At 41.8% G+C, this 72089-nt stretch overlaps 1 long non-coding RNA gene across 4 annotated transcripts; it reads right to left on the minus strand.

Moving 5' to 3' along the window:
• Nucleotides 1-16114: 16114 nt before the first annotated feature.
• LOC308593947 lies at nucleotides 16115-36423 on the minus strand. 4 transcript variants are annotated; one of them, XR_014011123.1, is made up of 4 exons: nucleotides 35305-36423; nucleotides 26326-27098; nucleotides 21703-21834; nucleotides 16115-17061 (listed from the first exon to the last, which is right to left on the minus strand). It is a non-coding gene; the product is annotated as an uncharacterized lncRNA (long non-coding RNA). The 4 variants fall into 4 exon arrangements; XR_014011124.1 differs by having other exon boundaries at nucleotides 16115-17065; XR_014011126.1 differs by lacking the exon at nucleotides 16115-17061 and having other exon boundaries at nucleotides 21706-21834; nucleotides 26326-26550; nucleotides 26908-27098.
• Nucleotides 36424-72089: the final 35666 nt, after the last annotated feature.

The raw sequence follows: 72089 nt of genomic DNA on the forward strand, positions 1-72089 counted from the left end.
GCATAGTTCCTCTTTGCCAACCTCCTAAAGGCCATTCGTTAAAAATGTGGGGAGAAAAATAACAACAGGAAATTGTGTGTGTGGTTGGTAAAAAGGACCTAGCTTCTGCCAATTCCTCATTTTATTTCATTTTTGGTCCAATGAACTAATCTAAAAAGCTTCAGGTAAAGACATAAAGAATAACTAACAACTCCAAGCAATAACTTTTTTAAAAAATAAAAGCAAGATACATCCAGGTTGACATAAGGCCTGTGGAGGCCAGAAAACTTTAATTAATAAGCAAGACCAATCTTCAAGCAGGACATAAATAACCATGATGCTCTACCGAAAAGAATCTGAGTTATGAGAAGGGCATTAATATAGTATTATGTTGTACTTTTGCCATTCATTTCATCAGGGCTTGAACAGGAAACCATCCTGATGGATGAAGTACTATCAATGTGGTTGTCTTTTTTGCATGGACAGGCAGAGACCCCCAACTCTGGGAGACACCCGCATGGAATAACGACTCAAAACAATGCGTTATGGGATTAAAATTTGGCCACGACTTTATTAAGACTTCAGATGTGGGTAGACCTTGGCTCAGGCATTGGGCGTTTATCCCTCCCAGTCCCCAGCCAAGGATCTGGGGAACATCAGGGTTATCCAGAATGTGTGGGGATTGGGCTGGCTCTGGAGAATGTCTTTTCAAGCAGACAGCACCGCTCCCCCCATTACGCCGCCATCACAGGGGAGAGCAATGACAACCTAATAGCGTACGGCCAATGCCTCCCCTCAAAACAACCCCTTTAACGGAGAATCCTGGGATCACCGCCGCGGGGGGGGGGGGTCACTACTTCACGCCCCTTTAGGGAAGATAGACTAAAGGATTCCGCCCAAGGCCTGAAACCACCAAAGTTGTGACATTTTGCTAGGGGGGAGGCAAAACCTGCCAATGCACAAAAATTCCTTTCCGGCTCTTCAACAGCGACCATAATGTAGTAGCGCCCACGTACCTGTGAAGAAGAGGTTAACCTGCAAAAGAAGGCAGGTTAAAATAGCATTAAGATTCTAAGAGAAGGGGAGAAAAACCACTGAAGTATCTGTTTCCCTGCTGGCACAACTCATTGCCATTGTTGGCATTGCTCTGACACAGAAGTTAATAAATCTACCCTAAACCCTTTATTGTTGGCAATTTTAAATTGTCTCATTAAAACACAATTCTTATTTGGCAGCACCAGAAACAGCAACACATTGGGGAGATCTCCTTAAATTGTGCAGATGGTTGGGGCCAATCAATGTACACGTGTGCTTTGAAAATGTACTGCAAAGCAACTTTGTTGTGATCATCAGCATTTTTTAGTACAATGTTTTAAGGGAGGAAGACCTCCATTCCTGCTCCTTGTATCAATCTGAAAAAAGCCTTTTTCTGCTTTTCTGATCCCCATCCAACTTGGACTTTCTTTTTCTGATTGGCTTTCCAGATCTTTGTCTTGTTGCTTTCCTTGACTTCCTGTCACAGACTTGATAAGCAAATTTGACCCCTTATTGCAGTACAGTGGTACCTCGGGTTAAGTACTTAATTCGTTCCGGAGGTCCGTACTTAACCTGAAACTGTTCTTAACCTGAAGCACCACTTTAGCTAATGGGGCCTCCTGCTGCTGCCATGCCACCGGAGCACGATTTCTGTTCACATCCTTAAGCAAAGTTCTTAACCCGAGGTAATATTTCTGGGTTAGCGGAATCTGTAACCTGAAGTGTATGTAACCTGAAGCGTATGTAACCCGAGGTATCACTGTACACTGACTTGTGTATTTAAAACTCTTCCCTAAGTGTGCTCAATGGCTTAAGCTTTGCTTAAACTTATTCTGTCCTAATTGCTGCTGTCCACAGGCCTGTGTTAATCTCATTATTCTATGTCCCCATAATTTCGAGTCCCCTTGATTAATCAGAAAATGATAAATTACCTCTATAAATATATGTCTGCGAGTATGTGCATCAGAAAAAGAATAAATGGTTGCTGGAAGTAAAACGCTCTCTCCCCTCCTTCAAAATCACAAAATGCACATCTGTACTATACCTATCATAAATACTAACTGTAACTAGCAGAACTGCTCCTTTGAATTGTGTGCGTGCATCTGCTGTACGAAAATACAGCGTGACAGGATAATGTGCATTGTGTTTGTTCAGCCCCTTTCAGCAGCAATCACTTTAATTCAACTTTAATGTCCGTCCGTCCACGGAAACCTGTAATCTTGTCAAAGTACGTATAACAACATAAAAGAGACACTTTGTGTCATTCTGCTTCGGTTTACGCCATAAGGAATGAGTAGCAGGTAGCTTTGTTGGAAACATCGGAAGATGAATTGCTGGTTCATGCGCTGTACACACTCAGACATCTGGTGGTTTGTTTATCTTTATTTACAAGCCACCTCTCCTCTGAGGAGCTCAAGGTACGGTTCACCATTCTATCCTCTGAATTTGCCCTCTGTGGGGAATCGGGTTGAAGTCAGTTGCAACGGAGTCAACCATCTTAGGTCATATATGGATACACCCCAACTCCTACCTTCTAACTGGAATATGCAGTTTGGAATAGTAGGAGGGCTCCTGTGAGATTTCTGTAGGCAAAAAATATTAAAACCCCTCATGGGCTAAAATGTGGTATAGATACATATACAGGGCTCAGCAATAAAATGTTAGGAATTGAAGAGGCAAGTGGTCAGGATTCCAGGCTTTCCATTCTTCTGCAACAGACAGCCAGAATTCTGTCCACATGTAACATGCTCAGTCCTTATTGGTGTTTGGGGGTCTTTTCCATGGTCTTGGGAGGGGGGGTTGGACACATGCACCCAATCCCTGTTAACATTCTTCAATTTCTCCACGGACATCTCTTTTCTGGACCCCCTTTTTTTAAAAAAAAATAATAGCTAGTCATTGTGAACTAAGAACTGACCAATCCAAACACTCAGATGGATCTGTCTGCCTCTATCATTCGTATTTTGAGAGGGTTAGAGTGTTGGACAGGGACCTGGGAAACTAAGGTTCAAATCTTCACTCAGCTATGAAGCTTATTGAGTGAACTTGGGCCAGTGACCATATCTCAGCTTAGGCTACCTTGTGTACTTGTGTACTAGGCTAAAAGGCAGAAGAGAGAACTATAGGGAGAACCATGTCTGCCACCTTGAGCTCCTTAGAGGAAATATGGGATATAAATGTAATATTCTACCTACCTATGTTTATCTGTCCTCCTGGTCCAACCTCTCCATTCAATTTCTCTTCTATTTATTTGTCAGTCCCCCCCCCCCCCACTTTCAATCTCTCCGTATCCCTGGCTGTTGGGTTATTATGAGGCCAAGTGTTGTTGTTGTTTTAGGGGGTGGGAAGACACAAATAGGTATTAATATGTATACATGTGGTAGATCTACAACTAGCAGCAGTCATCCCATCAGGCTCTAGAGAGAGGGGAAGTGGACTGCAGTTAAAATACTAGCAATATCTGGCTTCTTTTGTCCTTGGATTCTTTGAATTCTAGCTAGCTCTTATAAGAACTCTGCAACTAAGAACTAGTGACCAAAATACTGCCATTTCACACTAACTTTCATTCACATCAATGGGTGTGGTGTGACACAACTGCAGGTGTCATCAGACATGCCACCTCCTCCAACCCTTTTTGTCTGTGCATTTCTGCGCCCGAATGATTTACCCATGAATTTGAAGGGAAAGAAGTGTATGTTGGGATATTCCCCCCCCCCCCCATTTTGTTTTGGATTTGTATTTTTTGTGTGTTTGTTTAACAAGGCTTCAAACCTATTTTTCCTAGAACCAATTAACATGGGAATCAGCACTAAACTTCCAGTAGATTCCACGAGATTCTGAGAAGGCTTTTTTTTTTTTTTTTTGGGTCATGGGAAAGATCACATAAAATGCAGAAATGATTGGGTAAAAAAATGTTGGAGAGCTGGAATAAAGTATTGTCTGAATGCAGCCTTGCCACTCATGAGCCAATAAAAATGGAGTAACTGGGTCGTTACTGGGTCTGATATTTAAGCCTATTTCTTTTTAAAAAGGTGTGTCTTCTGATTTCAGCCATGGGAGTCTAGAAGTAAAATGTTGGAAGAAGGAGGTTCAGCTTGAAAAATGTGCACTTGCTTCGCTTCTGCAGAGCAGGCAATGAAAAAGCTAAGCTTCTAGCTGGCTATTAAGTACAATGGCTGTCTATCAAGCCCAGTTAAAACTTGTGGACCTCTGCTCACTAAACTGATGACCCTTGATAGGTGGATAACTTGTGCCCAAACCATAATCCAGGTTTCTGTTAATTTCAGGTTTGCATTATACACAGTCCTTTAAGGGGAATTTCCTTTTCAAATCTTTTTCTGTTCAAACACTGAATGAGAGGGCCTGAGAGTGCACACGTACAATTCACAATGAAAGTAACTCATATGAGAACCTCTAGCAACTAATCTCATCCCTCCCAAACCTCCAGGTTTTTAATGGGCACTGACTTGCAACAACACATCTTCTTTCCATTATGAATTGAGCATATAATTGAAAGCAACTACTGCTGTTCGGTAATATTTAGATGCCCTTTAGGAAGAAAGAGTGGGTGGGGGAGGATTTATTGATCAGTTTGCTTTTCTGAGTGGAAAAAAAACCATGTAATAGGAGAGCTTTGAAGCAATTGTTCTATTTCCATCTTGCATGAGGATCTCAGTATTTCCTACAGGCTAGCTTGCCTTGTGTTCCTTTCAGAGAGCACCAGCTCAGAACGAGATGCATAGCAGGAGCTGCAAATTGGGCACAGCTACTGGAAGCTCAGCCGAATTTGCTGAAAGGTTCATGAACTTTGCTGAACCTGGGCTCATTGTGAGAAGGAAGCTGAAAAGCAAGTGAGTTATTCCAGCATGGAGTTTTATTATAAACGCTTCACATGCCACCCAAAAGGGTTTCACCAATTGGGACTGATCCTTCATTTCAGCTCTCTTCGCCTCCCTCCCCTCCTCAAATGCTCCTGACAGGTCCAGGAAGTGTGACAGCATTCAAGGAGATATCATCTAATTTGAGGACAGAAGTCACTTACTGATAGAAAAAAATATTCAGCTTATCAAGCAGTTGCTCAGGGAATCTGGCATCAAGGAATAATGATGCCTGGGCTGCAGAGGAAAATCACAACATTTGCGGAGGTGGGGAGCTAACCTTTTTACTTGGAAAACAGGACAAAGTAACACCAACAACCCAAAATGTGTCCTCCCACCAAAGAAAGGAGAAGTAAATTATTCAAACTGGAGATTGTTAGGAACTCTAAAGTGCAATGGAACTGTGCTGGGAATCTTGGTCCTGGGGGTGGGTACAAAACAAGCAAACAAGAAAAGGAAACCAAAATTTGTTTTTCAGCTAGTGATGTCCAAAGAATGCTTATATTTCAGAATAAATCACAATACAGACAGCTTATGTATTCACCTGGATGCTTCCCCCCACTTTGAGTGGCGAAGGGGCAGCTGCACATGAATTAATGAATATCCTTGTTGGGTGACAGCAAAGGTTGATCTAGTTGAGTATTCTGTTTCCAACAGTGGTCAGATTCTTCTGGGAAGCTTAGTAGCAGAGCTTAGGGGCAAAATCCCTCTTCTGATGCCCTTCCCCAAGTATCTGATATTTAGAAACATACTGCTTCTAAGCACAAAAACCATGGCTATGTTCTGCCTCCATAGTTAAGGTAAAGGTAAAGGGACCCCTGACCATTAGGTCCAGTCATGACCGACCCTTGGGGTTGCGGCGCTCATCTCGCTTTATTGGCCGAGGGAGCCGGCATAGAGCTTCCGAGTCATGTGGCCAGCATGACTAAGCCGCTTCTGGCGAACCAGAGCAGCACACAGAAACGCTGTTTACCTTCCCGCCAGAGCGGTACCTATTTATCTACTTGCACTTTGACGTGCTTTCGAACTGCTAAGTTGGCAGGAGCTGGCACAGAGCAATGGGAGCTCATCCCGTCGCAGGGATTCGAACCACCGACCTTCTGATTGGCAAGTCCTAGGCTCTGTGGTTTAACCCACAATGCCACCTGTGTCCCTCGCCTCCATAGTTGGAGGGAGCATAATTCTGAATACCAATTGCTATAATTCGTAAGTGGGGAGAGTACTGTTGTGCTCAGGTCCTGACTGTGGACTTCTCATGGCACCTGTTTACCCACTACATGTCCAGGCACATATTGCCTGCAGCATGGTGAGGGGCTAACCATAGAATATAGGTTTTGGCCAATGCATTGGCTATGCGTACACTATCAAATAACCCAACTGCTGGTTGATAAGGAAGGTGGAGTTGACCCTTGGTTTGGGGGTTTCCCCTAGCATGCACCAGGTGATACAATCACACCTGGGCCGCCGTTGGGCAGGGTGCTATGGCCCATCATACCCTGTGTGAACTCTTGGACAGAGATATCCCTCCTGGATCCCTTTAACAGGGATCAGCTAAGGATCCATCCCAATGCCTTATATGCCAAAGTTGTGGCATTTGATATGAGGCAGGCAAAAAACCCCAGCAGATTGGCCAGTTTTTCTGCTGGAAAACAATTCTTCTTAACCCCAAATACAGCAATCAAATAAACCATATCAAGGTTCTAAGACCAGCCTGCCACTTAGAAAGAGAAGATGGAAACAAAATATCAGTTAGGGAAACGTAAGGAAAGCGGAACAAACTGTTGTATGAATGCAGCCTTGCGCTATTCTCTGCTATATCCTGGAAAGTGCCTTCCAAATTTTCTGTTGCTGTTTCAAAACTCAAGATCTGTCACTTTATTTCAGAAAGCAATATAAATATTACCTTGCAATTCAAATAAATGCTGGCATTCATTTGCCTCCCAAATATTCAAGACAGATTAAGCATAAATATTTCATCATGAGATTTTGGAAGCATCCCCAGTTTTTCACAGCAAATGGAATTTGTAGGCAATCACAGCAAATATGATTCAGTTGGTCTTGCACTGAGGAGACTAATTAAGACCCTTGTGGGTGAACTTGGTAGCCTTGGTCAAACTTCACTTTCTCACAGAAAATGTGGACATGAGAGGTCTGTCAAAGATGCTGATTATGAGTGTGAAATTCATTTAGAATTAATCTATTGCTGTACACTTACCCAGGTTGATTTTGTTCATTTAGCTATTTGAATTCTTCCAGAATCTGGGACCGGTGAAAAATTGTTAAGGCCCATCCAATACTGAGTACCTACTGAAGGAATGGTAGCAGCAAACAGAAGTTTGTTCTCCAGGAAATGCCATAAAAATATTAAGAAAATATCTTTGAGAAAATGAGGAGGAAAAGGGTGGTGGTGGTAGTGGGGTTTTTTTTAATTTCCTCAGGAAGGAGCAGATGCTATGAAAGGAATTTAACATATTTCTCAGCTGACAAAAATCACATTATAAATGGGTTGAATGCTCAGAGGCAGTTATCATTCTCTGAAATGCATTATCTGGCAAAAATGCATTGACTAAAAGGATTTATTAAAATAGATGTTTACCTCCCTTTTTGTAAATGATAGATATTCCCACAGTTAGAAACTAAACTATTAAGCTCCTTGGTATTTTCTCCCCATTTTAATTTGAAAGCTAGCTAAGAATTATTCTTATTTAAATGAAATTGGCGAGGGATCTTCCAATTCCACAAAGGCCAATTCCTTAAGTCAGTGACCTCTTGTTTTCTAATTAGTCTTTCCTCACATCTGTACTCTTTCTTTTCTTTTCTTTTTTTTTAAAAAGGGAGCTGAATGTCTCCTTTTAGATTTTTTTATTTTTTATTTTAACTTCGAGACTAGAGCTGGGATGATACTGAGTTCTGTATTCCAGGAGCTAATTGAAGATTGGTTTGAATCCTAAGGTAACTTTTCTTAAGGAGTTCCATCAAAGTTTCTGGTCCTTTCCTCCCCTATGGCTGCCTAAGGACCTGCTGCAAAAATGTGGTGATGCACGCTGACTGGGGAGTGAACCTGAAACTGACAGATATTTCTATCCCTGGTATACAGTGGTACCTCGGGTTAAGTACTTAATTCGTTCCAGAGGTCCGTACTTAACCTGAAACTGTTCTTAACCTGAAGCACCACTTTAGCTAATGGGGCCTCCTGCTGCTGCCGCACCGCCAGAGCATGATTTCTGTTCTCATCCTGAAGCAAAATTTCTGGGTTAGCGGAGTCTGTAACCTGAAGCGTATGTAACCCGAGGTACCACTGTACATATAATCTCCCACTGATTGTAGTTTCTGCCTTCGTTGGAAAGCTGAGCTGGACTGCTTTTGACTGAAACAGACTTTAATGTCCCCCCTCCAGTTCAAGAATCTGGAGAATTCAAGAATCTGGTGCCTGGTATTGGAGGGTGAGCAAGAGAATGAGAGCTGACAGCTTTAGGAAAAGGGTGACAGTTAACTAATCTTCCTCACTGAACCCAAGGGGAAATGTGAAGAACTGCCTTACTTAAACATGGAGGCTTTAAAGCCTTTTTGTATGACTTCATGTATGAAATGGCATCAGAACAACAGAGTGTGCATCATTTCTGAATGGTTCTGAGCTATGGTGGAGAGTGTTTTCTCAGCTTCCAGAGTGGGCGTACCTGAGCAGCCCGGGAGGCAGGGCAGAGAAGGCAATGTGCGGAGGACACAGCAAGGGAACCATGCACCCTTCCAGTCAGCCCAGGGGAGGTGCCCTCATCTGCCAGAACCCAGCAGAAGAGAGGGGTTAGACAAATGTATAGGAGACCCAACAATGAAGACTGTTGTGGTTGTCCACACTTCCTTTTCCTGGTCCAGGTGTGTCAGGGACTTGGCAGAGAAGGAATGGTGGAGAATGCCTCCCCAGCCTGACCCTTCCAGAGAAGAAGACAATTCAGAGTTACAACAGGGGTTTAAAGGCGATCACAGCTCAACGGCTGACGAGGGGGGGAAGCTGGGAAATAATGGGAGAGGAGGAAGAAGAAGCACCGGGGGGGGGGGCTGACGGACACAGTGGGACTGCCTCTCCCAGAACCCAGCAAGCATTGAAAGTAGGAGAGCAGAGAGCTCAAAGGCAGAGGGCACTTCTCAGCACCCGTAGCGATGACCCATGAATGGAGAGAGGGAGGGGGTGGACACTCACTCGGGGCAATGCCATTATTCAAGAAGCTGCATTTCCAAGACTCTCTCTCTGTGAATATTGAATAAAAAACTGTTGGTAAGAACTTTTCCTTGTCTTATCCATTCTTGGCGACCTGCTGTGGGGGTTGGATCCACTACCGCTTGAGAAGGTTTGAGCAGCGGTTTCTTTTTTTGACCCAATCCTTTCCTCAGGAAAATCCATGTTCTTCCGCTAAATTGGAGCAAACAGTGTGGATGAGCTCTGAGAGTCCCTTTGAAGTATACAGAGGCAGCTTGGAGACCAAAAGTATCTGGAGGGCCACAGGTTGTCCACTGTTCTCTATGAAATCATCTTTAAAACATCAGAAATATGCAGAAATGTGCTGCAACCAGCTGGTGGGTGGCTCAGCACATAGGAAAGTGATACGGTTCAGAAACAAAGTGATTTGTGCACCCCTCAAAAGCCCATCCTGCTGGTGTGACTTTTCCTCCAAATCCTGTCGGGGGAGAAGGAGTCCTCCTGAGTGGTTTGGTCATTCAGAGCCTTTGCATCTAAGAATAAAATAGAGTTTTGAAGATTGCTGTACAACAAATACTGATTCATTTGCTCACGAACAGCAGCGCTATTCTGTGAGTTGGTCACATAACCCATAGGGAGGAACAGACCTCTTTGCCAATGAGCAAATGTTTTGGTATGCAGCCTCACTGAAAGCAGAGCAATAATTCATTCCAAACATGACATTGTGAGGCAGGATTATAAAAATGGCAAGGTAAACACTAGAATATTAAAAACCCATTATCAAAATCACAGTTGAGTGTGATTTCTCATTTCCTATAATAGTTTACTTGGCTTCATTGTTTTTGTAATAAGAGAGAGAGAGAGAGAGAGAGAGAGAGAGAGAGAGAGAGAGAGATGCTTGCTTTTCATTTAATGGCATTGCTTTCTGTTAGAACTCTGTATTACCAGCTTATCTGCATGTGAAATGTGGGGTGGAGAAAGATTTAAATTATTCAAAATTCCAAATAAGCTGCCAGCAATAATTCACTCTAAGTTCTTGATCAGTAACTGGAAAGCAGGCAAGAAAAGAAAAGCCATCCTCTTGCTGAATATTTTACATTCCATCTGCATAGATATTGGTAAAATAAAATGAAATAAAGGCACACAAAAACTTTCATCTAGTAACGATAAAATATGCCACCATCCTTTTTGATTAACATGACAGATTCTTCAGAATGCTACAGAGGGTCTTATACAACCAAAAGAACAACTCACTCATCTTGGTGATTTGGGTTTTTGTTTAAGTACATCCAGACCAAATATATATATATGTGTAGTTATCAAGGAATAAATATTCAGTGAGACTCCTTCTTGGCATCTGTCTGTCTCAAGAGACAATGGTATAGGCTACAACAGCAGCCCAGATCCCGTTAGCCCAAAGATGGAAAGAAGAACAGTTACCAAAAATAGAAGAATGGCAAATAAAATTTATGGACTATACAGAAATGGCAAAACTGATGGCAAAACTCAGAGACTCTGACAACGAGAAGTTTAAAAAAGAATGGGGAAAATGTATTGTGTATGGGCAGAAATACAACAAGTTGGCACATTGGCAGGTTTAGATTAAGCACTTGTAAGTAGAAAGGAAATAGAGAATGTAAAGGTGTAACCAGTGGATAAAAATGATTTTTAAAAATGCAGAGAATGATTCAGGTAGGTAGCCGTGTTGGTCTGACACAGTCTATACATACATACATACATACATACATACATACATACATACATGCATACATATATACATACATACATATATATTTGTCCAGTAGCACCTTAGAGACCAACTAAATTTGTTCTGGGTATAACCTTTCGTGTGCATGCATGGTGGTAGGGAGCTGAACTTTACCAGGAGTGTGCCAGAAATTTTAAATGTGCTGTTCTGTGTTAGAAGCTGTGAGAACTAAAAACAAAACAAAACAAAAACTAAGTATAAAATGTAAGGGGCCTTGGGAGGGGGTATCACAGCGGGGAACTCATAGCAGCAGGGAGGTTATAAACAAATTTTGGGTTCACAAAAAACCTCCTCAGGGGACATATATAGCCCAAGGACCGTGAGTTAGCCACTCCTGTTTTTAAGCATAACAAACTTCACAAAATTTAAGGGGCTCAAGAAATAGGGCAAAATTGTCTGATTCCAGTGTTTCTGAGGAAGGCCTCATTTGAAGTTAGTGGCTAATTAGTAACAGTGATTTTAAAAGACATTTCTTAGGGGAGAGGATTTTAACATCTCTAGTTTGTCTTCATTGCCCCAAATTAGTATTCCATATATTTTTTTTAAAAAAAATAGGACAAATGGGGGGGGGGGTTGTAAGCTTCTGTCATCTCCTTGTAATACAGTGGTACCTTGGGTTACAGATGCTTCAGGTTACGGTCGCTTCAGGTTACAGACTCTGCTAACCCAGAAATAGTACCTCGGGTTAAGAATTTTGCTTCATGATGAGAACAGAAATTGTGCTCTGGTGACGCAGCGGCAGTGGGAGGCCCCATTAGCTAAAGTGCTACCTCAGGTTAAGAACAGTTTCAGGTTAAGAATGGACTTCCAGAACAAATTAAGTTCTTAACCCGAGGTACCACTGTACTTGGTCCATTTTCTTTAATCAGAACAAGTTCAGTGTTCATTGTCTGATCATTTTCACAAAGTAACACTTGCTTATTCATTTCACTGTGCTCCTCAGGTCTCCAGATTCAAAGTATAATGTCACTCCTAACAACTCTGACACATTGTAATCCTTTCAAATGTCAAATGCCTTTTTTAAAAAAAAATACCCTAGGAACTTGACTAATGTGGAATGGCTTTTTTCGTAAATGCTATACCTTATTGCCCTTTGAAGGTACAAGATTTATTCATTTCCTTTCTGTGTCAGAATGCAAATTCTTCATCTTAATTGCAATAAGATTTTGGCTTCAGATACCTTGGCTAACTCTATGTTTCCTATACAGTGGTACCTCGGGTTAAGTACTTAATTCGTTCTGGAGGTCCGTACTTAACCTGAAACTGTTCTTAACCAGAAGCACCACTTTAGCTAATGGGGCCTCCTGCTGCTGCTACGCCCCTGGAGCACGATTTCTGTTCTCATCCTGAAGCAAAGTTCTTAACCTGAAGCACTATTTCTGGGTTAGCGGAGTCTGTAAACTGAAGCGTATGTAACCTGAAGTGTATGTAACCCGAGGTACCACTGTATCTGCCAAGTGCCCCATCCAGCCACACACTCACACAAAATCAGTAGTCTCAGTATAGATTCTCGTGCAAAATCTTATGTACATGGTGAGTTGAATTGATATTCTTTTTTTAAAACAAGCAAAATGATGCATTCAAAGGACTCGCTGAATTTGATGGGGTGCTGCTGATTTTTGTGTTCCCCTCTGTCAAGTTTCGAAGATTTAGATTGAATCCAAGGAAATGATTATACAAGCAGAACATCTTCCACTTACACAATAGAACTTCCCTTCTCTCTTCTCCCTCAAAAATTTTCCAACCCACTGGAACAGATTTGGGACAGGCAGGGAAATGTGAGGGAGGAGAAGTTCCATTGTGTGTGTGTCAATTGTTCTACTTGTACAATTTCCTTAAGCCTGTCAGGGTTAACCTAGGTAAAGGTAAAGGTAAAAGACCCCTGACAGTCAAGTCCAGTCGCAGACGACTCTGGGGTTGTGGTGCTCATCTTGCTTTACAGGCCAAGGGAGCTGGTGTTTGTCCACCGACAGTTTTTCGGGGTCATGTGGCCAGCATGACCAAGCCACTTCTGGTGCAACAGAACACTAAAACCAGAGCAGTGCATGGAAACACCATTTGCCTTCCCACCACAGCAGTACCAATTTATCTACTTGCACTTTTGGGTGAGCTTTCAAACTGCTAGGTTGACAGGAGCTTGGAACGAGCAATGGGAGCTCACCCCATTGCAGGGATTCGAACTACCAACCTTCTGACTGGCAAGCCCAAGAGGCTCAGTGGTTTAGACCACAGCACCACCCGCGTCCCACTAGGGTTAACCTAGACTTTACCCTAAATAAGTGGTCGTCAGCCCAAGTTCTCCCACAACCACTAAATGGAAACCATGTGACTAGCTCTCTGTTCCTCTTCATAATGCACTGCTTTCACTCATCCCACTCAGTGAGTGTACATTGGGGCATGATTGACAAGGCAAAATCAGAGTGGCGCATGACAGGTAGGCCTAGTCACCCTTCTTCTGCACATTTATTTTATTTACAAGGCATGTGAGAAAGGAGCTTATGGTGTCCAAAATCCTGGTCAGGTTCTACTGAATGTGATGAAGATAGAGGCACTAGATAGGCAGACTCTGTTTTTGGTTTGGTTTTGGTTTTTAGGGACCAGCCATGTCTGGTTTGGCCCAAAGAAATGGGATGAAAGATTAGAGGCAGCACTGCAGTTTGGGGTTGACAACTCATGTCTAGGAGTTAAAAATTAAATGCTTTCAACATTCAAAGCACAACCAGGAATCCACTTGTGCTGCCTGAAGGTAACCTCATTATTTCCCCTTCCACACTAGCCAAGGCTGTTGTCAATTTTTTAATCACAAAGCATTCTTCAATTTATAATGGAGTGGCTTCATAGGGGCTGGGATCAAAAGGCTTCAGGCCCTCTTTCTACCACATCCCAATATATTCCCCCAAATGTATTTTGAATGTCAAGGAACTATCCAGAGCTGCATGCAATTCACTGTAAGAGTACAAATTTTGAAGTTGAAAAACACCAAAGTCACATGAGCAAAGTCCTCTAGATGTGAATACCTGAGTCTTTTGAAATGTAAGTGGAATTTGGAGAGGGCTATGGTTCAATAATAAATCACCTCCTTTGCATGCAAAAGTCCCAGGTTTAATCCCTGGCATATACAGGCAGATCCGGAGTGGATTCCTGTCTCAATCTCTGTCAATCAGTGTTTGCAATACTGAGGTAGATGGCCCAATAGACTTTCAGTAAGACAGCCTTCTGTGTTCCTAACCCAGTTTAACAGGAGTCAAATATTATCAGAATATCTTCTGTGTAGCACTTTGGTTCCACTTTTTCTTCTATGCAAAGCATCCTTTAGGACAGGGGTCAGCAACCTTTTTCAGCGTGGGCCGGTCCACCGTCCCTCAGACCATGTGGTGGGTCAGACTATTTTTTTGGGGGGGGGAGGGGGAATGAACAAATTCCTATGCCCCACAAATAACCCAGAGATGCAGTTTAAATAAAAGCACACGTTCTACTCATGTAAAAACACCAGGCAGGCCCCACAAATAACTCAGAGATGCATTTTAAATAAAAGCACACATTCTATTCATGTAAAAATATGCTGATTCCCGGACTGTCCGTGGGCCGGATTGAGAAGGTGATTGGGCTGCATCCGGCCCACGGGCCTTAGGTTGCCTACCCCTGCTTTAGGAAGACAAGCAAGAGGGACAAGTTGAATGTGGAAATGAAACAAAACCTGCAAAACCTCTCTCTCTCTCTCTCTCTCTCTCTCTCTCTCTCTCTCTCTGTGTGTGTGTGTGTGTGTTTGTGTAACTCTTGGATTTTCCATTCCGAATGTGTAATTTGGGCAGGGGGGCATCAGATAAATAAATAAATAATAGCACACTCTGCCCTTTATAATCACACTGAAAATGAAACAATCGGTGAATATGCCGTTACAAATGTTGTGATCAAATCATCATGGAAAAGAAATCTGTGGCCCTCCCAATGTGGTTGCATTCTGACTCCCACTCATGCAAATGTTTGTGTATGATGGGAGCTGTACTTCATCAGCTATCTGGAGGACCACAGGTTCTGTATCCCTGTTATACAGCACATCAACAGGTTACATCTTTTCTTTATTACCCACCTAATCTCGCCAGCTTGGCTACAATCCAGCCAAAGTAAAGCACTTCTCGGACCCATTATCTCAGGGGAAGAGTTAGTCTGGCCTCTTTATACCAGAAGGATCTTAAAGTGCTTCCTGCCTATAAAGTCTAATGATTAGATACAGGGGTACCAACTTGAATAAAATATTGGGGGATCCAGGTAAGCCCCATCCCACATAACTGATCCCGTGATGTGGTGCACGCACAACATTTGAATGACAATGCCTATCAACTGGGGAGTGGGGCTCAAATATTTTAGAGGAGGTGAAGACCCGTTGGCCCCTAGGAGTTGGCCCCTATGATTAGGTAAGTTCACTAGCTGGTGAGTTAACATGGGAACTTAGACATACAAAGCATGTATTTTATCATCAAGCCATGGAACCACACAGTTTCATCACAACAAACAAATGCAGCTCAGAAAAAAACAACAACACTTGGAAATGCATTGTAATTGATTGTGGCAGAAGCCTTGGGCTATACACACAGGAGACATGCAACCATTTGACAAAATAAATAGTAAGTAGTTCCAAAACTAGCAGCCTCAGAAGTCTGCAGGTTGGCCTTTTTAGTAGCTGGAAGAACTTGTAATTCTTTTGACTCAGACACCATATGCAAGGCTTCCTGTAACACTGGGGCCCTTCCTGTGACACTGGCAAGATTTACTTGACAGCCCACTGGCCCTGAAAAAAGAGAAGTTTCATTTTTGACAATGGTGGACAATGCAAAGATGCAGAATAAGCTGTGCTTCCTTCTAACATCGTAGCTTTCTTGCCCAATAGGTATCAGTCCACCCGACATGTGTCATTCTTTGGTTGCAGTGGGAGCAGCAGCCAGAGAAGTCTCCAGGCTATTGGAAACTATATGGCTAGGAAAGGAGGGCTGGAAAATCAAATTGTTCAGAAGATAGAGAGGAAGGACAAAGAGGGGATATGAAGGAGGTGAAGTGGGAGAGGAAATGAGTTAGAGAAGAGGTAGTCAATGTGGTGCCATCCAGATGATGGTCAGCTGTGGTTGTTGTTTAGTCGTTTAGTCGTGTCCGACTCTTCGTGACCCCATGAACCAGAGCACGCCAGGCACTTCTGTCTTCCACTGCCTCCCGCAGTTTGGTCAAACTCATGCTGGTAGCTTTGCGAACACTAACCAACCATCTCGTCCTCTGTCATCCCCTTCTCCTTGTGCCCTCCATCTTTCCCAACATCAGGGTCTTTTCCAGGGAGTCTTCTCTTCTCATGAGGTGGCCAAAGTATTGGAGTCTCAGCTTCAGGATCTGTCCTTCCAGTGAGCACTCAGGGCTGATTTCCTTAAGAATGGATAGGTTTGATCTTCTTGCAGTACATGGGACTCTCAAGAGTCTCCTCCAGCACCATAATTCAAAAGCATCAATTCTTCGGTGATCAGCCTTCTTTGTGGTACCATAAAGATGGTCAGCTACAGTTCCAATAATCCATGAACATTGTCTCTGCTAGCTGGGGTTGATGGGAATTTCAGTCCAGCACTGGACATCACATTGGCTAGAGAGAAGGGCATCACATTGGCTAGAGAGAAGGGATCTGTATTGTCAAGAGCTAAGGTACCATTATTTCAGGGGTGGAAACTTGTGGCCCTCCAGATGAATGCCAACTGCTATCAGCTCCAGCCAAGATATCCCCCATCCAATGATAAGGGTTGTAGCTCCATAACTCCTGTGGAATTGAGGGTCCCCCATCCCTGAAGTATTGCTTTCAAATATTGCTTTGGCAGCAGGCCTCTAGATCTAACTGAATTTCAGAGCAAAACAAGAGGGACGCCAAACGATGTGCCATGGGAGACACACACTGTTCCAGCAGTGTTTTATTTATAAGCCAAAGGAAAGGTTACCGGTATTTTTTAATTAATTCCTCACTCTTTTAGAACCACCATAGTCCAAGTTTGCTTTCTGTGCCTTCCCATCCCTGACTTTCTCCTCCTACTGCTCTACCATTTCTTGGCTCCTGTTCGACTTCTTCCCCAGTTCTGCACATTTAATTATCAGCAGGACTGATGGGGTTTTACAAATAGTATCTTTCTTGACAGTGCTCCATATCTTCTTGGGTCAGTCAGGTCACTCCTAATTCATTGCTGGCTTTAAAAAAAGAAGAAGAAATGATTTACTTGTCTCCAGCTGAAAGCTTTCTAGAAATCTAATCAAAAGGCCACAGTCTCAAGAGCTTCATATGATGCTGTAGCTTTAAAATCCCAAACTCCCTTTCCAATAGGCTAACTAAAGTGAGCCATATAAATGCTGTGTAACTGTATTTAGGCTGGGTCTTATTGCTCTTGGTCCACATAATATCTGCTAAAGTGCTTTCAGCAGAGGCGAGTTGAAAAATCATAGCAATTTCTAAATTTAGGAACCAAAGAAATTTTTGAAATTTCTCTGCATTAGAAGAGGGGTTTCCTCTTCATTAGAAATTGTGAATTGCCAGTAGTATGTGCCTATAGTTTGTTGTAGTCTATAGTTTGTTGTAGTCTATAGTTTGTTGTAGCCTATAGTTTGTTGTAGTCTATAGTTTGTTGTTTGAGGTTCATGTGTTGCATCAGCACCTATCATAGTTGGACAATTGTTGGGGACCAACTGAAATCGACACCAGCCTTCCCATCTTTAAAAAGTTCATTTTAAAAATAAATAAATGACCCAGAACTAAGTATGTCCCATCATTCCCAAAGGGATTTGCAGTAGGCGCACTCAGAGCACACAGTGGTAAGAATCCTAATCTTAATCCTAATAATCCTAATTTATTTATATGATGCCCCAGCCACTCTGGGCAGCGCCTAACAAACAACAACAACAACAACAACAACAACAACAGTAAAAACACAACACAACATCACACTAAAGACTTCCCTGAATGGGGCTGCCTTCAAATGTCTTTTAAAAACCAAACAAACTGTTTATCTGGTTGGCATCTGCTGGGAGGACGTTCCACAGGGTGGGTGCAACTACTGAAAAGGCCCTCTGCCTGGTTCCCAGCAACTTCACCTCTCACAATAAGGGAACTATCAGAAAGCCCTCAGAGCTGAATCTCAGTGTCCGGGCTGGATGATGGAGGTGGAGATGCTCCACTTTTGAGAAATGGAGGCAGCACACAACTCTCGGAAGTGAATCCATAATCCAATCTGCTTCATGAGCTGCCCAGAACAAATCAGGCAAATATGCTTTGGAGTCTGATTTTGACAAACTCTTCCCCCATTCCTGGGCCTGTGGCGATCACACAGGGTCCCCGGACGTTTCACCATCTATTGATCCCTGTGCCACCACTTTATTTCTCGCTGCCACCACCCAGGTCCTACCTGGTACAATACTGAGTCCAGTCAGGGTTAAATTGGAACATAAACTTCTGTTTATTTATTGCAGTTTAACAAGCATGTGGTTTCATAAACGGTATCGGTCAATTACAATCATAGGGTGCCTATCCAGACTTATAACTTCCCTACCTGCTCTCACTCACTAAACCACCTCTCAGATATTTACTTGTCTTCCTAGCTCCTAACTGTTCCTGACTCAGCTTATTTCGCTACACTAACTCAACCTACCCACAGACTCTATTCCAATTCATACCCACTCCAACCAACCAACCAACTCCCAACGAACTCCTCCCTTGGCCCCTCCCAGAGCTGGTTTTATAGTCCCTCTGACTCCACCCCCCGCGTCCTGATTGGGTAACCTGTTTAACTATTTCACCTCCAGCACTCTCATATGTTAACGTCACAGGCCCACTGAAGGTTCCTCACAGTGGTAGATTTAGGGCAGTACAAGCAATGTGTTCATACCAGATCCAAACTTTGCTCAGCAGTAGGGCTTCTGTTTTTCTGCCTAATCCTGCTAGAGGGAAAACTAGCCTTTAAAACAGTCTTCTATGCTGGGTTGCTCTGTCACATGACTGAGCTGAACAGGCTTAGGATTCAGCCTAAGTTCACCTTCTCTGGTCCAGCCATGGTCCTGGAATGCCTTTTTTTTTCATACTTACATTGACCTTGACCAGCTGAGCCCCAGTTAAGACAGGATGAGCAAGTTATGCCAGGGCTGCCATTTTCCCAGACATTACCGGGATTTCAAAGGTGATTTTTTTTGTTAAAAAAATGCTTTTTGAAATATGGCAACCCTAAGTTATGTCTGTGTATCTTTGGCAAGCTGAGAATCAGCCATCTGAGCTCTAGATCTACTGTATCTTAAGCTCTCATCCTTTCAAATCTTGCCATAGGATTTCCCCATATTGGATTGAATTTTATTAGTAAGCTGTGGAATGTTTATATATTGCACTCTGTTTGTATATTTTGTCTGTTTTTATTTATGCTCATGAATAATCGGCTTGAATTTAGAAGAAGGAGCATGCAAAATACATAAATAATAAGCAAGATGCTCCTTCCAGGAGTATTATGGGATTGCTGTCATTTTTAAAAAAAGAAAAACAATGCTATCTTGCACTTAATAGGAAACAATCTGTTCTGATTAAACTTTAAAATGATCACAGAGCACAATATGTCATCAGGCAATTCAAATTGAAGCCATTTTAAAATCACCATGGCAATTAGATTCTTGCAGCCTCCAATACCACTCTTTTAAGTAGGAGGTCACTCAGAGCTTCCACTGTAAGCCTTGGTTTTTGCGCTTTATTATTCAATTGTTAAAGGTGGGGAGGAGTGTATCTGTGGAACTGACACAGTAGGTTACACTCCGAGTCCTTGATTAATCTTTTAATGAGTTATAAAGGAAGACTGCCTGATTCTGATTGCACAAGGAGATATAGTGTGCAGAGTTCATTCACCTTGCATTATTACAACTTAAGAGAGACAGGCTTCCAAAGGCATAATGGAAGCATTTGCCAATAGTATTTCATAGTAAAATATAAGTACCTATATCAATAGACCAGTGAGGCTGGACAATAGTTCTCAAAATGAGCATAACAGATTCATGGGGTATGTAATGAGAGATAGTAGAAATAAATGGGGAGCACAATAGGAAATAAAACTTTGGGATCAGAATACTTGTGTAGAGGGAGCAGGGAATGCACCCACCTTGGACTGTCTCACTTCCAATAAGATCCTACACTGAGTATGATGAGATTTACTCCTATTTATTTAGTTCATTCATAATTTGTCCTTCTTCAATCATAGAATTCATGGTAGCATACATGTATTTCCCTAGGAGTCTGCCATCCAGGCAGGGACCAGATCAAGACCTGCTAGCTTCAGCAAGGTTACACCATTGTGTGTCTTCTGTTAAGTTGAGGGTGAACATATCAGACGACACAGTGATTCTTCAGACAGCTCTTGTTTGTTCACAGGCCAGAACAGAACTGAACTGAAGCGTTCAGCCAACCAGCTTATATAGAGCTCCACTACAAAGCAACAGTAACAACTTTCTGTAACTATCCAATCACTGAACGTCACTTTCAATTCCTTATTTGCATATGTGGACCTGAGTGAAAACTATCTACAGTTTCCCTCTGCTGGCCCAGGGTGAGAACTTCAGTACATAACACTTTCAGACCATGCTCTGAGACCAACAGTTTTGTTTAGTATTGTAGCTTAATTATCTACAAATTGGGTGCAAAGCTAGCCCCATGATGTTGCAAAGGGCAATACAACCATGACACCTAAAGGCAGTGCCAATTTCTACTGGCAACCCCCCATATGCAGGGGGAGGTATAATAACCTCCCTCTGGGCTGCAGCAGAGTAGCAGCAGGTAGCAGACTGTTCAGATATGTGGCATTCTGAATTTCTTTATTATTTACAGTGAATTAAAACAAACAAACATGGCTAGTGTGAGCTGAGTGTCTCACACATATCTTCTTTGTCTGAGAGCGGAGAGAAAGAAAACAAAGAGCGGAAGTTACAGAACTTCACTGAGAGAGTCAGTGTGGTGTAGTGGTTAAGAGCGGTGGACTCGTAATCTGGTGAACCGGGTTTGATTCCCCACTCTTCCACATGCAGCTCCTGGGTGACCTTGGGCTAGTCACACTTCTCTGAAGCCTCTCAGCCTCACTCACCTCACAGAGTGTTTGTTGTGGGGGAGGAAGGGAAAGGAGATTGTTAGCAGCTTTGAGACTCCTTAGGGTAGTGATAAAGCGGGATATCAAATCCAAACTCCTCCACCTCCTCCTCCTCTTCCTCTTCCCAGACATAACAGTAAACATAGATATCATGTTACATCAGCAATGGGAGAATGAAAATACTGGCACTTTCATCTTGAGCTTCCAATGACTTTTGAGTCTGCTCAAAAGACACTAAGGGCTTAGGTTGCAACCAAGGCCTAACCATGTGTGTAAAACTGTTTCCCCAACATTACAGGAAGGAAGGTCCATAGGAAAGCCATAGTTATGGGACTACCAAACAATCTTGCAGGATTGGGCTACAGCCAAAGCAAATAAATTCTCTATATATTCATAAAAGGCATTTTACTGTCTCCAATGGAGACAAGCAGTCTGCTAAGATACAAAAGGACATTTGCTCTCAAGAAAATCAATAAAGCTCACTTTTTTCAGTTGACATGAACCACACTGAGTGATATCTGAGTTCATTAAAAGACCTGGTCCGCAAGGGACTGTTTCCTCTAATAGACAATCTCATGTTCATTGTGTTTTTACTTTAAAAGAAAATTCAGCTCCCTGAAGCTTATTTTATTCCTCGCTGAGCTTTTTCCCTGGCCTAGACACTAGGCAATCACACATACACCCTCTACCTCCATCCTACCACAGAGATCAAACTCTAACACCAACATGGAGAGGTCATGTCCTTATTTGCAGGGAGTAGCCCACGCAGTTAACAGCAGAACATCTTGAATCAGAGCTGATTTCTTCATGATGGTCAATGTAATGTAGGGTCATAAGTTCAGGGCTTGGGTGAGAGACCTGAACAGCAAAAGAGCAGGAACAAATAACAACATTAATTAAAGCCAACATATAGGATGTTAGGGAAACGGGGAGTCTTATGCCAAAGACTAACCTCTGAGTGTAAGACAGGCACATGAAGCTAAGCGAGAAGTGTACTTATAAAGACACATTAGTGCTTTATTTTTAAGAGGGAAGCGGGTGGCACTGTGATCTAAACCACTGAGCCTCCTGCGCTTACAGATCAGAAGGTTGGCAGTTCGAATCCACGCAATGGGGTGAGATCCCATTGCTCTGTCACAGCTTCTGCCAACCTAGCAGTTCGAAAACAGATAAATAGGTACTGCTGCATGAGGAAGGTAAACAGTGTTTTCATGCTCTCTGGCTTCTGTCATGGTGTTCCATTGCACCAGAAGCAGTTTAGTCATGCTGGCCACATGAACCAGAAAGCTGTCTGTGGACAAATGCCTGCTCCCTTGGCCAGAAAGTGAGATGAGTGCCGCAACCCCAAAGTTGCCTTTGACTGGACTTAACCATCCATGGGTCCTTTATCTTTACCTTTACCTATCTAGTGAAGGAGAGACTCCATTTTATATGAAGCAATGTGACTCTGTTTTGGAATTCACTGTGAACACTGCTAATGTTGAATAAAGTGTTGGAGTGCTTCTTCTCTGCTTGAAAGAGAGCAAAGTTGCAGGATAGGGTAAAGGTGGAAATCTCTCATAGGAGCTCCAAGGCATGGCCTGAGATACAGAAGGCTGAAAGTGCTGAGCTCTGGAAAGGGAGGAAAATACATTTGTTTGGAAGAGACTGTAAGCCCATGCTGAGAGAAGCATGTGACTGTAAATATTATGCAAGGAAAGCTTTTGAATGTTAAAGCCGGGGCATTAATTTCCAAAAAAGGGTGTTGGGTTTTTTTATACATGATTTGAGCTTCTTAGTTGTGATTTCTCTGCTCTTACTTCAACAGATCAATGGTCTGACAGGCATGAGACAAACATACTTCTGTTTGTCTCATGCCTAGAAAGCATGGGTCTAAAGGGTTTTCTCCTGCCTCTTTAGCATAAAACTAGAATAGCAAACCTGATTTTCTGAAAGGTCCAGATAGTTACAGAAGCAGGCAGGCAGAGAACACTCTTCTGCTTCAGGGCATCAAAACCTGAAGCAGATTTGATGAGGAAAGAATATGCAACACTGTTGCACATTTGTATTGTCATTTCCTAAGCTTTCTTTTTCTTTTTCTTTTTTTCCTTTTTTTTTGCATATTGTCAGCAGTAGAATTAATGTAGACATCTCAAGAATAATCAGAATGCATTGCTTTGGAGCATAAAATCTACAAAATGCAGATCATAAGGGCCGAAGCACTCCATAAGATCCAAGTGACAGGGGGAGAAATGTATACCAAGTGTTCTTTGAGTTCTAATTTATCTCCTCAGTTCTGAAAGGAAAGCACTCTCTATACACACAACCCATATTCAGCATCCTCTTGAAGCAATTATTGCTAAGATGCTTACCATTTTAACACTCATTTGTAGTAGTGTTTCTAATTATTCTATTTTGCTGGCTTCAGCTCCTGCACAAAATCTGTCCCATCATCCTATTTACTAAATTCTTCATGCCACTAATGATCTTTTTTTCTTAGTCTCTTTACAGTTTGGCTTAATCACACTGGCTTCTCTTGTGCTGTTTTAATGCTTACATTTTACTGATCGGCAAATCTCATTCTTCATGCATCATATCCTTGATAAGTAATTTCTTTTTCTATGGGAATCCTCCATTTATATAATGGACTCAAAATATATAGACATTTGCCTATGCTTAAGATGCAAAGTTCCCCTACAATATGAAAATTTGCTGCAGCAGCAAACAAGAGCTTTATACATAGTGTACCAAGGAATATACAAACTGTGATGTGGCATTGGCACTGCATGTAGCCATGAAGGTCAGATTGAGGGTGCTCAAAAAGTACTATTCACGTTTAATGCATAAATTTGCATCTTTTCTTAAATAGACCAGCCTTCCCTCATCTGGTGCCTTCCAAATGCCTTGAACCACAACTCCCACTCTCCCTGATCATTCACCATGATGGCTGGGACTCATAAGAGTTGTAGTCCCAAACATTAGGAGGTCATTCATTTGGAGAAGGCTGGCTTAAACCATCCAATATATATTTTGCATGGAAGGCAGAGGAGATCACATGCAGAGCATAAAGAAGATTGCAGGTTCGACTTCTGGTGCCGCCGCCATGGCGAACTGCCGATCCCATGGTAGAAGATGCCAGCCATGCAGTCAACTGAGGATAATTTGGGAGTAAAAACAAAAACCAAAAAAGAAAATTGTCCAGTAGCACCTTAGAGAGCAACTAAGCTTGTTCTGGGTATAAGCTTTCTTGTGCATGCACACTTCTTCAGACACACGGAAACAGAAGTCACCAGATCCTTATGTATAGTGGGAGGGTGGGGTGGGGTTTTTCACAGAAGGGTAGTGGGAGATGGGTGATTGACTCAGTGGGTATGGGAAACCTGTTGATAACTGTAAACAACTGCAATTAGCCCTACAAGAAAAAGGAAGTGATAGTATGCATATACCCAGAACAAACTTAGTTGGTCTCTAAGGTGCTACTGGACAATTTTCTTATGTTTTTATTTATTTCAACTGCGTCAGACCAACATGGCTACATACCTGAATTTGGGAGTGATTATCCTTGCAAGCCCCCTTTGAGTGTTGGGGGGGGGAGAGCTTTCTCTTGCAGATTGTCCAATAACTGCTTCTCTCTTATGGAATGCAGAGACGGGGACACAGAGGGCACAGCACTGCACTTATTGGAAACTCCCCAATGTGGTCACCATGAGTGGCGGTATCTCTGTTTCTTTTAAAATGTATCTGAATTTGATCTTAAGAAAAATACGTGTTTTGGAAGAAAGAGAAAGATAACCTGCGAAATGAATCAGTCACTGAGTGCCAAGGTCTTGATCTGGAGAGGACTCTCGTCATCGTAACTGGAATGCTACGTAAGTGAATGGAGCCTTTGTTTTACTTATACATTATTTTTGCTGTGCTATAAATCGGCAATTGAAAAAGAGTCAATTATTAACAGAAGGAAATCACCAATGGATTACAATTATATATAGAATGCAAGAGGAATTCAACAATAACTTATCGTTTTTCTATATGGAGTGCTTGAAAGAATAGACTGTGCAAAATACTGTGATGATTTGTAACATTGACAACTAAAGAGAGCTCTAGTTCTGAATTATGATGGTTTTGGTGAGACACCAGCTCGTAAGAAGAAACAAGGATATAAACACTGAAAGTAAGTCAGAAGTTGCAGCCGGACTTCTTTCTGCTTTTGGTTTCAGAGAGGCAAAAGGGAGCTGTCACACACCTAGAAATGAGCTTTTGAAGGAGGGGCCAATGTTGAAGAAGATTGAGTGATTACAACATGAAGGAAATGAAGAAGGTAAATATTTCACACAGCTACAGGATATAAATTCCCTCTGCACGTTAATCAATTTGGATTTATTAAATACGATCAGAAGTCATCACATCAGTGGCTGCTAGAACAAAGCATTAAGATCGGAATTGTGGAACTTGGACTAATTAAGAGAACTGGCGCAGAATCAAGGAATAACATCAGCTCCTGATAGCCGGAACATGGGAAGTCATAAAAAAATGTTTAATTCGGAACTGTTTCATTGGCTCTTTTGATTGTATTGTGATTTGGCATGATTTGGCATTGCATTAATGTGGCCTTCATTGGATTGTTATTAATGAAAATAACAATTTCCAGGTTCAATCTCTGATATCCCTACCTAAGAGCATCAGGTACCTGGTGAAAAAGCTCTGCCCAAGACTCTGGAGAGCTGCTGCAACTCAAAGTAGACAATACAGTGGTACCTCAGGTTACATACACTTCAGGTTACATACGCTTCAGGTTACAGACTCAGCTAACCCAGAAATAGTACCTTGGGTTAAGAACTTTGCTTCAGGATGGGAACAGAAATCGTGCTCCGGTGGCGCGGCAGCATTAGCTAAAGTGGTGCTTCAGGTTAAGAACAGTTTCAGGTTAAGAACGGACCTCCGGAATGAATTAAGTATTTAACCCAAGGTACCACTGTACTATGGTAGATGGACCAAGACTCTAACCCAGTATAAGGTAGCTTCCTATGGACTGTTAATGGAGAAAAAACTTCAACGTTCTGTCATGTTATGGCCATGCCCATATGGCAACATTCTGATGGGCCGTTTCAATGTGGCAGTTTTCAGCTTGGAGGAAAGGAAGTACTTCCCCCCGCAGTTCATAAAGATTGCCCTACTGGTCAAAGTAGGAGTCCCAGGCCATTCCCCGAGAAACTGTTTACATTGCTACACGCCACCTCAATCTCCATGTGGCACGAGATTCCAGGGGTACAAGGCATGTTTACCAAGGACTGTATTCCCTTTTGGACAATGAGGTACAGCAAAGTCTGTGGTGTCTTTATGATATGTGGCTTATTTACAGATATATACAACCTGAATCCAATGGAGGGATCTCCAGGATTAAATTCCAAGAGGTTCTGGCTTCTCCCATAGGCACAGCTTTGCCTTCAAAACAGACAGCAGCATTTTCTGATCCTGCTTCTTCCTTAGTTTACATTTTGCTGTTCTCTCTTCAGCTCACTGCTTAGTAACTCTGTTGCTTAACTCCTAGTTGGCATTCTAAACTTCCCCTAAAATATTGCCATTTATTGTTGTTTTCTTGGAAAAAAAAATATTAAAGATTTTCTTGTGTTAGAAAAATTAATGGATTGTCTCTTCTTTCAGGTCATACTTGTCTACAGATCAGTTACTTTCTATGTAAAACAACACTGTTGTATACAGTGTTACCCTCGTTCTTGTTTAAATCCCATAAAACTATTAAATAAAGGGCCTAAAATTACTTTGCCAAATCACAGGGTTTTTTAGTTGAATTTAGAATTACAATTATATGGTCAAAAGCCTGCCCTCTTCTCCACTGCAGTTCAGGTAATGAAAGTGTATTTTATTTTTTAAAGGATTGCTTGTACACAATACTGCTGCAGTAACATTTCTATAACTCCCCAGGAATATCCTTACCTTACAGATCAATGAGATAGTGTGGGAAACTGTCCAAAATTTGTTCTCAGCATAGGAAAGAAAAAACAACAGCACATGGGAAAGCCTTGATTCTAAAACAGTTAAATTGGTTTCTGTGTTTTAGAGTCCTGCAACATTTAGCACTCCATTATCTTAGCTCCTGTATATATGAATACTTATCTGAGCTTCTTCTATGATCAAATACAAGTTCAAGAGTCCAGTGATGCCAGTTCAGGAGCAAAAAGAAAAGTAGAAAAAGAATTAATGAAGTAAATCTCACATTTCTTTCTTTTTTAATGTTACCCCATAGTCACCCCTAAAGATTTCCTGTACTTTCTTTTCTGGGAATGGGGTGAAGAGTGTTTTTGAATGACATTGGAACTTCCATTAATTCATGTTAATGGCTTTCTGCAGCAAATGTTAAAAGCAAGGTCACTGATACAATAGCTTAAGTTGAAGGACACCATTCACATAATTCTCTTTTTAAAATACTCTTCACCAAACACATCCTGCATTAATTATGCTACAGGATACTTTAAGTTGAACTTTCTAATGTGCATTTGTCATCCCTGCTATATATGATGGCTGATCTGCCACGTTGCTAATTTTGAAAATTATCTATTCCACAGTGGCCTGATATAGTTCAGCTAAAGCATTGTGTTCATTTATTTTTCAATACGTTTTTCTAAACAATGGGTTTAAGCAAGGCAGGTCCAGCTGCTAGATCAAACCCAGTTCCTAGCAGAAATCATCTTATCATTTGATCTTTTAACACAGGGCGATTCACAGCTGAATAGGAATAATTGTAATAATCAACTCTGTTGAAAAGCATTGTATTTTGAGTGGATACAAAAGACAATAGATGGTGATGATTGCTTTGTAATAACGTATTCACACATGCTAAACATCATGGGATGAAATTTTGTTTGGTTTGGATTTTAATGCGAACCTACCCAATTCACCTCCTGGCAAATAGAAGGGGAAGAAATGGAGGCAGTGAGAGATTTTACTTTCTTGGGCTCCATGATCACTGCAGATGGTGACAGCAGTCACAAAATTAAAAGACACCTGCTTCTTGGGAGAAAAGCAATGACAAACCTAGACAGCATCTTAAAAAGCAGAGACATCACCTTGCCAACAAAGGTCCATATAGTTAAAGCTATGATTTTCATAGAAGAAGATCAAACCTATCCATTCTAAACGAAATCTGCCCGTAGTGCTCACTGGAAGGATAGATCCTGAAGCTGAGGCTCCAATACTTTGGCCACCTCATGAGAAGAGACGTCTCCCTGATGTTGGGAAAGATGGAGGGCACAAGGAGAAGGGGACGACAGAGAACGAGATGGTTGGACAGTGTTCTCGAAGCTACTAACATGAGTTTGACCAAACTGCGGGAGGCAGTGGAAGACAGGCGCGCCTATTGTACTCTGGTCCATGGGGTCACGAAGAGTCAAACCCAACTAAACGACTAAACAACAAACAACAACAACCCAATTCACACTTCCCAAAACAATATGCAAACTGAAACACAATTTGGGCTGCAGATTTTTGCAATGTGTACAAAAATGCATATATTAGGGGAACTAACATAAAATCCATTTTATTAGGGAAACGACTTTCAAAAAAGTGTACATGAGGCAAAATTGCATACAAAATACGTACATCGGGAGAAATTTTCACAAAAATACTGGTGACACTTTTTATTTAAAAACAAATAAAACAAACTGATGCAGAGATGTGGAGACTTGAGCTGAAGATTGGGGGGAGAGAGAGAGAAATCGAATATGACAGATGTGTCCAGCCCTATCATGAACTGACCATTGTTTCCAACATTTAGTTGTCATTTAGCTATCCCAGGCTTGTGGCCCACAAAATCCAAATAATCCCCACAGAGAGCCAGATTTCCCTGAGTAGCAGGGACTGGCTATTAAACAACTTTTGATCTACAGTGTTGCAATGTCCTTAGATCAGAAGGTAGCCAATGTGGTGCCTTGTGGATGTTGTGGACTCCAACTCCCATCAGCTCCAACCAGCACTGGAATGGTCAGGGTTGCAGCAGTTGCCATTCACAACGTCTGGAGGGCACCTATTGACTAACCCTACCTTAGACTATGCATGGGCTCAAATTACGAGACACCAGATGCTGAATAGGACAGGGATGACGTACCTTTGTAAAGAAGAAGGAATTTAAGCAGATACGATTTGCCCTGAAAGAAGCAGCTTCTGAAGTTTCCTGATGTAAACAAATATCAAAGGCACCAGAGCCTTTGTTTTTGACCCTAGGCACTCTGCCATGGTCAATTTTTCATCAATGCCCATTTTTGCTTTCTTATTTGAGCAGCAAAACCAGGAAATCTACATAGCCACTGATGGATCACTATACGCGAGTAATGAGCTGCATAATTTTGCAGCCCAATTTCAGGGTGTGTTTTCTCTATGAAAGTTGAAGATGATTATAAACAAATATTAATCTGTAATCCTATACATCCTTACCTGCAAATAACTCCCACAAAGGCAGGCGGCTTATTTCTGAGTAGGATCATGCAGTTAGTATCTTACAACCCAATACTATTCATATTTACTCAGAAATAAGTCTCATTAGGTTCAACAGAGCATGTTCTCAAGCATGTGTGCATCATCCTACAATCTTAAAGCAACTGTGGCTATTTGGAAGCTAACAGGTCCATGTTGCTTTAGAGGACATTAACAGATTCCTACTGATGCAGAAAATTCATTTACCTATAACTCACATATTGTCTAGTGTCTATAGCAGTGGCGTAGCGTGGGTTGTCAGCACCCGGGGCAAGGCAAGAAATTTGCGCCCCCTAACCCGTGGATTTTGCGCCCCCTAACCCGTGGAGCGCGGCCCCCCAGATGTTGCGCCCGGTGTGGCCGGCCCAGCCTGCACCCCCCACGCTACACCACTGTAGCACAGAACACCATCCCTAATCCTGCAATTGCAAAAAGTTCTGCAACACAGCACAACAGACCGTGCAAAAGGATCGTTGTTGATGCTTTTATTAAAAAAAATGTAAACAACAGCCATCTTTATTTACACTATGAGCTAACTGTCTGAGATGGGTAAAACCAATCCCAAAGGGCCCTTACAAACAGTAGATTATGCTACATTTTCCTTGTTTAAATCCACAATGTTTTGGTTTTTTTAAATGCACTCTACCTCCCCACCCTTATACCCTTTCCACCCAAGACGTACACCTGATGCCTTTGTCACACATTACATGCACCCAACCCCTTCCCTGCAGTCAGCTAGATTTCCCTCGCAATAAACGTGGGTGGGTAGGTACCGGAGAAGGGAAACCTGAAAAGAGAAAGTGGCTGCTTTCCTGCATTATGCCTCAGGGTCTTACTGCCCACCCTGCTCTGTTTCGTTGCTGTGTTTGCTCAAACGGAACAAAGAGCAGGGAAAGCCCCTCCCCTCCAGGGAGAGAGAGAGAGAGAGAGAGAGAGAGAGAGAGAGAGGCGCCCTCCACCAGTTGTCGAGCTTGGGCAACGGCTGTGCGGCCGACGGCGAGGCGCTAAGGCGCCGGCTCCCCAGGCTGCAGCGCTTGGCCAGGCGCTGTGCTTGCATGCCTGGCCGCGCCCAGCTCGCCTCAGCGCAGCGGAAAACAGAAGCAGTGGCGGAGACGACGAACCCCCACCCCAACCAAGCCTCGATTGCTTGTCCCTTCCCTCTGGGCTCGCGCCCCCCCAAGTGTTGCGCCCGGTGCGGCTGGCACCCCTGGCACCCCCCACGCTACGCCACTGGTCTATAGGCAACAAGCCAACCTTCAGCATAAAGTAATTGTTTGTCAGTTGTATCAAAAAGAGGATAAAGTCTTATAGAAGCTGTGCAGAAGATCAAGTCAGCGATGTTTCTCAGTGGTGTAACTTGTTGTGATAAATGTTTGTTATGGGATGCAATAGAGAAAGTAACTCATGAGTACTTCATAGTTGCAGACAATTGGTTTGTCTAATCTTACAGAAGCAGATTTAGGGGAGCACCACAACTATGATGTAGAATGGAAGATGAGAGGCAGGGTTGCCAAATTTTGGCACTGCACAGGATCTTGCTGAAATTTCAGGTCTGCCGCTGAATCCTGTCTTCGTAGAAAGCACTTTTGCAAGCCACCAAATATGGAACTGGTTCCTAACTATTTAGCATCTTTTAACACTGTTTTAATTATGAAACTCTATAAGCCATTCAGTAGATGCTCTAACAGCTGTGAAATATGATCTTATGTTCATGGAATCTCATTTTGCAAAGCTTCCAGACTGTACACAGCTGATCATTTTTAAGCCACTATGCTTGAGCTATCAAGGTTATGTTACTGTGCAATTTATTTAGCGTTGTTAAAGAATGCATGTGGCCAAATCATTAGGCAATTCATCAAGCATCTGCTGTTGCAGGGGAAATGAGACATGCTTTATAAATGTCAGTGCTTTGAGCAACATTTCTAAATGGAAATAGATGGTGGAAAATGATGGCTTTTAGTTTTGGGGAAGTAAATCGGATTCTGTATCCACCCAATTCTGAGAAAAAGAAATGACCACTGTGAATTTTTCTGTTTGTTTATGCCATCCCCCCCCCCAGTTGCCTCATGTAAAGAGCCCATAGGCAACATACAGTATGGTATAAAACATTAATTTATATGAATGCAGGTTTTATCAGCTGACAGTGTAAGGGTAGGAAACGCCAGCTTAACCAGACTGATACCGAACATATCCAGGTAGTTAATGGGAGTTACAGGATCACCAATCTGTTTTAAGTGGTTTTGTGTATGCATAGAAAAATAAAAGGTCTTTACAGGCATTAGTTATGTACAGTGAATATTTGTGAATTAGAATGAGCCAAAATGCCTCAGAAAATGATTTTCTGACTTTAAAAAAACAAACAAAACCTATTTCACCAAGCCCCTCCTGAATTGTTGGAGAATTTCCAAGAATTGAAAAGAATATTCAGTGATATGACCTTCTCCGTTTTACCACCTGTTTGTTTTCAGGCACAACTGTTCACTATATATTTTTCAAGATAGATTTCTTTTTGTTGAAGGAAGCTCCTTCCACTCGCCATCCTTTAGTCTATTGCTTCCCTCATCCAAAAACACAAACTAACAATAGAGTTCCATTCATCATCAAGTGAATTAAAAAAATTCAGAGGAGAATTTCGGAGATGAACTGTAGAAGCATTTCACCTCCGCCACCAAAGAAGCATAACCCATGACTTCCTTCAATAATTATATTGGGACGGAAACATCAGTACAACTGAAGCTCACCATTTTATTTGTGTGGGGTGTGTGAACTTCAACAATTGGTGGGATCTCAAAAACTAAATTCTTAGAAAATTCAGAAAATTCTTTTCTGAAAGTTTCTGCTGAGTGGGATAGCTTCATCCCTGTCCTTTAAAAAATATATGAATTGCCCCATGAATTATTCTTTCTTTATTTCATGTCAACAATTGTTCTGTTTTCCCATCCTTCTTTTATGTCTGCCTATGTTATGCAATTCCACCCCTTTTTAAAAGTCTTCTGATCCTTTGACCTTCTCTCATCCAGCATCTCATCCCACTCCTTTATTTTCTTTCTAAAGTTCTTGGCCAGATTCTTTTCAACCAATATTTTATACTTTCTTCTCTCTCTGTTATCTTATTGGTCTTTTCTGATTTGGTTCTCACACTTCTTTTTCTGAAGTGTTCTTGGGTCTTTGATGCTCCTCCTTTCTTTTCATGATTCCCTTGCTTTTTCAGGTACTGTTCTGCCATGGTTTCAATCATATCTCTCCTTTAAGAAATCTTTCTGTAGATCCCTTTCTTCATCTTTCTCCTTTGTACAGGAGTTCCTCAGTGATCAGTATTAAAACATCTTACACTTGGTCCCACAATAAGTGCATTTGATCTTCACCCCACTGCTGAGCCAATGAAGTACTATTCTACTGATGTTTCCCTCTCATAACTTGCCCAAATACCTGCTGATTTCTCTAAACTCATTGGACGAATGCCCTTTTTATTTTTTTCCAGACTTAATACTGCTAGCTTTGAGTCTTTCCTACTGCTTTTCATTCCTTTTGCAAAATCACTTTCTCTTGTTCTCGACAATGTGGTTGCTTTCTGTTCTCCAAGCAATAAATCTTGGAATTCTTTTTGATTTTTCTCTTTCATTTTCTCCCTATAGCCTGGCTCTTGCCAATTCTTCTCATTTTCAGTCAACATACCCAAAGTCTGCTTTTTCCTTTCTATGGTCAGTATCAATTCTTTAGTTCCTTCTCCAATTATTTTCTGCACTGATTATTCTAAGATTATTTTTGTTGGTTTTCCAGTTTCTACTTTTTCTCTCTTTGCCCCGTTCCAAATTACCTTGCTAGTTTGGCACCTTTTGCTGATCAAATGAGGAATTCTAACACATCTTGTATTAACCTGAAACTTTATGCCCTTAATTGCAAGTGCCCCCATTGTCTTATTCTTTCATATCTATCTTCTTCTCCTCTGTATGTTCCTCGTTGCATCTTTTAATCTACAGGCACCAGTCCTCCTGTTCAGCCTAAATTGCCCTCTGAATTGCACTTCTGCATACTTTTTGCTGATCAGCACCCTATCATAGAATTGCTTTGGAATGTGACATTCAACTCTCTTGTGTTTTCACATTTCAGTGCTTTCTTAAAACATCATTATTTCCCCCCCTGCTTTATTTTTTCCTCCTACGTTTTAATTTCTTTTGCTTTCATCCATAATCTAGGTAAGGCCTCTACAGCTCTTATCCTTTTGTATCCCCCTAGAAAAGTTAAGCTTGCTTTTGTTGTTTTGTAACAAACTGAATAAAAATGCAGTACACGGCTGATTAATTCCTAACACTTCTATGGCCTGCATGTTTGGGATGGAGGAAAAAAATTGGTTTGCTTCATATTTACTTATTTATTCAAAAGATTTCTATCATGCTTTTCCTTCAGGAAGGTGAAGGTGGCAGACATAGTTCTCATCCACTCTATTTCATCCTCACAACAACTATGTGAGGTAGGTTAGGCTGAGAGCGACTAACCCAGAGAGCCTCATGGCCAAGTGGGGATTTGAACCCAAGTCCTTTTTCAGCCTTCTAACCACTACTGCCAAATGTGACCCTACCCAAGTCACACTTCTCAAAACAGTATGCTAACCAAAGCAAATTGCAATAGTGAAAATAACATACAGGAATGCATTGTATTAGAGGAAACGGCTTACAAAAATCTGCATATTAGGCAAAAAAAGAGTATATATTAGCAAAATACACTATAACAACTCCCTTCCTATGGGATGCAATGAAAGCAGTCATTAGAGCATCTTGCACAAAAGAGAAAACATCTCTTAAAAAACAATCCTCAATAATTAGCAAAATAGAACAAGACCACGGCCCTCTCATCACGCTACAAACAAACAGGAGCTAAAAGAAACTTCTTAAACTTATAGAACAAAAAAGGAGGGAACTAGATTCCCTAGAAATCAACAAAACAATGCTCAACATTCTATACTCTGAACAATGCTTCTACGAGTATGGAGGGGAAAACTCCAGATGGTTAGCAAATAGGTGTAGGGGAAAAAAATCTCTCAAAAAAGAGAGAAAACATTGTATCACCAAAAAAGACGGCAACATAACATTCTCCCCGAAAGTAGAAGCAAACTGATGCAAAAATGTGGTGAATTGAACTTAAGCATGGAAAGATGAAAAACTGAAATCAACAGATTTGTCTATTCATAGTATCCATTTAATCTGCCATTGATGGTAGACTGCCTTCTATGGACAGCTGAGCTGGACTGCCAAGACACAAGCCTTAGTTTTCCACTGGAGTGGGCTATCCTATACTCCTTACATTCTAGAATCTGGAGAATTGAAGAAACTGGTGCCCAGTATGGGAGGGGGAGTGAAAGAATGCTGAGAGCTGACAGTTATAGGAGGAGGATGGCAGTTAACTAAACTTCCCTAAATTGCACCCAAGAGGAAACATAAAGACTTGCCTTATTTAAACATGGAAACTTTAAACCCTCCTACATGTGTCAAATGGTGTCAGAGTAACGGGCTGGGCATTTCCTTTGAATGCTTCTTAAATCCTTCATCTGACTGAAATAAGGAGAGAAGTTTTCCTGTGCCATCATTAACAAGTAAATCACCCTTCCCTGCTGCAGTTTCAGCAATCAATTCACACATGTTCAGGTTTAACAGCATCCCAGTTCTTCAAATGCCAAAATATCCAACTTCTTCCCTTGATTCAGTACTGTTCTTTCTGCCTCAATCATTAAAGGTAAAGGTAAAGACACCCGTGACAATTAAGTCCAGTCGCGAATAGGTTCCATCATTCCTTGCTCACTTATTAATCCCTCACCCCCAGCAGCTTTATACAATCAATTCTCCCTTCCTCCCCTAACATGTCTCCTACCTTTCCCATCATCTCTCAGTCAATTTAGCTTCCTCGGTCATCAACTTATTTAAATGTACTTGGTGCCCTGCTGAACCGAGGCCCTTATATCTTCTTCCTCTTACTTGAGTGTGACCAGGGTCTCCTTCCATTTCTGAAGGACAAAGAGAACCCAGCAAGACATCTCTTATGTCCAGCCTCAAGCTCCTGCTGACTCCATCTGAGCCTGGAGGTCTGCGGAGCATCCTTTATACATTTCTGTCCTCATAGAAACCGGAACCTAAACACTGTGACATAGGAAGCAGGATCGTTTTGTTCACTGCTAATGAAACCTGCCTCCTATGTCACAATGTTTGGGTTCCAGCTTACTGCAGTGAACTGCTTAGTAGTTTTGTTTGTTGGTAGGGGCAGTTGTCAAGACAACAAAAGGGTCTTACCTATGGAGACAGAACAAAACAAAACCAGTATAGCAAGTGAGTTCCATGATCACTGCAGATGGTGAAAGCAGTCACAAAATTAAAAGACACCTGCTTCTTGGGAGAAAAGCAATGACAAACCTAGACAGCATCTTAAAAAGCAGAGACATCACCTTGCCGACAAAGGTCCGTATAGTTAAAGCTATGGCTTTCCCAGTAGTGATGTATGAAAGTGAAAGCTGGACCATAAAGAAGGCTGATCGCCGAAGAATTGATGCTTTAGAATTATGGTGCTGGAGGAGACTCTTGAGAGTCCCATGGATTGCAAGAAGATCAAACCTATCAATTCTGAAGGAAATCAGCCGTGAGTGCTCACTGGAAGGACAGATCGTGAAGCTGAGGCTCCAATACTTGGGCCACCTCATGAGAAGAGAAGACTCCCTGGGGGAAAAAAACCTGATATTGGAAAAGATTGAGGGCACAAGGAGAAGGGGACGACAGAGGACCTGAAGGTTGGACAGTGTTCTCAAAGCTACTAACATGAGTTTGACCAAAGCTAACGGTTACATGATACAAAATGGGTCTTTACATCATTGTATATCTGTGCATATTTGAAAGCTAATAAGACTACAAAAAGTTGCTGGTGTATTCATGACATATACAAATCCAGAAGCTCTGGGAGTTTTCCTCCTCCCTAGTTTTTATAGCTAATGACTCTTTATAATGTAAGTGATCTTTGTATCATTTCAGAACATAAATTCTAAAATTTCACTGGATCTTCAACTGGTACATTTCTGATATTTCCCCCTCTCCCCGTGACATCTTCCATGTTGTGTAAGTCCCTAGTGCCCTTAAGTCCATTAATTTCCCTGCTCATCAGCAAAAACCATGTTGTTTTTGTCCAATAGTTTTGTGCCACAATAATAGTCTTAACATATTGATCCTGGGTAGAGTAGAGTTTTTATTCACTCTAAAGCCATTCATTCAGATTTTCTTGATCACATATCAAAGCTCTTCTTCTCTCATTCCAGTATTTGTATTATAAACAGTCCTCTGTATTTCTGTGTGTAACCATGTGCATGTGCACATTTCTGGAACTAAGGTCAAGATTTTGGCTTCAGCTTGATATACTGCCACTTACTTTCAAAGTTTTGCACATTTGCACAAAGGGCAAAACATAAATGTTGGAACCTGCAGGCCAGAAAGCTAATTAGCGGGTGTAACTTGGAGTAGGTAAATAGCAGGTAGGGTAGGGTTTCAGCAGGAGGCCGGTCCACTGTCCCTCAGACTTGGGGGGGGGGGAGCAGACTATATTTTGACAAAAATAATAGTGAACTATGCCCCACAAATAACCCAGAGATGCATTTTAAATAAAAACACACATTCTACATATGTAAAAGCACACTGATTCCGGGACTGTCCACAGGCCAGATTTAGAAGGCGATTGGGCCAGATCGGGCCCCCGGGCCTTAGTTTGCCTACCCAAGGGTTAACTTCAAATACACCACCATTGCTTCTTTGATACAGAACACCATTTTGAAAGCCACTTCTGTTTAAAGGGCCATCCAGAAAATGCTATAGCTATGTGTCTGTTACTGCTCCTTTGTCCCTCTCAGAGCAGCAGATTACTTCTATGGTGATATCCCTTTCCCCCCTTTCTTTTTTGCAGTTGTCATTTTTATCTTGTGCATCGGAAATTGGAGTGGGCTTTGCAATAACAGCTGTAGGAACACATTTGCCACTATTGTACATTGGCTTTCTGAATGCGTAATTGTTCATCCGATGTGTTGATACCTCTGAAGGAAACGGGCTTCACATTCAAACATTTCTTTAAATGGACTGTACTTCGTTAATGAAAGAGGCTTGGGGCTAAGCATGAATTAAATTAGATAAATCACTTCCTTCCTTCCCAGTCTTTCGTGTTGGCAAGCATTCTCAGTGTCCTGATATGACAGTGAATAATGTTACACAAGGCATTTTTCTCTCTCAAAGAGGAACACAAAATTCCTTTCAGGGTTTTTCTTACTAATACGTTTTGGGGAGGTGGGGCTACTTTTTTGACAGGAAAACTACAAGCACCTCCTGTGGTTTTTAGCAACCGACATTTAGGGCATACTGCCTCAATGGTAAAGGTACATAGCCACTTCCCCCCCCCACAACTTTTCAACATTACGTTTGAATAATTTTGTTTGGAATGGTATAATGAAGGTCTTTAAGAGTCGAGCTTGCTTGTGTATTCCTAAGCACCGAGCAGAAACAGGATGAGCATTGAACAAAGAGATTTCAACTTCAATGCTATATTATTATAATTACTGGAAACACAATTTGTAGGATATCTTTGAACTCAGACATGACGAAGAGAAAGAAAGACCTTAGTCACTTGTACTACCCCCCCCCCAAGAAGATGACCACAAATTAGGAAGCAGAGCTTCAAGGCCTAATGTAAATGTAGGACATCCAAAGATTGATAGAAGAAGAAGAAGAAGAAGAAGAAGAAGAAGAAGAAGAGGAGTTTGGATTTGATATCCCGCCTTTCACTCCCTTTAAGGAGTCTCAAAGCGGCTCACATTCTCCTTTCCCTTCCTCCCCCACAACAAACACTCTGTGAGGTGAGTGGGGCTGAGAGACTTCAAAGAAGTGTGACTGGCCCAAGGTCACCCAGCAGCTGCATGTGGAGGAGCGGAGACGCGAACCCGGTTCCCCAGATTACGAGACTACCGCTCTTAACCACTACACCACACTGTCTTCCCACTAATTTGGGTTTATTTATATGTGTGGGTTTGCAGTCTTTGAAGGAATAGCATGCCACATTTCTATTATTATTATTATTATTATTATTATTATTATTATTATTATTATTATTATTATATAACGTTATACCCAGAGGTCTAAGGGTGTTTTACATAGCAAACAAATATTCAGAATGTACAATAATAACTAAAGTTGTTCACACTAAACATCCCCAGACAAATATCAATGTTCCCATGCTTTGGTGTATTAAAATTTTTTAGATGAAAATATGTTAGACTTGGGACCTAGTGCATCTCCCAGCTCTAACAAAGATGGGGGGGCAATACAAAAAGGGCCACCCCCCACAACTCATTTAAAGGGAGCACTTGTAGAAGGATCTCTGAAGGTGAGCTGAGGGTTCAGGCAGGTTCATACCGTGTGAAACACTCCATGAGGCAATGGTGTCCCAAGCCATATAAAGTGTTATAAGTTTAAACCAGCATTTTGAATTTGTTCTGTAAATCAAAGGCATGATAAATGGACCAGAATGAGAGAGAGAGAGAGAGAGAGAGAGAGAGAGAGAGAGAGAGAGAGAGAGAGATCCCTTCTGGCTCCAGTTACAAGTCTGGCTACCAAATTCTACTGCCTTTCTGAACTGTCTTCAAAGGGTAAATCCTAGTGAAGACAGTACAAGCCTAGTGAAGATCCTAGTGAATCCTAGTGAAGTAAATCCTAGTGAAGACAGTACAAGCTTAGGACAGGGAATACCTGGGTTCAACCCTATACTCAGCCATGAATCTCATTGTGTGACCTTAAACCTGTCTCTCAACCTAAGCTTTACTGATCACCAAAGAGAAAAATGTTCACTAAAGCTTTGAAATCCACCAGTCCATCAGAGATAATACCAACTTTTGTACTACATGCAAGACTCCTTATTCCAATTAAAAGAGGGATGAACTGAGATGTGGAATGTGATGTAAATTCCAAGCAAGATCATCATTCCCTCCTTTAAATGTTTAATAAAGCGGTATCTAAAGTGAATTCAAGAGGTTGTTGTTCCCAGATAACCAGGTTCTTGACATAACATTTGTTTATTTGAGCTACATCACATTGAATCTGATATTCCTTAAAAAAAAAAAAAAAAAAGAATTCCAGGGCTCTTGCATATTTTAATTTCTCTTTTCTTCCCAATCATGTCCTTATGAAAATTAATCAGCATTTTACTATGAATTTCGCTAATACTATACATAATTTTGTATCCATTTTTTGCTTAGTGTGCTCATTTTGCAAAGCAGTTTTCAAATATATTAAATGTATGCAGCTATTTTCACCAATGTATGCATTTTGATATGCACTTTACACAAGTATATGCATTTTTGTCCTCATTGCTTGGTTGGAGAACTGCATTACAAAATTCAGATAAGTCTGAATTTTGATGGCTGCCTGTGTTTCATTTCACATATTGCTTTGGAAAGTTAGGTTTGCCTTTAAATGTGAACTGAATCAAATGTTTCTCCTACAACTAGGTGGACATCAAGATAAAATATGTATATAAATACATTGTGTTCATAAACATTTAAATATACCTTTAAAATATGTATTTAAATGTAGATACTATGTCAAGTGATATTTTTTTTAAAAAAATGCAGACTATACAATTGAGTTACGCTATAGAATAGACTTACAGATGAAAACATATGAAATTGACATGGGCCAGAAAGAGATTGACTCATCCATCTCTACTTTAATTGTCCTGTGCACAGAGCCTTTGAAAGTTCTGAGTTTTGCAGAGAAAAGGAACTGTTTAAATACAAAATATTATTTAATGACGATTATGTATTATTGCTGAACACACTCCCCCCCTTATTTTTCTAGCTCTTTAGCAAATTGCATAGTGTGTTTTTGTTTTTTCGGCGTGAAGAGAACATTGAAGGAAAAAAGATGAATTACCTTTTAGTATTTCTATCTGAATCATTGATTGCTTCGTTACCTAAAAATAGAGGCATGATTATCGTGCATAATAAGTGCAGTAGCTAGCTGTGCACCGACAGGATAATAACTGCTCTGACAAGAGAAAATAAAATACTTTAGAGTATTTACATGTTCTCTTGCTTTCATAAATGGTTTTTAAAGCATTACTGAAGGCTACAGGGGGCTTATTAATCTCCTAGAAGAATGGGGGGGAAATCCAAAAGCATTTTTCGAGTGTTAAAACTATGCCTAGTGCTTCAAAGACAATGACTTGTGAAACAGATGGAGAGTGTCAGAGAAGCAGGAAGAACTTTGCAAATCTGGGAATTTCAATGCTATCAGTTAGAAACATTTCAGTTTGCAATTATTTATAAGTGTATCTGTCTAAAAGTTTCAGTTTCCGTTGCCACACTACTTTAGGTTAGTTCAATAGCTGTTGTGGATGTGGTGAAAAACCTTATGGCTGGATGGCATTAAAGATTTCTATAAAGGACAAACCAGCTCCTCCGTACAAATGTGAGGTGCCATTCCTGAAAAATTTACGGCAGAAAGAACTGACTTCTTAACCTTTGCAGAGATAACAGAGATATTAATTGATTATCAGTATTACTGTTTATACATTTTCTTAGGTGCTGCAGAAAGATGATAAATGATACAGCCTCTACCCTCATGCTTATAGTCAAACACATATCACAAAAGGAAAAATGCATGGGAGGGAGGAGAAAAACATGCAAATTCAGGTACGAACAATTTCCAGTTACTCAATGACAAGGCAGAATGGCCACAGTTCTGGAAAGAGGAAAAACCAACCATGTTTCTAGTTTCATACACAGAAATGCTAAACAAGGGGTTTGCAAGAGGTCTCCCATTCAAGCACTGTCCAGGTATGGTAAGACTGCTCTTGACATCATTGTCTTCATCAGTTTGGGGCTATGGTGAGCCTAGGGCTAATGCCGAGGTCCTCAGCATTGGTGGCTGTTGCTCATTGAGACTGGTAGGGTAAAAAGGCAGGAAGTGAAGACAGAGCCAATGACAGGCAGGGTCAGATCTGATTGACTGCAAGTAAGAAAGCCAGCAGGTGAGAGAGAAGAAGAAGAAGAAGAGTTTGGATTTGATATCCCGCCTTTCACTCCCTTTAAGGAGTCTCAAAGCGGCTCACATTCTCCTTTCCCTTCCTCCCCCACAACAAACACTCTGTGAGGTGAGTGGGGCTGAGAGACTTCACAGAAGTGTGACTCGCCCAAGGTCACCCAGCAGCTGTATGTGGAGGAGTGGAGACGCGAACCCGGTTCCCCAGATTACGAGACTACCGCTCTTAACCACTACACCACACTGGCTCTCCAGAGGAGGCTAAAGTTGGTAGGACACAGCCAGGAAACTGTCTTATTTAAACTGGTGACTGGGTGTGACCTCCAGGACCATATAACACTGGTCCTGAAAGACCTACATTGGCTCCCAGTACATTTCCAAGCACAATTCAAAGTATTGGTACTGACCTTTAAATAAAACCCTAAATGGCCTCGGCCCAGTATACCTGAAGGAACGTCTCCACCCCCATCCACAGCCCGGACACTGAGGTCCAACTCTGAGATCCTTCTGGCGGTTCCCTCCCTGTGAGAAAGTGAGGTTACATGGAACCAGGCAAAGGGCCTTTTCGGTAGTGGCGCCCACCCTGTTCAACACCCTCCCATCAGATGTCAAGGAAATAAACAACTACCTGGCTTTTAGAAGACATCTGAAGGCAGCCCTGTTTAGGGAAGTTTTTAATGTTTGGTGCTTTATTGTGTTTTTAATTTTCTGTTGGGAGCCACTCAGAGTGGCTGGGGAAACCCAGCCAGATGGGCATTGTATAAATAATAAGTTGTTGTTGTTGTTGTTGTTGTTGTTGTTAAACAAGCTTAGCAAGATGTTGAGAAAAGTTGCATGTGTCCCAGCCTATTCTACTGTGGCTTTAACTTTTTGTATATTTTAAATTATGGTTGTAAATTGTTTAGAAATTTTGGGATACAGATGAAATAGCTAAATTCAGAGGATACAGAGGCAGAAAGGCCAACACTAGCAGGACAGTCAGCTGTCCCTTTTTTGAAGCATACAGTTTCAGCCCCGCATGAAGGCACTGTGGTTTGCTGGTTCAGTGACACCGGGATTCAGACCCAAACTGATGGGGGGTCTATAAAACACAAAAGAGTGGTTTTGGAGAAAGGATCGAGTGAGTTCCTGCCTCACTGGCTTCTAATATCTCTCCTTTCCTTCAAGGGAAAGGAGCAGAGTCTTCCTTTCCTGTGTTACAGTCAAATGAGTGAGCAAGACAGGAAAGTGTGAACAGCTCGTAATTCAAAATGCTCCAGCCATCTGGTTGTTTGAATGAAGCCAGGAGGGGGAAACACTAAAATGAGATATTTTTAAGAAAATGAATGCTAATACTTTTTTAAAAATTCTGTTAATGTTCCATAGTAAGATATCTGGATTTCAGAGCCCTTTCTTCATACACCAATATATTTTCTGCCTACATAGGAAGGAGAACATTGAATGGTGCAGTACTGTGAGAATTCACTGCAGTCACTTAATTCTCTCTGTGGATTTGGTGGGTTTTTTTCAGCACTTGCTACAGTGATTATACAAAGTTATTATGTAGTCGTAATGCAAACAAGAAAAACATCATTTTCCATTCTTTTTTGGGGGTGGGGGTGGTAAGGAAACCTATATGCATTCAGTAGTAATTTCATTTCTATGCAACATTAAAAACTGTGCTGACAACAAAGTTCTTCTTTCTTTCTTTCTTTCTTTCTTTCTTTCTTTCTTTCTTTCTTTCTTTCTTTCTTATTAAGCTGGGTTGTGAAGGATGGAAGACCAGCACATAATTCTCTTACATTTTAATATTTTCTTAATAGAGACATGCTATGGGTGTTCTGTAATTTTAGCAGAAGTTCAAGCAAGTGCTCCAGAACTCAGTACAATGTTTAGAACAGGCATAGGCAAACTCCGGCCCTCCAGATGTTTGGTACTACAGTTCCCATCATCCCTAGCTAACAGGACCAGTGGTCAGAGATGATGGGAATTATAGTCCCAAACATCTGGAGGGCCGGAGTTTGCCTATGCCTGGTTTAGAGTAAAAGTCTGTTTCATGTTTGAATACTGGCTCAGCCTCCACACCTGCTTTGAAGACAGGGAGCGAAAGGTAAATCGTCATCATCACCACCACAGATTTGGTATCACTCATTCATGTCCTACTTAGCTGGACTACTGTGATCATAGGAGCCAACACTTAGGGGCTGGGTCCCTTCAGGTCCTTCCCCAACCCATAAGATGTTTGATGGCTCTGCCCTCCAAAGTTGATGACATTGATGCTCAAATTGTGTGAATGTGCTTTGACATGTAATTGATTTCACAGGGAGGGGCTTACTCCCCCCCCCACCAATATTTTATTCAGGTTGGCACCCCTGACTATGATGCTGTTGGTGTGGGCTCTCTTTAAAAACAGGTCATAAACTCCCAATGATGTGAAATGTAACTTCCAGAATATTACCTAGGGCCCAATGACTGGAGCAATACATCTTATAATCCATATTAGTCCCAGGCTCCATTTAATGTGCAAGGAACAGTCTTTAATTACTTAGGACCAGGTTCAGTTAATAACTATCTACTTCCATATGTAAAGGGACGCGGGTGGTGCTGTGGGTTAAACCACATAGCCTAGGGCTTGCCGATCAGAAGATTGGCGGTTCGAATCCTCACGACGGGGTGAGCTCCCATTGCTCAGTCCCAGCTCCTGCCAACCTAGCAGTTTGAAAGCACATCAAAGTGCAAGTAGATAAATAGGTACCACTCCGGCGGGAAGGTAGACGCCATTTCCGTGCACTGCTCTGGTTCGCCAGAAGCAGCTTAGTCATGCTGGCCACGTGTACACCGCCTCCCTCAGCCAATAAAGCGAGATGAGCACCGCAACCCCAGAGTTGGTCATGACTGGATCTAATGGTCAGGGGTCCCTTTACCCTTTATCTGTACTTCCATATGTGCTTGCCTGAGCACTGAGATCAAAATCATAGACCCATCCCAATGTCCATCCCAAAGTTTCAATAGATCAAGCAATCAGGTACAAGAGAGAAAGAGAGTGTGAGACTTGTTATTTATTGGACCAAAATCTTAGAACCATTTCCTATTTCATTTTCACTCCCTACTGATCCCCCCCCCAGCAAGTGTTTCGTGCTTAATAAGAGTCATATTAATATCTGCTTCTTTAAAATTATGGTTTTAGTCTTTCTGTCAGGAGTGCCATCTCTAGGGGGCCCTAGGGGCCCAAACACCCACAAAAAAATTGTTGTGGGTGCTCAGCACCCACATCGTAAGGCCTCCGATGCAACATTTGGTGCTTCATGAAGCTGTCCAAGGCCTTGAGAGACCTCGAAACCTGACTACCAGTGCCAACGGAAGTCAGGTTCTGAGGTCACGGGGCCCAAGATGTCACATTGCAACATGGCATCAGGGCATCACGTCGCACACACTAGGGCCCAAGTCAGTGCCCCTGGTTGCTGTTATAGTATCATGGCATTGTTTTTTACTTGCATGTTTATCACTGGTGTTATTGTAGTCTTCTAGGCCACTTTGAAAAGTGGGATATGTAAAAGTAGACCTATATGGCATGGGGGGAGCTTGAGGAAAGTTTGTGGCCAGTCAGGCTTCCTACATTCCACCAACATCTTTGAGCGCCATCAATCACCATTCTTTCATGAGGATTTATTTTACATTTCACCATATTGGGCGAAGCTTCTTGCGGCTATTCAACTGTGCAAGGCATTTCCCAAATGCCCCACAGGGAACATTGCTCATCCAGCATAAAAAATGGCTTCTTTAAGCTGCTCAGTTCTATGTATGCTTTAGAAACTACTTGAATTTATTGTTGCTCTGGTTTGATAACAGATAGTCAGAGGCAAGGAAGATGTTCAAATCCAGATTCTGTCTTAACAGCAGGACTGATAAGTAAACAAGAATAGATTGCACTTTTCCTCATGCATGTTACATGCATGCAAATCTATTTTTTAATAACACCCACATTTAATTGCTAATAAGCACACATGATAGAATGACAGATAAAGCTCCCTCAGTGTGTATTTTTTCCTCCATCTGGTGCATTCTTTTCCAAGTTTGCTTCATTTGGTTTTCAAATGTTAGCTAACAGCTGGTGTAAAGGTTTTCCTGTTTGCTACTGAGCATGCACACAGTTCATATAATTTTAAATATTCTCTGTAACATTTAGCTTATAGGCCTTTTCCTTTCTATCCAGGCTCATGGTGCTTTCTGAAACAGCATTATTATTATTATTATTATTATTATTATTATTATTATTATTATTATCCAATCTGTGTCCAGAAATTGTTATTCTCTTTCCACTAATTTTTAAGGGAGCACATCAGTGAGAATTGCTGCTACACCATCATGGACAATTATTATTTTTTTGTTCATGCGTTCATTTGAATGGATGGAGGTTAAATAGCAGCAGAGCCTAAGTAGACTGTACCATAAATCAGGAATATATATATTTTTAAAGAGAGCAAGAATTTAAAAGGCACCAGGCACAATCCCAAACATTTTGCTTATTTGCGGTGATGGATAAGATGGTGAGTCCTTCCCATTTCAGGTACAGAAAGCAAATAGACTAGCAATTTAATCTTACTGCAACACTAGGGGGTGGGATAGTGGACTCTACCACAAATGCCAGGACAAGTCATGCGGCAACAGAGGGGGATGGCTGGATGGAAGACTCAGAAGAAGCAGTGGACTTCACTAGCTCCCCAGTATCTGCCACCTGAGACAGCTGTCATGCTTTGCCTAATAGTAGGGCTGGCCCTGAATGCATGCCCTCCAACATTTCTCTGATGAAAATAGGGGCATCCTGTTCCATGATGATGATGATGATGACAGTCATTTTATTATTTATAACCCGCCCATCTGACTGGGTTGCCCCAACCACTATGGGAGGCTTCCAGCATACATAAATACATAATAAAACATAAAACGTTAAGAAACTTCCCATGCAGATGTCTTCTAACAGTTGTATAGTTGCTTATCTCCACATAACTCCATACCCTCCAACATTTCTTCAGTGAAATAGGGACGTCCTAAGGAAAAGCGTTACATTCTGGAATCAAATCAGAAAACAGGATAGCTTCTATAAATCCAGGAATGTCCCTGGAAATTAGGCCCCTAACAACTTTCAAGCAAGGCTACAGTTTGCCATTTGCCCATCTCCTAGGAGTAAACAGAAATTGGCACAGAGTGAACAGCAATACTGTGTACTTGTTGGCCTCACCTCTACTGCTGTCAGTGCAGCACTCTTTCCAAAGGTCAGAGTGACAACTTCAGCAACCCACATTAGTCTGTGATATTTAATTATCTCAAAATACTATTGACGTGCATTTAAATGCCTTGTTTTATCTCTCTCAAAAGAAAAGAAAAAAGAACCACACACAGGACATTACATTCTTTTTTATGTTTATTTTGTTTTATTTAAGCATATCTGTAAACAAACAAACCAACAATAAGGTACACACACTTAACCCCAAAAACCAAAGAGAGTAAAGGGAAAGGGTAAGAAAGAAAAAAGGATGAAGTACCACACCCATTTGACTCCCCTCCACCAGCACTCGTCATCTTTGAGTCATTTAAGTTCTTATTTACATTGCATATCATTTATCGCTGTAATTACTTCTTTTATAGTACTATTATGGTATAACATCAAATCACCTTACAAGCTTAGTCTAAACATACCAGCTTGTTATCTTTAGAGCAGTGTGTGTTCATATATTCTTCAAACCATAATCATTGTGCCATTAATTTCTGGTGTGTTTGATATCTTATTACCGCAGTTAATTTTGCCAATTCTATAAACTCTGTTAATTTAATTAACCAATCCTCTTTTGTAGGTATGTGATTTCCTTTCCAGTTCTTTGCAAGGAGTATTCTGGCAGCTGCGATTGCATATAGGAATAGTTTCCTCCTATCTTGTGGTACCTCCTTTCCAACTACCGTATGCTCAGCTAGAATGTCTCAGGTCCCCCCCCCCATAGATATTTTGAGCATCTTTTTTAATTCTTCATGGATGCAGCTCCATTTTTTTTGGACTTTTTTTCATCCCCACCATAAGTGCATCACAGTACCCTCAACTTCCCTGCACTTCCAGCAAAGGGTGGATTTGGTCTTATAGATTTTGGCAATCTTCGATGGTGTCATGTGCCATCTATAAAACATCATCTTGTTCTCTTTTATAGAATAACAGGCAGTGAATCTTAAGTCAACTTTCAATAGTCTTTCCCACTATTCTCCACTTCATTCTGCAGCATGTCCTACAAACGTATGCAATGCATACTTACCAGAGAACAGAATTGTAGTCTCAAAAGGGACTCAATGGTCATCTAGCCCAACCCCTGCAATGCAGGAATCTTGCCCACATCTGCCCCTGAGTGGGCTCAAACCACCAACCTTCTGGATAACAGCCAGATGCACTCACCCATTGCACCACCATAAGCCCCACTGAGGATCTTGGGGCTAGAATAAAGAACCCCTGACCATTAGGTCCAGTCGCGGACGACTCTGGGGTTGTGGCGCTCATCTCGCTTTATTGGCCGAGGGAGCCAACGTTCAGCTTTCAGGTCATGTGGCCAGCATGACTAAGCCACTTCTGGCGAACAAGACCAACACACAGCGACGCCATTTACATTCCCGCTGGAGCTGTACCTATTTATCGACTTGCACTTTGTGCTTTCAAACTGCTAGGTTGGCAGGAGCTGGGACCGAGCAACAGGCGCTCACCCCGTCGCAGGGATTCAAACCACTGACCTTTTGATCGGCAAGCCCTAGGCTCTGTGGTTTAACCCACAGCGCCACCCGCATCCCTTGGGGCTAGAATAGGAAGGATCAAAACCTTGCACATTTAAAGGAGGGAGGGGAGTCCAGGGCAACACTGGGATGGGCTCTCCGTTTTGCTCCAGTGTGGACAAACCCTCAGAAAACATGCTTATGTTTGTGATGTAATATGCCACATTATTAACAGCAGTGTGGCAAACACTGTTCACTTCCTGATAGGGCTTACAAAGCAAACCATGTTGCATTGAAACAAAACAAAACCAGAAACAATTCCTCATTATTTCCCCTTGGTCAGGCACTGAAAATATACAGAATTATCAGCATAGATAGTCCCCCTGCCTCTTAATTGTTGGTTAACACAAGATTGTGACTGTATTTGGACAGTTTCTCTTGGATTCTTTCTTTAAAAGAGGTGTCCACATACCTCTTTTATCTTGGTTCTTGTGGAGCCGTTTTGGCAAAAACATAATGAGCATACAGTATGGAATTTTGTTAGCTTTAAAAAACAACCACACTTAAATATATGGTTGCACAAGGGAAGATCAAGATTTCTGTGATTCTTCTGGAGCATTGCCAGATCACACACAGAGCACCAGATGCCTCCCATAGCTTCCTTAGATAAGCTGGCAGGAGAATCAGCGGGAAGAGATGCAAGCTGTTGAATCTGTGTGGGTGCGCCATATTCCACCTGATGTGTTTTGCTCCTCAGAGGTTCAATTATATCTGTTTACTTGCCTTTTGGATAACGCAACTCTGAGAAAGATAACCTCTCAACTCAGCCTTGTATCATGTGTTACGATTTAGGGGCAGGGGGTTGATGTCGTGGGTGGGTGTTTTACTTTGCAGCTTTTTGTAATGTATGAACATATACTTAATGGAAATAAAGTAGACAAAAGTAGTTGACAAAAGTAGTTGACTGGAAGCAGCTCTCGGAACAACACCGGTCCTGAAAGGCCTTTATTGGCTCTCAGTACTATTCCGAGCACAATTCAAAGTGTTGGTGCTGACTTTTAAAGTCCTAAACAGCCTCAACCCTGTATATCTGAAGGAATTTCTTCACCCCCATTGTTCAACCCAGACACTGAGATCCAGCATTGAGGGCCTTCTAGTGGTTCCCTCACGGAGAAAAGAGAAGCTACAGGGAACCAGGCAGAGGGCCTTTTAGGTAGTGGTGCCCACCCTCCAAAGCCCAATCCCATCTTGCATCCTTTTCTCACTGTCTCTAAAGAGATGCCGATAAGAAGCTTGCATGCAGGGCATAAAGCTAATAGCCCTCTCCCACTGTTTCTCCCCAACAACTGATATTCAGAGAAAAGTATCATAAGATACTGTTACAAAGCTTGCAACCCCCCCCCCCCCAATCTGTGCCAAGTGGTGCACAAGACTCCAGGCAGTCCCAGGGTCATGTTTCCTTTCAGAATCAAGATGTGGCTGTTGTATCTTGAAGAAATATGGTTTAATTCTACATAGTTACACCTCTAGTTTGCATGGAGGGGGTGCAGACCTTACAGCATGGTCATCTCAAGAGGGGCTTGTCACCCACAGCAGCGCAGCATTGGGTCCCCAGCCATCTCTCCTAGACTGTCTTCTGCCAGCCCCCCAATATGATTCTGGCCTGCCCATCATCTCATGGAAGTCTCCTCTTGTTCTCCTTTCTCCTCCCAGCATCCCTACCCAAATGCAAAACCTCCCCTTCCCTCTGCTTGTCCTTCCTCACACCTCTAATTTCAAAGCGACACAAGTTTTCTGTGACATCACACCCCTCCCCTTCACCTTGGCAACCCCAGCTTTGCAGAGACCCAAACACCTTACTGAATAATCAAAACAGAATATATGCAGTTGTTTTCTTCCTGGTGCGCTTTGCATTTTGAACATCTGGACATAGTGGTATAATTGTTTCAAAGCCAAGCACCATAAAGGTATTATTGTGTTCCTAGCTTACCATATCGTTTGCCTCTGAGCTACCTTTTAAGACATGTTTGATGTACAACAAGCCTCACTGTCTCAATAGTTGTGTAATGAGAATGAGTTTTCTTCGTTGTTAGAAAGCATAATACTGAGCACTGCAATAAACCTCAACGCCCCATGCAAATAGACTTAATCAATTGAGTTTGAGTCTAATTGGAAGAGCCTTATGTATCTAACACAAATATTTTACTATCTCGCAATTATAAAGAGGAGGGGGAGGAAGAAAGGAAAAAAACTCCATATATAGCAAGAATTAAGGGGCAGGGTGACTTTTAGGCTGCAATCCTATGTGCCCTTACCTGGGAGTAAGTCTCACTGAACTCAATGGGACTGACTTCTGATTAGAAACTTTAGCTTTAACTTGAAGCTGGGATGTAGAAGAAGCTGGATATTCTGATACTTATCAGAATATGCTGTCATAGGGGGTGGGGCTAGTGGGCTTTATGACACTCACCCAGTGTTACTTACTTCGGAGTATGTCTGTGCAGGGTTGTTCTCTATCACTGTTGTCTTCCTTCTCTCCTGCTGTCGCTCTCTTTTCTGATGCTAATGCCTTAAATGTAGTCTATTGATTTCAACCGTTCTGAAATATTTGTAAATGTTGCCTTTTCCCAATATGTTTATACAGTGTGAAGCTTGACTTAATCATACAAAGCCAGCATGAAGATTTTAATACTCAAATTCACACACATATAAAGAGAATGCTCCATTCAAAGATGTACCATTCAGTCTCATTAAATCTGCCCGGTTTGAAAATCCTGCTAAATATTTATTCCAGTTTCCCTTTCCATTTTTATTGAGTTTTTCTCTCTCTACAACATGCTGGGATGATGAGAAAGTAACTCTTTTCTATAGCAAGCCCCCAGTGTTTTTACATTTTATAAAGCATCTGGTGCTAAGACTCCATAAAAGTGAAGTTATTTTGTGTTTCTGCACCAAAAATGCTGTTTTGATTACCATTTATATAGCAACCTTAGTGCATAAAGTGCTTTGAAATTCTTAGTTCATCCATCCTCACAAACTGTTCAAGGAAGGTCATTACTATTTTACAGTTGGAGGAATGTGATTGGGAGATAGCATGAAAGCTGAGTAGGATTTGAGTCTAGGGGCACCCAGTACACTATCCATTGTTGCTCTCTGGTATATTTTACCTTAGGGCATTTTACACTTGACAGCCTTAGGCCCATATGTCAAAGTTAATCCACTGTTCTCTGTGGGGGACACATAAGGGGTCCAGAATGTAGAGAAATATAGGGTAGAACTGAAACAAAGAAATGAGAAAATAAAAAGTTTGAAGGGGAGATATATATCTGAAAACACTTGGTGACACTTACTAGATGTAACATGGCATCATTTTCTGTTCCAACTTGTATTTGTCACATGCCACTCTGTTTCCATTCTGCTACAGTTTGTTTACCACAAAAAGTACAGTGGTACCTTGGTTCTTGAATGGCTTAGTTGTTGAACAAATCAGCTCCTGAACACCACAAACCCAGAAGTAAATGTCCCGGTTTTCAAACTTTTTGGAAGCCGAATGTCTGACATGGCTTCCACCTGAGTGCAGGAAGCGCCTGTAGCCAATCGGAAGTCATGCCTTGGTCTTCAAATGGTTTTGGGAGTCGAACGGACTTCCGGAATGGATTAAGTTTGAAAACCAAGGTACCACTGTACGTAATTTGTCTAGCTGTATTGCAAAATCATTTAATTTACACAATTTATGTGATTAATTACACATGAGTACCCAAGGTAGAGAGTGGGGGTCTACGTTGTCATTTGGATGCCAGGAAACACATTGAATAAAAATAGTGGCTAAAACAATGACATTGGCATGACTTCACCCATTTTTGTTGGAATAGATTTGACCACCTCTCAAGATATCATTGTCAAAACTTGGCATGGGGGTTCCTAAGGTGGGGGCAGTGGTCTGTGTTGTTGTTTGGGTGCCAGGCAACATTTTGAATCAAGATGGGATTCAAAGCATAACTTTGGAGTGACTTCACCTGATTTTTGCTGTGATGAGTCCAACCTTTCCCAATTTGGACTGCTCTGAATATATCACTGCCCAGCTTGGCAGCACTGTTGCCACCTGTGCCAATATGAGTGCTTCTCAAGGTATCATTCCCAAACTCAGCATGGGGTTTCCCAAGGTGTCCCCACCCCACAGAAATTGATGTGGGGCTTAATTTATAGGAAAGCCAGCTTCTCCTGTCTAGCATTCCTTCCTTAAATCAGACAGACTTTTAAAGAGAAGACTTCTCCTTGAAACAGAGGACTGTCATCTGTAAATCAGGACAGATGGTGCAAGCTACCTCCAAGCATGGATTGATTATTGATTTAATTTCTATACCACTTAATATATTCAAAATACAGTATTTCCTGCTGTATAAGACTCACTTTTCCCCTCCTAAAAACTAAGGAGAAATGTGTGTGCGTCTTATGGAGCGAATGTAGGCTGCACAGCTATCCCAGAAGCCAGAACAGCAAGAGGGATTGCTGCTTTCACTGTGCAGCGATCCCTCTTGCTATTCTGGCTTCTGAGATTCAGAATATTTTTTTTCTTGTTTTCCTCCTCCAAAAACTAGGTGCATCTTGTGGTCTGGTGCGTCTTATAGAGCGAAAAATACGGTACCTCTGAGTGGTATATAGGAAACTGAAGCAACAACAGACAACTTAAACAAAATACACAGTTGCATATAAAAATGTTACACTAATACAAAATTACCTCTGGGTTCTCATCCAGGGTCCAAACAAACTCTCAGCTCACCCACAAAAGTCTCATAATGAGAAGAGTTCCTGGAAGCAGCGAACCTCACCCTAGTCTCTCACTCTAGACTTGCTTTTTATGGGCAGTCTCAAGATGGATAGTCCTTCCTCCAGCTTCCCACAACTGTGTCCCATTCAGCTGCACTCACCGTACCCAGCTGATTTTCATACCGTACAGAAGGTATGTTGCTACCAATCCTGCCAATGGCGGCTCATGGTGGCTGTGGCTGATTACCTAGGTCTGCATTAAGACACAGAGGAGTGGATGGCAGGCTTTGTCTTGAATATATCCAAATCAGGCCTTTGAACCTTGTTTGATTCTGGCCTGGCTCCTTCCTTCCTTCCTTCCTTCCTTCCTTCCTTCCTTTCTCCTCATACCAAAACCCCTGTCACACACACACACAAAATAGAATGTAAGATGTCTTGAAGGAAAGTCCTCAAAGTTTTGGTCCTGTTTGAGCACATGTGGATAACTCAAACAAGTTTACACATCTAACCTATATTCTAGACCTCTTGAGGTTTGCCTACAAGTGTTTCCACGAGATTTTAAGACAAAATTGTCCAATTTCTTTCTTTCTTCTTCTTTTAGCTGCATCATCAAAATGCCAAATGACCTGACTGGAGCAACCTTTTAATATTTTTTTTTGCACATGTGATGCTAAACCGTTTACGTTTGTCAAGCTTCATTTTAACCTAGATATCTTTTAACAAATAAAGTGAAAATCGAGGGGGCACTAAAGCTTTCATCTGATATGGAGCTACTTCTCCAGTTCAGTTAAATTTCCATAGGTTGAATGTTGCTCTTCCTTCTCTCCCCCCTCTTTTACGTTTTCAGTTCCTTTTTAATAAAGCCAGATAGAAGGGTGAGAAGCTTTGATGGCCTCCCCTTGAAATGACTATGCTTTGAAATGAAAATTTAAAAGCAAGCTAAATAACCCGGCTCTCTCTCTTTCTTTCTGTATGTGTGTGATCTTTTTTTACATTCCACAGGGACATTCATTGCCCCCACCCCACACAACAAACCTTGATCAAGAAACTGTGAAGGAAGTAAAAATAAAAAATAAAAATGACAATAATTTCTCAACCCAATTATAACTGTGTATAGATAATTCAAAAATAAATTGTTAGCAAAGGAACTGTTGATACTAAAATAGGACGGAGGGTAATTAAGTCAACCATTTGCCATCTGCAAGGGCCTTCCACTTCAAGGATGCTGCTGCTGCAACTCTCATTTTGTGGAGCTCAGAAACAGGTCACAGTCACCCTGAGAGAATCTTTTCCACAATCACATTTTTCCACGGTAAGAGGCCCACTAGAGCCAGCACCAGCTTGATAAGTGTGTGTATTGTCTTGGAGCTTTGGGGCAAAACATGCAAGAACCATTTTTGATTCCATCTGTTCTCACTGAGGATTGGAGAAATATTTAGGGTGAACACCTGTACCCTATCCATACTGAGAGAGAGTCCTGCATGGAGGTCCATATCTGCTATCTATAGCTCTAGTAGAGGAAGCAGTAGTAGCTATTCACTTCATCAGATCCTTCTTTCTTGCCACACTTCTTACCTTGTTCCCAAGTTGTCCATGTCGGCATCTCCATTCGGCCAAGCTGATAAAGCGCATCTTCCGGAATCGCCCTCCAACGTGATTAACGGCCTGAGCCTTTGATAAGGCTTCAGGCACATTCCCGTTCAGCAGAGTTTCCAGCACAGGGAAGTGATGACATTTATGGCTAGATCACTATGCTTTATTTCTTACTACGTAGACAGCAAAGAAATATACATCCTCTCTCTATGAAAGCAGAGAGCAACTGAACAACAAAGGAACAAAGGAACAGGAAAACCAGTAACGTCACATCCGTCTCTCGTCTCCCATGAGACTTCCAACAGTATGGAATGTGTCTGGAATGTAAACAGAGTCCTGTGACTCTAAGCAGCTGCTCAGTGGCAAACAGAAACTAACACCCCGAGCATACCCAGCTCGCACACTATCTCCATCACACTATTTACTTTTGGTAGACTACACTGCCTTTGCCATATGTCCTAGGGTAGGCTTTCATCATAAAACTAGAACCCAAGGACATCCAATGCAGCTGAATGTTGGAAGATTCAAGAAAGACAAAAGAAAACACATCATGCAGTGCTGGGTGAATTCACTCCCACGAGATGTAGCAATGCAACTTGGATGGCTTTAGAAAGATTAGCCAATTTCATGGAGGATAAGGCTATCAATAGCTACAGTATTAGTCTAGATGGCTATGTTTTCCCTCCACTGTTGGAGGCATAAGAGGCCCCAGGTTGCCCTAAGGTTGAGGGGGCCTGCCACGTGGTGCATCACACACATCTCCCAATGCTGTGCAGGCCAGTGCACCTTCTGCTAGACTGTGCCAGTTCCTGCAGCATCTCTGAATACTGCACAGGCTGCTGTAAGCATCTGCTAGGCCATGCCGGTTCCCACAATGTCTCCTGTTGCTGCACAGGCTGCTGCAACCTCACATCAGGCCTAACCAGGCCCTGCAGCATCTCCTGACACTGCACAGGCCAGTGTGACCCCCCTCAACATAGATGGGGCTGGGCTCCCTCCAAACAAATATTAAGGGGACCGAAGACACCTTGCCCCCCCTAGAGTTGGTGCTCCTGGGAGGCAGTATGTCTCTGAATACAGTTGCTGGGAAATGCAAGCAGGGAGAGTGCTGTTGCACTCCCATGACTTGAAGACTTCCTTTCTCTTTTTTTGTACTTAAAATAACTTTTATTTGAGATTCAACAATAACAAAAAAATCCACAATAACTAATACATCAGTTCATTACAATTGACCATCTTTAACAATAGTTGACAAATTACAAAACATCACTTTAAGTTAGTCAAATTTTCATATTTAACTTATCTCTTTATCTCTTTCTTAGCAAATCAAAAAGAAAAAAAGGGTGAGAAAAGAAAGAAAAGAAAAGAAAAGAAAAATATAAACAAAGAATTAAAAGAAAAAAATAAACACGTTTGACTTTCAATTAGACTCTTTGTATTGTTATTTCTATTATATTTTCACACACAGTTCCAAATTACTGAATTACTTTCTTTGTTTTTATCAGGTACCTAATACATTATATTTCCTATTTTACAAGAATCATTCTAGTTCTGCCAGGAGATGTTTATTATTACAATAGTTTTCCAGATATTTAAAGATTTTCCATTATTTCTGTACTTTCTGTTTTGGATAAGCTCTAACTCTCCCTGTCATCAAGGCCAACTGCAAATATTCTATCATTTGGACCTGCCACTCATTTATCATAGGTAAAGACTTCCTATAGGCATCTGGCTGGCAACTGTGGGACCAGGATGCTAGACCTTTGGTCTGATCCAGCAGGGGTCTTTTTATATACTTAAACACATGGCCACACTATATTAGCTGTGAAGTCATTCTTGATGATGTGTGACAAGTTGTCAATATCTCAGTGAACCACAGTATATGGTCAATGAGCTCTGTTGGGTCATCAATTGTGCAAGCTGGTTCCTTAGGCTAGTTGAAAGATGTGTTTCCTTCATTTTTTTGTTATCTGGACATATATTGTGAACTGAATACATTGTTTTAAATATAGTTCTGTATCAGTTCTGCACAATTCATCAGGCACCAAGCTGAGTGCAGCACAGATCCATGTAGGGTGATTTACAAGCATCTTGCTTTCGCTTTCCCAGGAAGTTTCTCACGCCCCTAGTGGATCAGCATCCATAGCTGGTAGACTACAATCAGGTAGGTGGCTCACAGATTGTGCCAGGCTGATTATATATATCATGTCTAATTACGGCTCTCTCCCTTTGTCGACACGTTGATTAGCTCATGGATTACACAAATAGGATTGTTTAATAAAATAATGCTACTTATACTTAATACCTAGTGCAGCCTCTATGTTTATACAGAATTGGAGGGCTTAGCAAAAGGGGGATTATGTTCAGTGTAAGGATGGAGGGAAAAATCTTTTAAAATGGATTCATTCACAAAATGTGGCGGTTCCAACCCGACACAGCTTTGATTGCATGGGACCGTCTCTTGCTTTGAGTGCTTGCTTATGGATGAGCAGCTCATGACATGTCCTTTTAAAAAGACAAGGGAAAAAAGACTGACTAATTATATGCAAAAGTATACATGTATCTATTAATGTGCTGGTTACTTTAAGAAACCAGAATTATATATACACATAGTAAGCACACAGAATGTGAGAAATGTCTGCATTTTTAGAAGAACCAATTTAAAAATAATTCCCTTCATATCAAGGAGAGGGACAAGAATTAGAAAATATATACATGTACCCATAAGATCAGTATTGAGCTTGTCAGAAAAGTTCATCCCTAGTTGAGTAGATTACTGAAGCCTAACTTCAATTTGCTTGAAGTGAATGTAGAATTAAATAGTTACAGATAGGTAAATTTGAGCGTGATGGTAAAAATGGTTGGAGGTGCTGTGGGTGTTGTTGGGGATAGGCAGAACTCTGAAGGATGGGGAGAGGAGGCAGGGGCAGGATCATGATCCAGGGGGAGGAGCAAGTGATTTGTGGGGTTCTGTGGCACCCATGAGGCAGTGGGAAAGGAATGAGGCTGGGTGGCCAGAGATGGGAGAAGTGGGAGAAGAGTTGCAGAAAAGCACAGAGGTGGAAGAGACAGTCCTAGAAAGACTTCTCCATCCCCTCCCGTACTGTCTCCAAGGATGAGAAGTGTCTTAAAGGAGCAGCTGGATATGCCAAGCAGAAGTTATCACCACACCTGTTGAGGTAGGTGTGGCGCACTGTTGCACCAACTGTCTGGGTCAGAGCACAGGTCTGAAGGGGGAGCTTCCTGACTAGTTCTGTAGCAGGAATGGTGCATGTGATTGGAAGCTGATGTAATTGAGTGCTTTGCCAATAAATTGGGTCCTCCTTTAAAGAGGGCACGTGTTGCGGTGAGACCTGGCAACCAAACCCCATGTTGTGGGTGGGTTCGGTTGAATAGCCACAACACCTGATTGGTAGGTCCCTTGATGCAGGGTTTAATCAGGCCAGTGGGACGCAAACTAAATGGATCAAGGGACCTATATACCTATGCACATGACCCAGAGTTTACTTTTTCAGTGCGTGGATCAGAACACCCATCCAACTCTCCCTATATTTAGGGCTGTGCACTTGACCTTGCTATGCCGCCGTGTGTCTGTCGTCTGTCATTGGAACAGGGGCACGACAGGAATTTTCCCCACTTGGCTGATTGGCTGGTGCCATTTGGGTTTCACCTGCCATGTAGCAAATCGTCACAACTTGTAAGGTTGTGGATAGGCTCTGGTTCAGGTGATAGAGACGGGAGAACGCTCTCGCCATCCCTATGTGAAGGGTATTTTGGTAAAGGAATCCAGGGACTTGGTGGTTTCGTCAACCCCTGTGAGGAGGTTGTGCCCGTGCTTGAGTCCAGGGGGGCATTTGGGTAGTGGAGATAGCCTGTTCCCGGCTTTCCGCTTATCCAGGTGTTCACCCTAGGCTGACCTATGCTGGTGCCCTGGGTCAGTGCTACCTGTACGGTGGGAAGCTAGTCAAACCAGAGCCTATGCAACCACCCGCTTGCTGTAATCAATAAAGCTGTAGCCTAAATTCTGCCAAAAAAGGAAACCAAAAATTTGAGTCTTGTCTGAATTTATTTAGGGGGGAGGTTTATAGGTCTGAACACACAAAGAACAGCACTTCCAATTGTATGTCCTCAACGGGGGGGGGGGGTTGCTGTGCTTGGGGCAGGTGTCCAACCGCATTGTGTTTTAGTACTGATGTTGTGGCACTGGGATAAGTAGAGGGTCAGATAACAAATGTATGCTACTGGCTTTGGAAAGAAGTGGCAAACCTATTAATCACAGCATGGACCAGGCCTTTTAAGATTGCATATTCTCACTTTCACTGTGATGTGATTTCTGATTTAATTTTACAGACAGACAGGTAATGGAAGGAGATAGGGCACCTGAAGACAGTATCTGGGGTCGGTGATAGAATAATAATAAAGTAACCTTTATTGAGCTCATATTGTTTGAGCTACATAAATTTAAGCCTGCTTAGAAGGAGAATAAATCAGCTATCAAGAAAAAAAAATATGTTACACTACACACACAAACAGATATACTTCCTAATATATGGGAAATAATGGACTCGCAAGGTTTTCCATCTAGAGAGCCACAGGTTCCACATCTCCGATATAAGGTTTGAGTTAAAAATAGCACGATCTCTTGGCTTGCCTTCTACCTTTAGTGCAGAGAGGGAGCCCAGTCACAGGTCTGATAAAACTCTAAATTTCTCCAGCTGTCACTTTCACCCTGATATAGAGAAGGGGCAAAGGGCTGTAGCTTTTTCCTTTCGACGTTTGGTTTTCTTGGCCTAATGGAAGGAGGACTTCTTGGTCACTCTAAACGGATTGTGTTCTACAGCCAGGAGCAGGGGCGCTGACTTGGGCCCCAGATTGTGGGTGCCCAGTGGTGTGCAATGTAATGGGGCATGGATGTAGCCAGGATATTTTTAAAGGGGGGGCAGGCTTTATGTTACGGTGGCTAAACTTCCATTAGTTAAGTATTTTAATTGATTAAGGGGGGCAGTTGCCCCTCCCTGCCCCCCCCACGCCTACACCCATGGTCTGGGGATCCCGGAAGTCACATCCAAGGCCCTGTGAGACCTCGGATGCCACCTCTGTGCAACTTCTGGTGCCTCACGAGGCACTGGAAGTCATATCATAGGCCTCGTGATGTGGGTGCCGAGCACCCATAACAAAACTTTTGTGGGTGCTCAATCCCCCATGGCCCCCTATAGTCGACCACCCACTGAGATACAACTTTTAAAATGAAAAAGGTACACTTGCCCACTCTGTAAGAGACAGGCAGTTCCTCTTTAACAATTATGATGGTTCCATTACATCTCTCGTGACCAAAACCCAATATGGCAACTAAAATCATAGAGTTATGTTGGTTGGGGGGAGGGAACCATAAGACTGCCCCTCATTCCATTTTAATATATTCATACACAATCTCTTCCCCCATCAAAGCATTTGCTCTGCATATTACAAAAAATGTTACCATTTATTGTAGGTTGTGAACAAATTTCTATACTGTTATATCTCTCTAATTCCACTCAAGTTCCTAGCATTTTCTCTCAATGTGCCAGAAGGTAAGATTTAGCTTCCTAATTGAGTTCATATTGTGACCTGATGTGCCTTAATAAAAAACAATGATTTATGAAACTTAAAAAAAAAATGGAACTGGGAAAAAGAATAGAGAAAACTTCATTTTCTTCTTCTTTTTCATTTTGCTTAAAAAGAATCAGTTGAAAAGGCAGAAGCAGATGGTGTAACAGCAGCGAAAATAGGTGCAACATTCTCCGTTTCAGCCTTTGGTTATCAAAATGGAAAGAACTGTCTTTATTCTGCTCTTGTATTCTCAGTCCAGTGAGCCTAAACTCATTTTTCACCTCCTGGTCCCCCCAAGTAGCAGCTGCACTGCAAGAATCATTGCAAATTGTAATATCACCTCCTCCCTTAAAAGTCAGAGCTGCAAACATTTTGCTCAGTTGGAGGCTGACAGGAAATATGGACATCTGACCAGTTTCTGTAAAACAAAACAATTCCTGCAGTGCATGTTATTGTGTTATTTGTGATAGCAAAGTGGTAAAAAAAAAAAAAAAAACCTACTGGCTAAAAATGGCAATGCATATGCAATGGTACAGGTAAAATAACCCCAGCTCAAACATTTTGAGGTACTTTAGACAAGTTCTTTTCCCACAATTCTCTCTAATCCTTAGCAGATTTTGTACAGCAAAAATTATTTGATTTGCAGGCCCATGTGTAGTGAGCACCTGGGAGCCATTCCAGAACAACGTTCTGGAATAAAAAATGTCTACACAGCTATCCTTCAAAATTCACACTTCTCCATTAAAAAAAATGCCATTCCCTCACACATACAGGGTTAAAGTGTCCATAAAATGCACATAATACTGTATTGATAAATATAGCAGACAAAATGCATTATTTGGGGGGAAGTTGACTTGTGAAAATGTGTATCTTACACAAAATTGGTAACAAACAAAATCTTGATGAATTTTCTTGAGTGGGAAAAAGTGGAATATTTGAAAAAAAAATTGTAAGCAACTAAAAACATTAGCAGGATTAGATTAAATTTATAAATGGAGAAAAAAATGGAGGAGAAAGAATAAGGAGTAATTAGAATATGCAGTGGGGATGCAGGTGGCAGGTGGCGCTGTGGGTTAAACCACAGAGCCTAGGGCTTGCCGATCAGAAGGTCGGCAGTTTGAATCCCCGCAATGGGGTAAGCTCCCGTTGCTCGGTCCCTACTCCTGCCAACCTAGCAGTTCGAAAACTGCTAAGTGCAAGTAGATAAATAGGTACCTCTCTGGCGGGAAGGTAAACAGAGTTTCTGTGTGCTGCTCTGGTTCGCCAAAAGCGGCTTAGTCATGCTAGCCACATGACCCGAAAGCTGCACACCGGCTCCCTCGGCCAGTTAAAGCGAGATGAGCACCACAACCCCAGAGTCGTCCGTGACTGGACCTAATGGTTTGGGGGTCCCTTTACCTTTTTAGAATATACAGCAAAAAGAAAGAAAGAAAATAAAATTGAAATGAACCATGCCGGGGGGGGGGTCTATGATAAATGTATGGTTTGTTTTCTTTGATTTGTGTGCATATTGTGAAAATGAAAATGATAAATAATATATATCAGTGCTTTTTTCTGGGGGTACACAGGAGTATGCATACCCCTAAGCATTTTGTGAATCTAAGTTTGGCCTCATTGAGGGGCAGTATTTCAATATCAATAGGAAAATGAGAGTGCCCATAAACATTTTTAAGGGGGGGGGCTGTGTGTACAGAAAGAGAATAAGTAAAGAAGTTGGTGATGAACATTCAACAAAAGGGGTTGGGGGCATGTCCCTGATCTTCCTCCTTACCAGATTGGAATTGTGTGGGAGAGACATTAAATCCACACACATATCTGCATCTGCTGATAAGAAATGGGACTTTTCTGCATTCCCCTGAGTGTCAGCTTGCTTGCCTAATCTCACATGCACAAATCTACACCGACATGGATTTCCCAGCGTAAGCTACCTTCCCTGGCAAATACCGTAACATTCATTTGTTGCACTCCAGATTTCGAGTCCCTGCTGTAAGAACGATGAAGCGTGTAGACACTTGGTACTGCAGTGGACGCTCGGGTTGCGAATGTGATCCATGTGGCAGGCACGTTCGCAACCCGCAGCGCCGCGTCTGCACATGTGCGGGTCGCAATTTGGTGCTTCTGCGCATGCACAGAGCATGAAACCCAGAAGTAACCCGTTCCAGTACTTCCGGGTTTGGCGCAGTGCGCAACCCGAAAATGCACAACCTGAAGCGTCTGTAACCCGATGTATGACTGTATTGTAGAGTCATAGACACAAATAGTTACCTGGTGGGGCAGGGCTACTTCTAACCAATTGGCACTCCAGTCCTAAAACATTTTGTTCTGGCACATCTCTTTACACTGCTGGCCAAACAGCCCTGCACTGAGAGTGTAATGTAATGATTTGTGAAGTTGTGATGGCACTGCGTACAACACCCCATGCACTTATTTGCTGGTGCAGCAAGTCTCAGGATTGGGCCATTAAAGACTTAAAGAGCACTTTTATGCTGCGTCTGTTGACCCAAGTTTAGATTGCTTTAAAATGGATTGCTTTAGTGCCCTCGTTCCATAACTCCAGAGGACTTACTAAACAGAGATATCAAACATTTGGGCTACTTTGAAGATGCTTCCCCCACCTTTTTCCCTTTCCTTTTTACAAGCAGCAAAGATTTGAGATTGCTGGAAGGGAGAGAAAACAATGAGCTGCAGCAAATTAGAGAGAGATTGTACTTGATTAAAGGACTGGGAAGAGGAGAAATGCTAACCTCAGCAGCATTCGGGGGCTTTTCATACCAGGCTGATCTAGAAGAAGTGTTTTCTTTGAGTTGATGTTCCTGGATTCTGAGCCATGCAGTAGAATCTCGAGAAGTAGAAGCCATTGCTGCAAAAGTTACATTTGCACATGTAGGCAGCTGGCCTGCCCCACATGGCAGTTAAACTTCACTACCTGCCCTTCACCAGCAGGGACTACAGCTGCAAATAAAATGTTAAGAGTGTGTTCTAAAGTGCATTATACAAATGCGACACTAGATGGCGATGGTGAGCTGTGGCAAATTCAATATATTTTTCAAAACGTTTGGTTTCTTTAAAAGCATTTTCACAACGTTTTTTATATGTGTCTAGATTCCACCCAGGTCCCAGGTCAGGTTATATAACAATGTGCAATTGAGTACTGTATGAAGTAACAGTTAAAAGAAATTACAGTCGCAATAGTGTGGTTTCTGAAAAAACACGTCCCAGGTGACAAAGGTCAGGGCAAGAATGTCTGCTTTCAACACTTTGCAGGATTTTATTTGAATATTCATCACTATTATATTCGGCCCAAGACATTGTGGGAGATACAAAATGGTGGCATTCTGAAAACTTCAAAACCAACTTTTGATGTTATAGAATGGTAGGCTCCATTTTCAGACACACACACACACACACACACACACCATGGCTCTGAATGCAATTTGCCTTTGCAAATCAGATTGCACACTTCTATCTCCTAACTTATGGCTGTGCGACTGTCAAGTTAAAAGTGTACTGCTTGTGGCATTAATTTGTAGCATGTGCATTGCAGATATTTCCCCTTTTCTCTCCCTAAATAGAGAGTGCTTAAATTGACTCTCCTCTGAAATATAAGCAAATGTCATGGCACCTTAGGACAAAGGATTTAGAGTTCATTTTATTAAGATGCTTCCATCGACTTTATGGATAACAAGAAGCTATAAAATGTGATGAAATATGAAGAAGTTGGGAAATAAATTTTGCCTCACGCACTTCATTTCAGCACATTTTATGCATGAGATCACTTCTTTTGTTTGTTTCCTGCATGTATATTCCCTCATAAGAATTTAGTAACTTTCATATTTAAATTCAGAGTTGAGAATTCAGCATAATATTTCATGAAGAATCCCCCTCACCTGTCACTTTATATGCATCCTAAAATTAGCGCATTTTTGATGAAACGTTTTCGCTGCTGGAGCTATGCAAGACACATGAAAGGCTGGGAAAGGCATGTCAAAGTAAAGTTTTGAAAAACAAATAATTGGGGATTTTAAATAATCAAACTGGCTTTGGGAGAACTCTGTCCTTAAATATCATAATAGTTATTTTCTCTATTTATCCGACAAGCCTCTTTCCAGGAATGAGAAAACATTTAATTTCATTTTAAATACAGCATAGAAGAGGAACGTCTGGACTGCTAAATGATTTGCCTTAAATGATATTTAGGTCATGCCATTCCCAATGTGTCTCAGATATCTTTTATATTATACTGAATCTATCTCCAAGAAATTATGCCATCTAAAAAAAGCTATCAAGGGCTGTCCAAGGCACATGGGATATCATCTAGGTACAGATGAATCAGCCTGTATCTCTTCCATGTCAGTTTTGTATGCATACAATCATCGGTCCACTCCGTCCCATCTTCTGAAGATTTTTCAAGAACTGCATGGGGGGGAATGCATTTGAATCATACACATTTTTAATATTTTTTCCCTAAGATGCACATTTTTGGATGCAATCTGTTTGCTTTCCCCATAAAATACACATGTGCAGGGGCGGAGGAAGGGGGTGGGGTGGGTGCGGGTCGCCCTGGGTGTCACCAGTGGGGGGTGACAAAATGTGGGGCAGCACTCACTGTGGGGCCTGAAGTGCACCCGAGCCAAGCATCTCAATGACTCCAAGGGCTGAGTTCTAGCACAGTTACCAGACGGTCCACTACAGGTTCCAAAAATCATAAGGATATGGTGCTGCTGACAGAGGAATTTAGCCACACAATCCAACTGGCTTGCATTAAAATACAATGATTGATTTATTTTCTGATGTCTAAATCAGGGGTCAGCAACCTTTTTCAGCCATGGGCCGGTCCTCCATCCCTCAGACCATGTGGTGGGCTGGATCATATTTTGGGGGGGAAATGAACGAATTCCTAAGCCCCACAAATAACCCAGAGATGCGTTTTAAATAAAAGTACACATTCTACTCATGTAAAAACACACTGATTCCTGGACCGTCCGTGAGCCAAATTGAGAAGGTGATTGAGCCACATCCGGCCCCCGGACATTAGGTTGCTTACCCCTGGTCTAAATCCCTGATTACGTTATATGAATCATCCCCTTCAAATACAACCTCTCATTACTCAACAGAGAAAAAGGCAGCCACTAATGTCCTCTGAAAAGGGTCATTGCATAAACCGAAGTTCAAACTCATTTGCCCTTTTGCCCCCCCCCCTTCTCTCTCTCTCTCTCTGTGAGGTAATTATTTTAAAAGGCAGCATTTTTCATACTCTGGACTTAAGCTTCCTGCATCAAATTTTACAGCTAGGCCTGGAAATGTTGTGAATCTTGGCAGCTTCCCTGACCTACAGGGAAGATCTATAAAGCAAGTGACTAGGGTGTGAATTTGCTTTCTGTCATCAGGTCGATGATGCAGAACACTGGTGTTTGGAAGCGATGCGCAAGGTTTCTTGTGGTTTACATTCTTCCTCACTCTGACTGGAAGGCTTATAAGTCTGTGTGCACGTGCGACCTATTTCAATGAACTGGCTCTGTTTTAACTAGCTGTACATATGGGCCTTTTCATTTCATTTAGCATAGGCTGAGGACACAGGCTATAAAAATGCTAAATAAAAAACTTTATTTAATATCTATAGGTATATATCTAAACAATATATATTAGGTCAACATTTCCATTTTATTTCTTCACTCTACCATTTTGATATTTCCGGGATGAGACAATGGGGTGTTAATTTCATTTATGCTTGCAAAACCCTTTGGTTTTAAATATTGCTCTGGGCACAACAAAACTGATGGGGGGAAATGCTGTGATGAAGCAGCCTCTCGCCTACAAAAGCTCACGCCGCAACACGGTTGTTAATCTTTAAGGAGCCCCTGCTCGTTTTTCTTCAAGAGACGAACATGGCTGCCCTTTTAAAATTCACCAAAAAAATACACTCGCAGAAAATGGAACATGAATGCAGTAACAATTCATACCAGGATTGCATTAAGTGTTATGCTATGCATGGTATATATTACAGCACAGAGCCTTAGGCAGACAGTGAGGCCTGATGAAGCATAACTCTCTGAGAACCTCTAAAGGAGGCAGAGACACAAATAATCAGATGATGTTGCAGTGGTGATTCTTGTAATAATACTTAATTAAAGACTGGAACAGAATATTGTTTTAAAAATATAAGTCTAGTGGCAAAAGGAGAACCTCTATCCCCATTCATTTTATTTTTTTACATGAGTCCACAGTGGTACCTCTGGATACGAACGGGATCTGTTCTGGAACCCCGTTCGCATCCTGAAGTAAACGTAAAACGCATCTGTGTGTGTGTCACCGCTTCCGTGCATGCTCATGACGTCATTTTGAGCATCTGCGCATGCACGAGCGGCGAAACCCGGAAGTAACACGCTCCATTACTTCCGGGTCACTGTGGAGCTCAAGCCAAAAATATTCATCCCGAAGCTACTTCAACCCGAGGTATGGCTGTATAAAGGAGTTGGTACCCAAAAGTATCAAGAAACAAGCAAATTACTCTGCAAACTCTACTGCCTAATTTGAATGTGTGCATGTGTGTCTCTTTTTGCCGACCTTTCTCCTCCATAAATGGCTGCTGCTGCCATATTGAACCCAATTTAAGGCCCAAAACTACTTCAGGGTTTTATATGGTTTAACTCCTAAGCCCACTTGAGGCATTCAGCCTGAATATATGAGAGCTAAAGGTGGGTTTTCCATGTAGTTATGTATGGAAGTGAGAGCTGTACCATAAAGAAGGCTGATCGCCGAAGAATTGATGCCTTTGAATTATGGTGCTGGAGGAGGCTCTTGAGAGTCCCATGGACTGCAAGAAGATCAAATGTATCCATTCTTAAGGAAATCAGCCCTGAGTGCTCACTCGAAGGACAGATCCTGAAGCTGAAACTCCAATACTTTGGCCACCTCATGAGAAGAGAAGACTCCCTGGAAAAGACCTTGATGTTGGGAAAGATGGAGGGCACAAGGAGAAGGGGACGACAGAGGACGAAATGGTTGGACAGTGTTCTCGAAGCTACCAGCAGGAGTCTGACCAAACTGCGAGAGGCAGTGGAAGACAGGAGTGCCTGGCGTGCTCTGGTCCATGGGGTCACGAAGAGTCGGACACGACTAAACGACTAAATAACAACAACAACAAAGGTGGGAAGGGTGAGCACATGCATGCATTGCTGCTGAAACTACCTTACTGGTTTCTGGCAGTGCCTGTGAAGAACATACCCTCAAGCATACCAATTTAAGCAAGACATCACGGAATAACAGAAGCCATTCTGTTTCAGGCTGCTCCAGGCTGCTATCCACAGCGTGGGGAGCCCTGCCGGGAACTCCTGCAAGGCTCCCCATGCTGCGGATAGCAGCCTGCCGCTCGGCGGGCGGGGCGCCCTGAAGCAGAGCGCCCCCCGCGCCAGGCAGACATCCGCAGCGTGGGGAGCCTTGCAGGAGTTCCCGGCAAGGCTCCCCACGCTGCAGATAGCAGCCTGCCGGCCCCGCAGGGGGAGCGCCCTGATGCAGAGTGTCCCTCGCGCAGGGCAGACATCGGCCAGCCCCACAAGCTCGGGGGACAGCAGGGAGGCGCAGTGCTGCCATCCCGCTGTTCCTCGACCTGGTTCTGTTTTCCCGACATTCTTTTGGGGGGGAAATAAAGGGGAAATTTTTTTTCCTTTATTTCCCCCCCCAAAAAAAAAACTAGGTGCGTCCTATGGGACGGAGCGTCCTATGGGGCGAAAAATATGGTACTTCCGGGTTTGCCACTTACGTATCCAGAAGTTTACATAACCAGAGGGATACGTAATTATCCAACATCTCTGGTGAATGCTCAGGACTAGTGATTGAACCATACATGTGCTCAGAGGTCTTGCCCCTCTGGAGGTAAGGTTTTTTTGAAAATTATGATTTTAAAAATAGGATACTAAAATAGAAAAAAAATGTTAAGCAGTTGCTTTGAAAACAGTAATATATTTATTGGAATAAGTTTTTATCGGAGGTGCTATCAGATGATTCAACAGCACATTCTTCTGTTTTCCTTCCTGTTCCTAATTTGGTATGCTGTGATATGAGCTGTAATTGCTCATTTTTTATTTCAAAACCATTGAAAATAAATATTTGGAAAGCATGTTCTTCAATTTGCTTTTGTTTGCAAACACAGATGCAACCTTTTAATTTTCCATTCAGCGTTCAGCCCCATCTGTCTGACCTTGGGTGCCATGCCTTTGCATCATATTATATCACCAATAAGCAGCTAACCTACAATTACTTCTATATCCATTGTGAAACATTTTATTCACATTACATAGTGATTTTACCAGGTGTTGCATATATAGTTGACATTAACTGAGGCTTTCTAAATAAAGTTGAACTTTTTTTTTAACTTCAACCCAAAATTCCAGAAAGCTCTTCTTTCAAAATCTCACTTTATCTAACATGTTATTTAAAAAGATGAATAGAAGCAGGAGTTGGTGAAGACGAGTAAAATGAAAGATTTAGATGTGAATTGCACAAATGCATTATCCAAAACCTGTGACTCATGCAATATTCTTATCAGAATTCTTGCTGGGTTTAACATCGTTTCAAGGAATTAACCATTTGCAGTTAAAACCAGGAGTCTCATCACCATCCTACAAAATGGTTTTTTAAAAATGCATTTTGCACTTTGGAGTCACTAGTTAAATTGATTAAAATGTGAACTTCTGTAGAGCCTAATCACAAGAAGCAAGTTTCAAATTAGCTGTTTGTTGGGCTTTTAAAACAGAAAGAACTACTTATTTAGAATGAAAGTGTTTCAAATTCTGCTCAAAAAAGAATAGCAATTACAGTTACCTTCAAAAAGCACTCCCACACCCCAAAGAAAATATTATTCCTTTCTTTAGACACATTGCGGACGGAAATGGAGGAAGATCATTCATCTTTGAGGAAAAGGAGAGACACGAGGGTCTCACTCCAAGTTCTCTCAAAGCTTTACAAGGGCATAAGACTGGTACAAGACATTTTGCTGCCAGAGAGAAAAGGATGTCGTGTGCAAGGCTACCTGAGACCAAAAAGTTCTGCAAGTATCTCTCTCTGTGATGAAAAATAAAACAATACAGGGCACTATCCAACTAATGCATCTGTCAGTATAAGAATTTTGGTTTGTGCAATGGGACTTCCCCTCACCCTCCCGGAATCCAAGAACAGATTTAGGGGGTGCAAGGAGGAGATGGAGGAAAAGCTCATTGTGCAAGTGGAAATTCTTGTGTTATCAGGAAGCACTGCTCAGCAGAACTTTGGATACAACCAGGGCTTTTGTTCAGCCAGAACTCAGTTCCGGCACCTCTGAGGTGTTAGAATTCCTGCTCCATAATTGCAGTCATGGGATTGTTGTCTATCACATGATGGTATATGTTTTGACTCCACAGAGTGGGAAGTGACAAAGACAGGATGTTTGTGTTACTGTGTTCCATAAAGTAGGACTATTGTCCTTTGGTTTTTCTTTTTTCTTTTTGCCATCTGATGCTAGAGAGAGAGGGAGCCATGTTGCAGTGCTCCGTGTGTGTTTATATGTAAATAAAGTAGATTAGCCAAAATGCTGAGCTGCTGAGGTCTGTCATGCGAACTGCGCAGATTCTGCGGATCCCTAAGTGTGCTGGTGTCTGCTGGCATCGGTCGAGGTGATGTTCTGGCAGAAGAAAGCTTTTGAAGCTCCTGGAGGGAGGGAACATGCCAGTCGGGTCCTACTCGAGTGTAGGCTGAGCTCCTGACATCAGGTGGGCACCATTTTCAGTATAAAAGAACAAGGGAGGCATTTGTGGTGAGTTCCAGCACCTCTTTTTCAAGAAAATAAAATAGCACTGGTTACAACCCAAACTGAATAACTAAAAATTTCCCGTCCTTTCATGACACCCACAACCCACTGCCTGAGGAACACGCCTTACTTGCTTTGTGGCTCTTCTCTACAAAGCATTTCCAAGGGGCATTTGGAGGGTGGTGACAAAATAGGCATTCTCTGTGACAGTCCCCCATTTTTGAATGCTTTCTCCAAGGATGCCCACCTGGTTCCAGACTTGTCATCATTTTTATATCAAGCAAATACATTTTTGTTTCCATGGGTATTTGGGCCAATGGTATCATTTTGTGCTGTGATGTCTGTTTTAAAACAATGGTTGTTAATGTATTTTTTCCTGCTTTGGTTGTAAATCAAAGGTGGGAAGTGGTTCATGCATTAAAAAAACCCCTAAACCTAATGGTAAAGCCAGTGCAGTGGTACCTCGGGTTAAGTACTTAATTCGTTCCAGAGGTCCATTCTTAACCTGAAACTGTTCTTAACCTGAAGCACCACTTTAGCTAATGGAGCCTCCTGCTGCCGCCGCGCCACCGGAGCATGATTTCTGTTCTCGTCCTGAAGCAAAGTTCTTAACCCGAGGTACTATTTCTGAGTTAGCGGCATCTGTAACCTGAAGCATATGTAACCTGAAGTGTATGTAACCCGAGGTACCACTGTATTGGGAGAGAATGATGAGATAGACACAGGTTTGTTTGTTTTCCCCTCCCTGTCTGTGCTAACCACCTCACTCTGCCTAATGGTCGCCGGAGGGAGAAACAAGATGGGGCAAGTTTCAATGTTCAATGAGGCAAACCTTTGGTCTGATTCAGGAGGGTAGTTCTTTGCACTGAACTGCAATTTGCAGCATTAAATACTGACTGGATGTAACTAGAGCAGAAGAGCTGCTTTGGACACTGCTGGAACAAGACTCCAGGAGCAATTCATCTAAAAAAGTTCACCTTAATGTATTTGTAGAGATAATTAGAATACCGACTCTGTTCATTAACATTTCAGATCTCATTTAAATGTAAATTGTAATATTCTCCTTTTTGCGCAAGAGTGGGTAGTTAGTGTCATTCTTGAGTAATAAGTAATTTGTTCCTCATTAGCTATAAGAATAGATAAAGATGTAGATCAAAAGAAGATAATGGACACAGTTAAAAGTGGTTACCTTTTCTAGATGAGGGATTTCAAACAAGCAGCCCCTGTATGCCTCTAAAGTAATTGTACATTTGTAATTCCTAACCATTCAGTATTTCACCACATTCACTATTAATTGGTTCTCCTTGCATTGTTCATAATACGGAGGAGTGTGTACATTTTTGTGTAGTGGTTGACTCGTGTGAAATTGTGTGTCATTTATTTATTTATTCAACAAGAAGAAGAGATCATTCATGCTACTTCTGATTAAACACGCCCATAGAATACAAGTACGTTTCAAGTACTGTGAAAGAATTAGAGCATTCTTTAACAATAGCTGACTGAACATAAAGCACATTCACCTATGAAAACCCCACAGACATTATCACATAAGACGTTCAAACTATTTCAAAAGCCTGCTTTAATCAGTCCATAGAAATAATAAGGTTTGTGTTATAATTTTTGAGAAAGAAATAGCATGTTTCTCTTTCCATTGTGAATGCATGCATTTATTATTTCAAAAAACCTTTTTGATCCACCAGGATCAGTGTGATCAATTAGCAACCTAATTGCTCAAAAGACTGGAGAAAAACGGGCTAAAACTAACCAAATGAATTTCAATAGGAACAAATGTAAGGTTCTGCACTTAGGCAGGAAGAACCAGCTGCACAATGTAAAATGGAGAACACCTGGATTGCGAGTAGTATATGTAAAGAGGATCTAAGGGTCTCAGTAGACCACAAGCTCATGAATCAACAGTGTGATGCAACAGCAATGAAAGCTAATGCTATTCTAGGCTGCATCAACAGAAGTCTGGTGTTGAGATCAAGGGAAGTAATACTACTGCTCTATTCTGCCTTGGTCAGACCACACCTGAAGTACTGTGTCCAGTTCTGGGCACCACAATTGAAGAAGGATATTAATAAGCTGGAACATGTGCAGAGGAGGGTGATCAAGATGATCTGGAAACCAAGCCTTATGAAGAATGG

Source organism: Podarcis bocagei (assembly GCF_964188305.1).
Source record: "Podarcis bocagei genome assembly, chromosome: 8".
Lineage (NCBI taxonomy): Eukaryota > Metazoa > Chordata > Lepidosauria > Squamata > Lacertidae > Podarcis > Podarcis bocagei.